The sequence below is a fragment of the Stegodyphus dumicola genome, chromosome 10 (genome assembly GCF_044657685.1).
Source record: "Stegodyphus dumicola isolate Sdum_Otavi_A_Nest chromosome 10, ASM4465768v1".
Classification (NCBI taxonomy): Eukaryota; Metazoa; Arthropoda; class Arachnida; order Araneae; family Eresidae; genus Stegodyphus; species Stegodyphus dumicola.
This window is the reverse complement of record NC_140777.1, coordinates 103,254,890-103,326,978: the sequence shown is the minus strand read 5'-3', so window position 1 is coordinate 103,326,978 and position 72,089 is coordinate 103,254,890. Positions and strand designations below refer to the sequence as shown.

Here is a 72,089-nt window from a genome sequence, read left to right as displayed (position 1 = left end):
GTTTTGACATGAAAAATAGGATCTTCGTGGCAGTGACGCGTATGCACCGTAAAGGGAAGGTACTTAAAAACATATTGCATGTAGTCAAAAGGCCACGTTTCTTCGATTTGTAGATGGTGTTTCTTGGATTGGACCACGTAATAATTGAAAGGATAGGATAATTGACTCGGGTCTAAATTCTCAAATTCGATGAACGCGACCGGCGAATAATCAAACATGTAGAAATAGGCAAACAGTTTCACATGATGGATCGGGGAATCGGGTTCGCTTTTAAAAATATTCGCGCAAGCATTATAGCCCTTATCGTTATTTTTCAAATAATAGGGATGATCGAGTCGCACCCCGATATTCCCATACCTCGGATCGCACACACAACTTCCAAATTCTGCATGATAAAAAGTATGTTTTAAAGGCTGACCTGTAAAAGCATCGAAGGAACAGGGCTGCTGGAAGTAACCGGGTTTTTGGAAAGACGCGAGATACTTTTCGGAAAATACGGTCGGATCCCATACGTTGTTTTTTTCTTCTTCCTTCGAAAACGCTAATCGTTCGTGAGCGGTCATTTCTTCACACCCGAAACCTTGCAAAAGCGGCTTGTATCCAAAATCGCAAACACATTTACCTTCTTTCAAAGGATCTTTGTCTAAACTTTCTAATCGGCCGTGAGGTCCGCAAGCAATGTCTACGTCACAATTCCCCCCGCGTTCTTTTTGCGTGACGAGATGAGGGTATTTACAAAAACAGGTCGCGAATTTCAATCCTTTTTGATTCACCAGAACCCACTCTCCCGTAGCTGAAGAACAAGTAGCATGGGGAAGGAGTTTGGGAAGACATTCACCCCGAAAACATATTTGATCGTCGTCACAATCGGTTGCGTGAATACAAGTCGAATAAAGCGTCGTCCGCTGAGGAGGGTGGTAGGAAATCGATTGCCAAGGAGGGGTTGTAGTCGTTTGGGACTCGTTTCGAAACAGGTAGATCATGATCAGGTAAAGATAAAAGACGAGAAGAAATATCCAAAGCGTCATCTTCTTTTTTTCAATAGAGGTTCACAACTTTTATTTTATCGCCTCGATCTTCATGCACCAGACCGGCATTATCTCGTTGGGCCCCTATTTGTTCAAAATATTGCAAAAGTTTATATTTGGTTTGTAGATTCTGGATCGATAATAAATATTTTCGAACACTGTAGACCATATCGTTTCGTTGAACCTTCACCATTTTGACAGGGTCGTCCATTATTTTTTAAATTACTTGTTTACGCCAAACATTTGATTCAGTGCATCCTCCGTAGAGGTTCCTGGACCCCCCTTAATAACACTTACTTTTCTAGCATTTGGATCCTCTATTGGGTCTTTAGGAAGTCCTCTTGTGTCCATCGGTAATTCTTTCTGTTCCGTTTTCACCTTTTCCGCGATCGAGGTGGCTATTAACTGAAGGAGGAGAGGTTGATTAAAATTGCGGCAAGGAACGATTATTGACTGTACTGAGGATCAATATTATCTTTTCGGTGTATAATGCTGGAAAGCATATGATCGGTAATCACAAAACTGTTACTCAACAGCGATTCCGATAAACCTCGATGAATAAACATATTATGAGGTGTGAGATAGGGAAGTTGATCCATTTCTTTTTGAGCCATCTTGGCAAAAAATCGGTAACGTCGTTTGGATAATAAATGTCGACGATGGATTTTCCATAAATCCATTTCTAAATGCTTTCTTCTTATTTAAAAATGAGTAACGGGTTTGAAGTAATTGGGAATGCCGATAATTTCGGGACACTTCTCTTCCCCTTCTTCCATCTCTTCGACTACAGGGAGGGAAAGAGGAGTTTCGATATCCAGATCGGTCGAGAACAGAACAGATTCTTTAAATAAGATAAATTCGCGAACTAAACCTCCTACCTTGTACGAATTTTCTCCGAAAGTGTACCGGTTAGAAATTTGAAGGTTTAGAATACCTAGAAAAGAAGTCGTCGTACCAAACATATTTTCAATCGAACACTGAAAAGTATTTTTTAAACCCTCTCCATTAAAGATCCGACTCTTTCGTATACACCACATATTTCTATGAATTTGAAATTTATCTTGGGCTCCTTTACAAGCAGAGCAAAACGCGGGATCACACCGGTCCATGAAAAAACGACAATTCTCCGCAAATTTGTGTTGCGGATTCTCTTTCATGCTTTCGCCAATTTTAGTTAAAGGAGCACACAGTCGAGTCATGAACGAAGTTCCTGTTTTATTATTCTCCCCCGGTTTCAAATACCAATAACCAGCCACGAGAACATTATAGCAATTTTGTAAACCAATAATGTTTCGGATGTGAACAGTATCTTTTCGAGTTCCTTTGGAAAATTGAACTTTTTGTTGACAATGTGTCTCGTACAGCGGATCGTGATTTAAAACATCTTCCCAGTTGGGACATATTAAGTTGAGAGCACCTTGACGTTCTTTTAATTGGTCGATAGCTTTCTCAAGGATGGGAGAAGAAAGAATATTCTTGATAATCAACGAATAATCCATTCTTACTCAATAGATTTCTTCTTTTCGAACAAAGTAGAATGTAGTATCTTGGTTATTAGACTACTGGCCTTAGGAGATGTTACCTCTTCAGCAGCACAAACTGATTTGAAGCGAAAATGGGATGACTTAAATAGATCAGCGAGAATTCATTCTAGAAAGAATTTTGCAATGTCTTGTTTGGTTGATGAAGTCGAGTGGAAAAAAAAATTTTGTGAGAGCTGGAAGAAAAATATCTGGAGAGTAAAAAAAAAAAAAAAAAAAAAAACTGAAAGAATTCAGATTTTGGATTACGCCCAAATGGGCATTGTCCCCGAATGACTTTGATTGTCGTTAATGATATGATAATTGTTTTTCAATACAAATGATTTTTACAATAGTTTTTTTTTACTAAGGTCTATTACAATAGTTTCCTCTTACTGCGGTTGCTTGACTACCGTTTTATTGAGAATGGTTACTATTCGATTGTTTCATACAACGGGAAATGGTAACTATATGGAAATGGAGGACAAGAGAGAGGAAAATGAGAGAGTGTGGATGAGTAGAGAGAGGAGGAGGATTAGAGATTGGAGGAAGATGGGAAAGCGAGGAGGATGGGAGAGCGAGGAGGATGAGAGAGTGGAGGAGGATGGGAGAGCGAGGAGGATAAGAGAGAGGAGGAGGATAAGAGAGCGAGGAGGAGGAGAGAGTGTATAAAGATAAGAGAGCGAGGAGGAGGAGAGAGTGTATAAAGATAAGAGAGCGAAGAGGAGGTGAGAGTGGATCAGGGTAAGTGCGTTATTTTGAAAAGTGATACAGCCTTCTTACAGTTTCCGACGCAAAACGCCCAAACAAAACTAATAGTCCTTCGGGGACAATGCCCCTTTGGACTAAAAAAAAAAAAACACTTTTTGTTAATTTTTATCATGTCTTTAGACATGATAAAAATTAACACTACCACCCTTTTGTCTCTGAATGATGTCTTACCATTTCTAAAAATAAACTATGACTCATTCTTTTCTTGGAATTTTATTTTTAGAAATGGTGAGTCATGGTGTATTTTAGAAACATGGTGCTGAGACATCATTGAAAACAAAAAAGGGGGTCATTAATTTTTATCATGTCTAGAAGACATGATAAAAATTAACAAAAAGTTTTTTTTTTTTTTTTTTTTTTTTAGTCGTAAATTTTTCCTGACAGATTTTTTTCCAGCCAGATTTTCAACCGACCTTTTCCCAATCATCATTTTTTAAAACTGGCTTACTATTGGTTTGTTTAAAAATGACGTCATTGCTTCAAGAACTATATACACATAACTTTCTCGTACTCACTTCTCTATACGGAATGGGGTTCCCAGCTGACATAGCAAAAACCCTATCTCGCTTCATCTACAACTCTCGTTGATGATCTATACAAAATTGGGTAATTTTTTCCACGACTTTATACAGTTCTTGATCACGGGGATCTATCTGCTTGTACGGCTTCACGTGAATTCTTAAATCATAGCGCTCGTCCATATTTTCATTAACGTTATCATCGACCCCAATTAAAAGAATGTCGTAATCGTACAAGACTCTGATATGTTCCGAACATTTTGAAATATTATACTTTCGGCACGACTTTTCACATTGCGTGCGGCCAAATATCCGATACGCATATCGTGCAATATCGTGCAATGAACTGTTGATCACTCGCTCGACATAATCGTCCGAACCTTTACTCCACAAAATGATATCGATATTGCAAAGACGTAAAAACTGGATCAGGAAATTGGTTTTGGGTCGAATTTGAAATGTTTCTCCTTCAAAGTATCCAAGCGTCTCATCCATATCTAAGACACAGACCACCACCATCTTTCTTTTTTAAAGAAAGAAGAAGATGAGTCGATCCACCACTCATACTATTATTGAACACGTGAAAGAAATTGTTTATTATGCTCCTTCCAAATGTCCTTGGCATTTTGATTATGCCTGTTTTCTCATTTTAAATAATTTCAATCAAAGACGATTCCACTGCCTGTTTACTTCCCACTCGATGCAATGGAGATCTTACAGTGCCAGCAGCTCTTGTGACTTGCCCGAACATTTTTTCGATTTGATCCTTCTTCATCGACAATTGAGTTCGGAGTATGTGTTGCCTTTTGCAACGCATTTCCGAGAACGTTCGGGATATACAATAGGTCTCTTTGAAATGAATCCTGGACTTTATAGTGCTCGCATTCTTCAACCGGAATATTTAGCAGAAACGTTTTACACGTTCATTGTTTTCTTGTGTAGTATTTGTTATCGACTCGGAGGAACGGCTCCCGTTTTAAAATTATGTTCTTTTGTGTACACGGACCATCATCCTGTGCTCGTGGATATTGGAGCTCTGAATGTGGAAAAGAGAGAACGCATCGGTCATCGAGAATTTTTAAACGAGAAGAAATGGCATCGGTTCTTGAAACGACGAACGACTCGAGACATTATTCGGTACGTGAAACTCATGCATCCGGATTATTTTAAGAAGAAATGTCGTGGTCAATGCATTCTCTCCGAGAAAGTTGTCTTCAACGATGTAACGCATCAACTGATTTGTAAAAGTCGACAACGCAGTCTGGCCGAGGTTTTAGATACTTTTCAAGAACTCATGCCCCATGAGCCTATTCGTCAACTCATTCGAACGTGGCTTTCTGTGAGATAAACAAGAAGATGGATTATAAACAACTCGTCCTCGATTTATTGAAACAGAAAAAATATCCCATTTTAGTGGATTATTAAGTATGGATATTTATTATAAAATGGTTTATAAATCAGACGGGAAAGTAAAACGATTCGACTCTCCATGTTTCGAGCTGAATCAAAGATATTTAGAAGAACCCAATCCGTATAAACTGGAATTTATCACTTCGGATGATAGTAGTAAATTGGTTATTCGACGACAAATCGATCCTAAACATTTTATTATAAATCAATATCCGGAAAAATGTTTTCGTGTTAAACTGTCCAGTCACCATCTTGCTGAATTTGATATGTTTAAATACAAGATGTTCGAAGAACAAATTTATAATTTCATAATGTACCTGAATAGTAATATTCCTGCCATTCGAGAATTTTTGAACTTAACTCACGACGAAAGTACTCGATATTTACCTCAGTCCATACGACTGTGGGTGTATAACTATGAAACGGCCAAGATCACTCATCAAGCTATGGATCCCGAATATTTTGGACCGCGTTCATCTCTTTTACTGGAAACACGCATGATTCAAGGTTTATTATCACCATGCACTTCTAAATCAGTATTATTGCCTCTTCGAGATGATTATGCTTGGAAGAATCATACCAATAAAGCCATTTTACCGTCTTATATATACGACTACGATCCTTATAACTTACATTATTCGGATCACTGGAAAGCTCTTGTCCCGCTGGCCTTTAACCCGTTAGAAAATCCCATCATTCATTAATATTACAGTTGCAGCACATACTCATCGTCTTCACTCCCGTCACGAACAAAATTGATGTAACGTTTCGTTTGAGGATCCTTGTAGCGACAGACTTGGCGAATACCCCGACAAATAGATCCCGGCAAATTTAAATCTCGATCCATTCCTCGAGTCGGTTTTAGAATCAGACCTGATTCGTTTGTCTCAAGGGCTTTTATAAATTTTTGATCGTAGCCAACACGAGCTTTGAGTTTAGACTTTCTCTTTCTCCCTCTTTTTTTGGGTAGAGGAGCCAAGTAATGCCGAATGGGTATATCTATACTCGAAGAGCGACTTCGGGATCGATTTCGGACACTTGTTGGACTTGGAGATCGACTTCGGACTCTTGTTGGACTTTGAGATCGTGTTCGGACTCTCGTTGGACTTTGAGATCGACTTCTCGATCGACTTCTAGAACGTTGACGTTGAGATCGACGCCGCATATTTGGATTTATTTCTACTTTATTACGGTTTAAGAAACGTTTTACATAGTCTTGGACACGAGGTTCTTCACTCATAGCGTCATACCAGTAATTTCCCGGAATGATTATAAATTTATCGTCTCGAAACTTTATAAACTCTTCTGGACTATAGCGGGGAAAACATTTTTGTAAATGAGACAAGTCGAATAAAACGTGCCCCAACGAACATGTCCCTGTTAATTCCGAACGACGCACGTTTCGATTTAATTCCTCTTCTAACACTTTTTGAACATACTCAATAGGAACTTTGGAAGGATAAGACATTTTTTTTTTGCTTTATATATCCCAAATGACTTGTCCATAGAAATATAATCGGAAGAAAACTGAATCTCGAACGTGCTGGTGTGTATCATAGTAAGCGTGATCGTATAAATCAAACACATCTAAATGAGCCAAGGCATGCAAAGTAAAAATGAATAATAATTGCCATGTCGTTTCATTACGATAAAATCGAGTTTGATCTACATTGACCTGATTAGCATAATAGGTGTTCATATTGATCGTACCCCTGTTTTGATCTACCAGCATCTTGTTCGAAGTGGAATAGTTTAAGCAGTAATTGCGATGAATTTTAATAAACCCGAAAAGATTAAAAATAACGTAGACGGGAATTTTTCCTTCCTCGGTTTCGGTTTCATTAATATATAACTGAATAATCTCTTTGGGTCCTCCTGGCTCTTCACAATAATACATGGACATTTCGTAACGGTCCAATCGACGAATTGGATTTTCCAAGATACGATTGAGAATCGAGACCCATCGTTCAAATATGAAATGGAATTTTTTAAATTCGATCGTGGCCCAATCATCCATGATTTTAAAGCATGCCGTAAAAGCATCTCGCCAAGTATTAATTTTAGACTGAAGAGCCGTTCGACGACAAGATCGACGTTCTTCGTGTTGATCAACTCGTCTTTCCATATCCTTATCCTTTGTTTTTTGTCCAAAGAAAAAAGTTGGCTGAAATATATATATTCTTGATGATGTTTGGTCTCTTTCTATTTTTCTTTCCTACTTCTGTTATGGAATCGGATTCCATCCCCACGAACGAATCGATACCGCTTAAAGATTGCCGACGAGAAAAAGTCTGGTGTGTGGATACATGTGATTTTCTTTGCACAAACGGGGAAGAAATGCAATGTGTTCGAGGACTCTGTATGCCCAAACTGAACCCTTACCCGTGTCAAACTGAAAAGGGGGGAATGATTATTCTTACGGAAAAAAATGGATTTTATCAGTGGTCGTGTTACTGCACGGATCCAGCTTTTTACAATGGACCAGATTGTGGAGAATTGGCGAAAGATGTTTGTCAAAATGGTACATTTATCTATAGGGGGTTCAATCAGCACGAACGCATGTGTCAATTTCCACAAGTAAACGCTATAATTCAAGGAAAACCTCAATGTGTACATAGGAATATAGCTCGGTTTTATAGGGAACCATAATGAACTGTTAGGATCAAGTCAATTAAATTAAAAAAAAAAAACTTTTGGTTAATTTTTATCATGTCTTTAGACATGATAAAAATTAACTCTACCTCCCCTTTTTTGTTTGGATCAGGTCTCAACATGTTTCAAGAACAGATTTCCAAGAAAGGTATAATCAATCTTTTCTCACAAATCTATTTTTAGAAAAGGTGAGACATTATTCCCAGACAATTTTTTTAGTTTATTCATTCAACAAAACATTTCAAAATTCTTTCTAGAATAAACTCTCTCTTATCTATTTAAGTAATCTGACTTTCGCTTCAAAATCGCCTGTGCTGTTGAAGGAGGTAACATCTTCCAAATTGGGTTACATATGCATTATGACAAAGACTTCAGTAAAGGTAGGAAATCTTTTGCTTTTTACCTATTTTTCATTTTGTTTGAAAGAAATTTTCTCTGACCAACTCCTTTCATGGAATATTCTTTCATAACTCTGATTCTCTGACATATTTCTTCACTCCCATTTTTTTTAACTCTATCTAAGCATTTCGACTCAATCTATAAACGTTAACAGTTACTATATTTTTAAAAAATAAGCTGTTACGTTTTTGATTCCATCTCTTTTTTTGCTTCTTCTAGCATATGTTTACGATAACCTACAATTTTCATGGAACGTTTAATGATAGTATAGGAAGGATTAAAAGGTCGATACGGAAAATATTTTCGAAAGAATCGTTTTAACTTTCTTGAACAACTATCTAATCTTCGAGGGAAAAGTGGGCCGGCAATAACCCAAGCCAGAAATTCATACAAAAACCGATTACGTTGATCCCATATATTGGACGATACCAATTTTTTTTGTGCATAATGCCGTCGAAGATCTGTTTCGTTCAGAATTTTTAAAATTTCTTTTGCTTTTAAATCAGTTTCAAGAATGATGAGAATAAATAATGCCATTTCTTCATATTCATAGTACTTTATAACTATTTCTTTCAGTTTCTTTAGGTCATCTAATGTAAGAAGAGGGCCTCGACACCTTTTAATATTAGTTTGCTTCGGACGCTCCCATTTAACACTTAATAAACGATATAAAAACCATAGTTTATTCTTCACTTGATTACGCGATTTCTTTTTTTCCTCAGTCAGATACTCTTCATATTTCTGTAGTGCTCTCTTATAATGATATTTTATACCATCACCATGTTTTCGATACCAGTCATAGAATTCATTAAAATAAAATTCATAATTAGTTCGTGTTGCTTCCGAAATATTCATCCGTTTAATAATATTTTGACATTCCTCCATTGACGGACATGGTATGAATACTGTATTGTCATGCTTGTGTCTATGTTTAGGAAGAGAGTTTTCCCAACATTTCCATCGTCTCATTCGTTGGTATTCCCTCTCTTTGAATCGAACGTTTGGATCTCTTCTCCTCTCTCGTAATCTCCATCGATTTGCTTCTTTTACTCTTTCCAATGACCAATAATGTTTCATATAGGCCTTTTTCTTCCTTTTCCTTTCAGATAAAATTGTAGATTCCTCATTATTCATCTTGATTCAATCCCTTCATATTAATTATTATATACGTTATTTTTGATTCCGTCTTATATTTTTTTAATCTAATCCTTTTTTGGTATCTAAAAATTAAATTGATTAAAAAAATATAGGGGTTCTATAAACCTTTTAAATATCCTTTAACCGTAAAATACAAAGCATACTAAAGTTCTAACCCCTCTATTATTACCCCATTTCTCGAACAAGGCACCTTGATCAAGTAATGGGGTTATGATAGAAGGGTTAGAACTTTAGTTATTTTTGTTATTTTACAAAAATTTAAGAAAAAGGTTTATACTAGAAGGTTTCAAAATTTTATTAATGATATTAAATTATTATTAATGATTTTTTGAATGGGTGCCAGGATCTGACGCTATTGATAAAGAAATAACTTAATCCATAATATATATGTCTGAAAAACAAATACTATGAAGGGGGAACATAGTTTTCCTAATGTTTATCTTGCTGTGTTTTATAAATCATGTAGATGGTCAGACAAATCACTAATGTAATGACAAATAAACAGTAAAGCTGAATAGTATGAATAAAAGGCATAAATGTCTTATAATTAGATCCAAAAACGGATCGGAGAAATGATTCATAACTCATTTTATCTTGTTCATTCCTTTCTCTCTATTTACATACAAGTTCTATCAATATCCTTAATGGATCCAAAATTCTACTTCAACTATAAAATTGACTCATCGTAAGATTTTTTTACTTGCAGATACTCGAGGCAGTTTGGTCTGTTTATTAGAATTCCAAATACATTTCCCGCATCTGTTCTAACCAATGGATTCTGGATTTACAACGAGCGGTTTTTATCAGAAGCATAAAAGACTTTCCCATCTATTCTCTAGCCATGGATTTTAGATTTTATTAGACCCCTTAGCGAATGTCAGTTCGGATACTACGCCAACTATAAAATCGGCTCATCGTAAGCTTTTCCACTTGCGGATACTTTCTCAGATGTCTATTTTCTTCTTTTTTAATCCGACCCTCTCAAAAACAAAGGATAATGAATATTCATAAATACGCTACACTTTACAGCCAATTTCATGGCTTGCATTTAGGAGGATTCAATGTGATTCAAGATACGATTTTTTTTCCCTTAGCCCATATGCGGCTTCAACCTTCTGTGATTCGAAAACTCGTTCATTTCGATAAAGTCGTCCCGAGTCAGAAACCACTCGTTCTCGCCCTAGCCGCCTATTGTAAAATGTCGGACTTATCGTGTACCATTTTTCTTCAACGCAATGCGTCATGGATCCTTCTTTTAGAAAACGAACGGGTCATTTTCCCCACGATCCCGAATTCATCGGAATCCTCAAACAATCTTTTCAAACTTTTCGCCACACCATTTTTTGTGAAAGATCCTAAAACGATCGAACGGTATTTACAAAATCCCGTGTTCTAAAACGTGTACCGCTCCCAAAATAATCATACAATTCTCTATTTAGACGAATGGGATATCCAGGAGGACATTACTTTGATGACGATAACGGGCCCAGATTACATTTACCAGAAGATGACGGAGGGAAAAGGTATCGTCTTTGTTTTTTGTCCAACCAGGTCTATCACGAGAATGACCTCGTCCATAATTTCATCAACGAATCGAAAGATCGACCGGACGTTTATTACGATCCTCTGAAAACGCGAACGGCTTTTCCGTCTTCCTTTATTGAATTTTTACCGTCCGTGAATCCTGAGAAACCCATCCCGTTTCCCATTGAGTACAATAAGAGTACGGCGCTCATTCAAAAACAATGGACGTATCAGCACCATCCTCAATATATTGTCCAAGATATTTTGAATACGTACGATCAGAGAAATTCGCTTGAGAAGGTCGGACTCTTGATTGAATACCCGTTTCAAATTGGGTTCGAAAATGCTACTCGATCGAATCCTAACGGGAAATGCATTGGACTCGTCAACGGTTCTGAACCGGAAACGATTTTATATGTTCGATCACCGTATCAGCGGTACATGGAATATCAAGCCATTCCCACGACCGTGCACTGGATTCATATTCTTTACGAACCAGAAACCACGTATCCACTCCAACCGGTCGTACTCTGTTCGACGGTCATCGGGTTTGAATACAAAAAGGCTTTCTTATGTTTAAGTTATGTCATGCTCGAATCTCATCCGAAACAACCTGCTAATAGAAACACGGCGTGTCTGTTCCATCCCGTCACAGATGTGAGCGAATTGACGTTTCTCGAGAGTTACGAATACGATTGTCAGCATGCGCTTCACCGATTTCGATATGCTTCCATTCCTCATGATTTATGGTGTCTGACCAAAATCGAAGAAGAAAAACCAGTTCCACTTGCTAAACCCTATGCTCATCTACCTTACCTGGTTCAATCATGGCTGGAATTTTATCATCAGAATCGTTCCACGGATCCAGAAATCAGGTACGGCAATCTGAAACTCTTTCAATTGGCTCTAACTTTGGCTCGACATAAAATATGCTTTTCGGCCGAAACGGTCGAAACCGAAGAAGAAGAAGTTATCATTATACCAAGAAATTCATCGTCCCCGATCGTCATTCGCCTAAGTCGGGAAGCTCGAAAATTTCTCGATATTGTCCGGTTAAGAATTGAATTTATGGAACGACCAGTTTCCTCTCCTTGTGTTCTGTTGTAAAGAGAAAAAAAAACGAAACAAATATCTGTAGATTGAGAAATGGTGATTCCCTTAGCTCAGCTAGGAACTCAACTCACAAGAAGTGAGAAAGTTATACACTGATATACACAATTCTTGAAACGATGACGTCATCTTGAAATGTCTTGTGAATCGAGTCGGCTGGAAAAAATTTCTAAGAGCTTAAAAAAAAAAAAAAAAAACTTTTTGTTAATTTTTATCATGTCTTTAAGACATGATAAAAATTAACTCTCTCTTCTTTTTGGCTGGGAAGGATGTCTCACCGTTTCGAAAAACAAACCGTGACTCATTCTTGCAATGATTGCCATGAGAAAGGATGAGTTATGATTTGTTTTTTTCAAACGGTGAGACTTCCTTCCCAGACAAAAAGAAGAGAGAGTCTATCATGTCTTAAGACATGATAAAAATTAACAAAAAGTTTTTTTTTTTTTTTTTATCTACATAAATTTTTCTGGGCTCTCAGAAATTTTTCCCAGCCGACTCGATTGGCAAGACATCTCAAAATTCTTTCTAGAATGGACTCTCGCTTATCTATTTAAACATTTCAAGTTTTACTTCAGATCGCTCAGGAGGGTTGAAGAAGAAGCATTTCGTAACTTGGAGATCATATTGTATTCTTTTCCATTTCGGAATTGGTCAAGATTCGATTAGGAGCAGCAATCAAGTAATCATACATCTGATTACATCGTAGCAAATAATCGACCGTGATCCAATTGAGTTGAATATTCACAATCAACACTAAAAAATAGAGTATTTCAACGCGAGTTATTTCGTACGTCATATCTCCCCGTTGAGCGAACTGGTCGGCTATCTGATCTATTTCCGTAATGATAGTAAAAAAGTTCAATGGATCCACGACCAATTCTGTATTCCATTGAATTGTAAATGGAAGTACGAGGTTTTGTTCACTCAAAAAATACAAATAGCCGTATTTCTCTTTTTCTCGAAACAGCGTTTGAATATAGTCTCGCACCGCTTCCCGTACTTCTGGATCGCGCACCAGTTCGAGCGTGACGAGGCTCGTGAAGGGCGGAAATTTATGAAATTTGATATATTGAGGTACCACGGTATTCAGTAGAGGACGATATTTATGATGAAGAAGGTGATCGATAGGAGTCTTCAAGGATTGTTCAAGTCTCAAAAAAAAAAACTTTTTGTTAATTTTTATCATGTCTAAAGACATGATAAAACATAACAACCCCCTTCCCTTTTTGTCTGGGAATGTTGTCTCACACTTTCTAAAAATAGACCATAACTCATCCTTTCTAATGGCAATCATTCCAAGAATGAGTCACGGTTTATTTTTCGAAAGAGTGAGACAACATTCCCAGACAAAAAGGGGAGGGTAGTTAATTTTTATCATGTCTAAAGACATGATAAAAATTAACAAAAAGTTTTTTTTTTAGTCCATAGGGGCATTGTCCCCGAAGGACTATTAGTTTCGTTTGGGCGTTTTGCGTCGGAAACTGTAAGAAGGCTGTATCACTTTTCAAAATAACGCACTTACCCTGATCCACTCTCACCTCCTCTTCGCTCTCTTATCTTTATACACTCTCTCCTCCTCTTCGCTCTCTTATCTTTATACACTCTCTCCTCCTCCTCGCTGTCTTATCCTCCTCCTCTCTCTTATCCTCCTCCTCTCTCTTATCCTCCTCGCTCTCCCATCCTCCTCCACTCTCTCATCCTCCTCGCTCTCCCATCCTCCTCGCTTTCCCATCTTCCTCCAATCTCTAATCCTCCTCCTCTCTCTACTCATCCACACTCTCTCATTTTCCTCTCTCTTGTCCTCCATTTCCATATAGTTACCATTTCCCGTTGTATGAAACAATAGAATAGTAACCATTCTCAATAAAACGGTAGTCAAGCAACCGCAGTAAGAGGAAACTATTGTAATAGACCTTAGTAAAAAAAACTATTGTAAAAATCATTTGTATTGAAAAACAATTATCATATCATTAACGACAATCAAAGTCCTTCGGGGACAATGCCCATTTGGGCGTAATCCAAAATCTGAATTCTTTCAGATTTTTTTTTTTTTTTTTTTTTTTGAGTTGGAAAATTTTTCTCAGCTCTGAAAATTTTTTTCCAGCCGACTCGAGACTTTACCATTTATATTTACGAATAGTCTTTGGATTATTTATTTATTTTCTTTTAAAAAGAAAAATTCTGAGCTAGACCTATCTATTGGCTTAACATTCTGGTCATAGAAACAGTCGACAATCTCATTTTTTTCGAGGCTAATGCACGGGTTCTCCAATCAAAAGGGTTACTATAAAGGGATTGGTTTGAATGCATTTATCTGCAAATGTTGTAGGATTCTGTTGTTGAGAAGGGGGTATATTATTATTATTATTATTATGATGATGATTGTGGCAGATTCGTTTTCTACATGGAAGTCTAATCTCCTCCGAAGACCTTTTCTGGGGATCGTCGATAGATGGTTTTTCAATAGGAATCGTTTCCCTCGGATCCTCAAGAGAGAGAGGGGGGTCCTGTCTCTCCTCCTCCTCCTCGAGAAGCCTTGAGAAAGGGAGAGGATTTTCGGTTCCCTTATTCTCGAGGGGTCTTGACAAATTGAGAGGTCCCTCCTCTTCGAAAGAGAGAGAAGTTTTGGTTCCCTTATCCTCGAGGGGTCTTGACAAATTGAGAGGTCCCTCCTCTTCGAAAGAGAGAGAAGTTTTGGTTCCCTTATCCTCGAGGGGTTTTGACAAATCGAGAGGTCCCTCATTTTCGAGGGGTCTTGATAAATGGAGAGGTTTTTCATCTTCGAGGGGGTTTGATAAAGGAAGAGGTCCCTCATTTTCGAGGGGTCTTGAGAAAGGGAGAGGTTTTTCATCTTCGAGGAGGTTTGACAATGGGAGAGATCTCTCCTTCTCGAGGGGTCTCTCTTCCTCAAGGGGTCTTGAGAAAGGGAGAGGTTTTTCATCCTCGACGGGTTTTGACAAACTGAAAGGAATCTGAACAGGCTTCTCTTCATCCCCATCATTATCGAGGAGGATGAGGATAGGCTTTTGGAAAGGTTTTTTCTTTTTCTTCTGAACAGGCTCCTCTTGATGCTCGGGGAGAGGGATGGGGTAGTTGTTCCACCATTCTATTTTTTCTTGCTCGAGGATTTTTTCAAAAGTCGTGGCCTCTTTAAGATGAGACGAAGGAGGAGAGTCCTCGAGAAGAATATAATAGGTATTCTTCCCAGTCTTCTCGATCGAGAGAGGTTCGTGCAGACATTTGTGCAACCATTCACTAAAATGAACGAGAATCCCTTTTGTCTTCTCAAGACGATCCATAATCCTATTCATTTGCGAGACGGTTAGAAAGTGGGATGTGTAAAAATATTTGGCTCGTTTCATTAACAAAATTTGTGCATCCAAAGGTGGAATGTCACGAGCCATCAACACGTTTTCGTCGGATAAAAATTCGTCCCGCATCTTTTGATAACTCCCCACGGTATGATAACCTGCACATTTTGAAAAATCGGAGGCTTTCAAGTAAACGACTCTTTGGATGATATAAAAGGAAAGATCAACATATTTATATTTGAAAGGAATACACGTAGTGAGCTGGGGATGCCTCCTCATGATCCACTTGGACAAAAATACGACTTTGGGGCTCTCCCCTTTTATTTATAGAGAGAAAGAGAGTGTGACCTTCCCTTCCCTCCTCCTCCTCTCTCCCTGCTTCCTCTATCTCTGGACGTCCTTGGATTGGAAAGGGTGACTTTGAAAAAAAAAGAAGGTCATGGTTGGATAATTTTTTGTTTATTAAATTATTACTTTCACTTCCTCATTCCCACACACATTCATCTTCTTAAGAAAAGAAAAAGAGGTCATGGAGATAAGATTTCTTGGAAAGAAGAGAGAGAGAAAAAAAATCTGAAAGAATTCAGATTTTGGATTACGTCCAAAGGGGCATTGTCCCCGAAGGACTTTGATTGTCGTTAATGATATGATAATTGTTTTTCAATACAAATGATTTTTACAATAGTTTTCTTTTACTAAGGTCTATTACAATAGATTCCTCTTACTGCGGTTGCTTGACTACCGTTTTATTGAGAATGGTTACTATTCTATTGTTTCATACAACGGGAAATGATAACTATATGGAAATGGAGGACAAGACTGAGGAGAATGAGAGAGTGTGGATGAGTAGAGAGAGGAGGAGGATTAGAGATCGGAGGAAGATGGGAAAGCGAGGAGGATGGGAGAGCGAGGAGGATGAGAGAGTGGAGGAGGATGGGAGAGCGAGGAGGATAAGAGAGAGGAGGAGGATAAGAGAGCGAGGAGGAGGAGAGAGTGTATAAAGATAAGAGAGCGAAGAGGAGGTGAGAGTGGATCAGGCTAAGTGCGTTATTTTGAAAAGTGATACAGCTTTCTTACAGTTTCCGACGCAAAACTAATAGTCCTTCGGGGACAATGCCCCTTTGGACTAATAAAACGGACGTCATAGAGCCTCTATGTGTGTCTGTGTGTGTCTATATAGATATATAAAAAGGCGAGAGTACTGGGCGAGATCATTTCTTTTCCATTGGGAGCCATGTCGCTATTAGACGTTTTTCCAACTCAACGGATTTCGAACGGGGAGGATTTGAAGACGCTAAAGCAAATCTCCAACTTGAAAATTTTTTTGGCGTGTCATTGTGCGACATTTATTCCGCATTTATCACCTCATCAAGCGATCGTTTCTTTCAACCAAGATGTCGAATCCTCCAACCTGCTCGTTCAGAATATATACAGAAATTTATTCGAATCGCAACAAACGAAAGAGGAATCTCCCTTCTCTTGGAATCGGATGGATCGAGCTTTGAGACGGGTCATTCAAACAGACCGGCGATATACGGATCCGCGCACGAGTTTTCGGTGGAAGAATATTTTTCTCACGAAACGATATTTTACGTTTGGAGTGAGAACGACGGCTGAGGACGAAGTTCATATTGTTCAGACCACAGCCGCTCCTCTCGCCTATTACGAATCATCGTCCCCCAATCTGAAGGAAAGAAATTTTAAAGTCAGCGACAGGATGAAATATAAGAAATATATTCTAAGACCTTTTCAAAACTATGTCGTTCCCCCGAAAACGCAATATCTCATCGTCACAACCCAGAAGAGTCTCTTTCTCGTCGATCGGTGCTCGTACTCGCTTTGGAAACAATTGAAAGAGGAGATTTCTTTCCAATCGCCGATGATGTTTCAAGAAAAAGAAGAAGAAAACCCTCCGCCACCTTTACCCATCCCTTCCTTAGATGATAAGAGGAGCTGGACCAAACCATCATGGCCCGAAACAAAATCGACCCGGCAACGGAATGAAATTGAAGTCATCACAATTGAAGATGAGGAGGAAGAAAAAAAATTACCTCTTAAAAAACGGTCGACTTACCGGAACCTACCTGGCGTGCAAGATCCGCTTCAGAACCCAGAAGCGTCTTCTTCTTCTTCTTCTTCCCCGACTTGTTCAAACAGGCAACCTCTTTCGGACTCCTCACAGACAGAACCTCTTCCAGTATCCTCTTCTTCTTCTTCTTCTTCTCCTCCAACCTGTCCCGACATCGTAGAGGTAGAATGTCAGACGGGTCCACAAGCTTCAAAAAGTTTCGACATCGTAGAGGTAGAATGTCAGCCGGGTCCACAAGTTCCAACGGGTCCAGAAATCATGGAGGCAGAATCACAGCCGGGTTCACAAGTTCCAACGGGTCCAGAAATCGTAGAGGTAGAATTTCAGCCGGGTAAACAAGTTCCAACGGGTCCAGAAATCATGGAGGTAGAATCGCAGCCGGGTCCAGACATCCTAGATCCCTCCACTCATCCCAAAGAGACTCCAAGTGTTTCAAGACAGCCTTGTGAGGATCCAGCCCTTCCCGTATGGAATGATTATATGGACTTACAAAATTTGGTGCAACAGGAAGGAGAAGAAAATAATCATACGGATGGGTGGGTCAAAGACTGCTTAGATCATTTAACCTCGAATGTAATTGAACTGTTATGGAATTGCATTTCTGAAATCACATCGGAAATGGGATAAAAACCAAAACAAAAAAAAAACTTTTTTAATAACAAATTGGAGGAGGGTCATGATGTCAATTAAAAAAAATATTCCAATCTTGGTGGTTCACTTCAGTTTTCCAGCATGAGGTGATCCACGTTTCCCGAAATATGGATCCCATTCCAAGAGAGATTGTGTAGAGCCTTCACTTCAGTTCTTTTTTTTTTATATACCAAGAGGAGAGGGTCCCCAAAGGGCTACCCATGTCCAAAGAGAGAAAGTGTAGAGCGTTCATTTCAGTTTTTTTCCAAGTTTAGGGGAGGGAGGTCTCAAAATGACACCCCCCATTTTCAAAGAGAGATGGTGTAGAGCGTTCATTTCTGTTTTTTCCAAAGTTAGGGAGTTTTCAAATGACTACCCATTTCAGAGAAAGAGAGAGAGAGAGAGAGAAGGTGTAGAGCGTTCATTTCAGTTTTCCAAGGTTAGGATGGTGGTGGAGAATCCTCCAAAATGGCTACTCATCTCAAAGAGAAAGAGAGAGAGAGAGAAAGCGTAGAGCGTCCATTTCAGTTTTCCAACATTAGAAGGTCCCAAAATACCTTCTGAATTCAAAGAGAGATCGTGTAGAGCGTTCATTTTCAGTTCTTCAAGATCAGAAGAAGAGGGTCCGCTTTTCAGAGACAGCGAAGTGCAGACTTCAGTTTTTCTCCCTCCCCAAGAATAGAGGGTCCCAAAATGGCTTTCCATTTCAAAGAAAGAGGGAGAGGCGTTCATTTCCATTCTCCAAGATAGGGTCGTCTGCATTTTTCCCAAAATGGCTTCCCAATTCAAAGAGAGAGAGAGAGAGAGAAAGGGTGTGTAGAGCGGTCATGTTCATTCTCCAAGATAGGGTCGTCAGCTTTTTCTCAAAATGGCATCTCCCCATTCAAAAAGAGATCGTGACCAATTTTTTCCAGTTTTTTCCAAGATGGGGGGGAAGAAAACCTAGGATGGAATAACACGACACACAGAGAGAAAGAGAAAAAAAAAGCCATCTTGTCATTTTCTGGTAGGGTACCGGTGTTCGAATACTTTTGTGACCGACTGTACTGCAAATATTAAAAGAATTAATTTAAACTGAAATCTCATATATTTCGCAGTGATTTAAAATAAGCACAAGAGTATATTGAAAAGCTATACATGCTAAAATGTTAATACGTATTTGGTATGTATTTAATTAGCATCTGTAGTACTATTTTCAGAAAAATTTTCTCTACTGAAATTCATATTGCACAAGCATGTTTCAATTTATGCGCAGAAATTTACTGAGCGTAAGGGGCGTATCTTTGACGTGACATCACCCTACACATAGTTCGGATGTCACGTGACCTCTCTGCGCGTTTGGGGATTTAGCGCTGATCGTCGCGGCGTAGAAGTTAGATAAAAAGTTCAAGTGCATCTAATGCGAATGATAGCTTATCATTTGAAACTTGCAGTTTTTTGTATTTTTCACAAAGGTTTTTAAGTTTAAATATCATGTTTCTGAAGCCGTCGAAGCTTTCAGGAGTATTTATAATTTTCGTTTCTGTTTTTCGGAGTCACTGCGTTCGCGTAGGATTTTTTGTTGCTGGGAATTTGGAGGGAATTAGGGATTTTCTTCTTTTTTGGTATATTCATTACTAAACGCAAGTCTGGTGTTTTCTTTTGGTTTTTTTCATTTCCAATGTCCAATTTTTCTTCATTCCTTCACTTTTGGGGCATTGAATACTGCTTGCAGAGTGGGATCTATGAGTTTCGAGACATTAAACACATCTAGCGGTATTATGGTGTGGTGATGGCGATAAGGAGCGCGCCTTGCGCCCTCCGATAAGTTACCCTAGAGGAGAAGTTTCTTACGAGTAGCGAGCAGAGTGAAAACAGGCCGGCTGTCGGGAGTGTGCGCGAAGTTCCGAAATAAAGCTTAATTTTTATTGTGCACTATGTCTTGTTAATATTTATATTAATGCAGTAAAAACATAATCTGTGATATGGAATTCGAGGATTGGTGGTAAAGCATATAGGAAATCACCATAATGGTGACCCGGACTGTGTTAAATCAAGCCGTATGAACAGTTCTCAAGCACTTTCGGTTTTGACTACAAGCCATCACTCAAGATCTCCAAACCAGAAGTAATGGATTACACCGGTTTTCATCCTCCGGATCACAGATGAGTAGTAATTATAGATCATTTTATAATTCTGTTTTCTACTTATCATTTAATTTCATTTTCTTTAGTTAAATTTTTGCTTTTATTTTGGCTTAAAAACCTTGCACAATGTCTGATGTTCATGCCGTCCAAATTCCGGTTTATAACCGATCAGACCCATACAAAGACCATATAAAGAATATATAAACAAACGCATTCAAAGCAGTCTGTTGGCGTATGAAAAATGTCGCCAAAGCGGAATACTAGACTAATTAAAATTATATTGTATTACTAAAATTTTAACATTTTTTTCGGAACACAGTTATTAGAAACATACATATATATTAAGATACTTTTATTTAAATGTTATTTCAAGTATGCATATATTATATAAAATTAGAAAATCTATTTTTTGTTAGAAAACGGCAAGTAGAGTGGATAAAAAAACCTCTACATTTTATATAATTACGTTTTAAAACTTTAGAAAAAGCTCAGCTGTGAAATGTTACTCCTCCACCTTTCACGTATCTGGAATTTCATCTATATGCGGAGCACGAAAGTACCATTTTTGAAGTCCGAAACAATGCGCGTACACGCAAAACATTTGCTTCTCACAAATTCTCCATAGAACTGTAATGGGAAGGAAGATCCGCGGGAAATGCGATCTGGGAAATGTTCCAAATGTCACGTGGTTCGCATTCCTGTTCCCCTTCAGGGTTGCCGTTTCTCTCTCTAGTACATTACAGCTCTATGGTTCTAACTGCCCAATTAGTAGTTGACATTTTAGCTGGCAAGTCGCATAGGGAGAAAAATCATACTTACAAATGGGGGCAAAGAGAAACAACGACCTGTCTCTAAGAATTTTTTAACTCAGAATGTGTTTAATGAAAAAATGAAAATGAGAAATTTACTGAGCGTATTGTTGACGTAACCTCCTCATCTTACACGTTTCTTAGATGTCACGTGACCTCCATGTATGGTCGGGGATTTAGCGCCGACACCTCGTGAAGATCTTCTGCGAATAATGACTTTTATTTGCGACAACGACAATCGAAGCGAAATTTTCTGAGTGTTCATAGAAATATATCGCAATGCCGAAAGGCAAAGCGCAAGGAAAGGGAAAAAATAATGCTGGAGCTGAAGCAAAAGAAAGTAATGCACCAAAACAAAGTAAAGGAGGAACTTCTGTTAAGGCAAGTTTATTTTGTATTACCTCTGATTTCTAAATTTTATTACTAGATTTTCCAGGCACTCTTACACTTACACAGATTACGAATTCTTTAACTTTCATAACTTTTAATAACTTCTGGTGCACGTTTATCTAAATCAGGGATTTGGACTTTCTAGCGATCGAAGAAATTTTAAAGGTGGTCGATATTTGAATATGTACCGACAATTCGGTATAATCAAGATGTAATTGATTACAAAAATATTTATTGATAAGTAATTGTTTGTTGGTCTTGATATAAACTTATGTCACACAAGGTTTTTCGAATTTAAAACTCATCCGAGAGAAATCTTCCAAAATAAAAACTATTATTGAACCACCATTACTGTCTTTTGTTTCTTGTTGTTTAGTGGAAGACTTTAGCCATTAAAAATTGAAATATTTTTGGAAAAATTGTGTAGGACGTAGACTATCATTTCTATAAGTGGTGTTCCACCCTTTCAGGCCCTTACCATTCTCTTAAAAGTATCCCAATGCATGGGGAGTTCTTAAATAAAAAATTAAAATTCCTGACTAGAGGAAAGTCATAATCGCCATTTGCGCATCTTTTTAAGTATCTAAATTTTCGGACCATTCTTAAACACATAGCAATTGTAGATGAAAATTGTAAACACTTACTAAGCAACTGAACAGTTATATAAAGGCAAATCTTTCTTGATTGGCATATCTTTTCTTAAATAAACCATAATAATAATAATAATAATAAATTTCTTCATTAAATATAAGTAATAAATGCATGAAAAATCAAAATAAATTTTTAAAAAAGGTTGATCTGTACATTATGGTAACTTGGCGATTTTTTGGCGACTAACTCTCCTACAGCAACCCTCTATTTTTTTTCCCCGCCGCCATTTTGTCTTCACGAAGTAAAGACATGTTTCTTTTCTTTTTATCTCCTGAACACTTCTTCCAACAATCTACTAGCCGAATTACACTTATGCTAGAAATTTTATCAAACAAAACTGCTTAATCATGACAAATATTCACTGCAAAATTAGGAAAAACTGCACAATACCATCCTCCTTATGGATTTTTCAAAATAACACATACACATAAACCATGTACACGCCGACTTATTTTTACTTAAAAAAACATCCCAGAATTGCACAAAAATGGCATTGCGCACACTCTTCACTATATCCATGTACACTGCTTTTTTCTCATAAATTACAAAAATTTCACGAAAATGCATGACAATTTTCTCAATCTTTAAACCCGGTAAAAAGAACATATATGAAATTACCTGATCGCGAAAAAGTATTTACCCTTTAGAAATATGAACATTTCCACATATAAAATAAATAAAATATCCAAAAACTTTTACCTCTAAATCATCTATTACATTATACACGTCACCAACGAATTCATACCGCAAGCATTACAAATACTTAGTATCAAATATTTAAATTATTTCCATGCACGTTTATTTCAACTTAAACGTATACCAAATTCCTACAAGCATAAAATTCACAAAATAACTATCATTTCATTAAAATATCAGTAAACCATGTAAACGTCGACTTATTTTTAATTAAAAAAACATCCCAGAATTGCACAAAAATGGCATTGCGCACACTCTTCATTATATCCATGTACACTGCTTTTTTCTCATAAATTAAAAAAATTTCACGAAAATACATGACAATTTTCTCAATCTTTAAACCCGGTAAAAAGAACATATATGAAATTACATGATCGCGAAAAAAGTATTTACCCTTTACAAATATCAACATTTCCACATATAAAATAAATAGAATATCCAAAAACTTTTACCTCTAAATCATCTATTACATTATACACGTCACCAACGAATTCATACCACAAGCATTACAAATACTTAATATCAAATATTTAAATTATTTCCATGCACGTTTATTTCAACTTAAATGTATACCAAATTCCTACAAACATAAAATTCACAAAATAACTATCATTTCATTAAAATATAATTAAATTCAAAAACACTACTTAAAATATAAATGAGCACATACATTAAATTAATAAAAATTACCTTATAATCCTAATTACTTTAAACTAAATCATTGCTAATAACAATTTTCCCAATAATACCAAATTCCTTTCCACCTTACATTTACAACAATGCATAAAAATAATATCCTCAAATAATTAAAAATACTAACTTACCTAATCTTCTTCAGAATCTTGATTACGTGGCGGATACACTTTTCTTCCTTCTGTTTCAGAATCTTTAAAATCATACTTATCTTTCAAAGCAAGATACCAGGTAAAATAAAAAACATAATAAAACATCTTTATTTCTCTCTCGCACAACCTTAAAAAACATTTATTACTATCCTTTTCAATAGCACTAAATACCCATTTCGAATTCACTTTAGTTACGGCCATGGGATCCAAAAATTCACAAACACTATTTTACACAACACAGAATAAAGCCAAATACAAAATTGCCAGATTTTTTCCCGATTAAAGAACAGTAATTCGTCCATTAATATCACATGACATATCCCATGATCTCTCATTTCCCTCACACAAAATAATGCGTAATCAGAACTGAATACTTACTACTCACATTCTTAACAAAGTCTAACTAACCTAATCTTCTTCCGAATCTTCCTTACATGGTGGATACACTTTTATTATGGATTCAATAAAATTACTGAACGATTTTTTTTCCGAATTTGATAGAATTTGATAAAAAAAAAATTCTCTTTATCACATCTACAATTCACTTTAGACAGCGCCATACAATCCCAAAATTATTCAACCCTACTTCACACAACACACAATGAAGCTTAATACAAAATAATATACATCCACAGATACTTGTCCAAATTCCCCCCTTTTCCGATTAAAGAACCGTAATTCGTCCATTAATATCACATGACATATCCCATGATCTCTCATTTCCCCCACACAAAATAATGCGTAATCGGAACTGAGTACTGCTCACATTATTACCAAAGTCCCAGGTAGTAACCTTTATCGCCTCCAAAATGTCGCCAAACTACCAGTTACCATATTGTAAAGATCAAGCTTAAAAAATATTTACAAGGTCTTTTGCATCTTAAACGTTCGGTAAAGTGCAAAATCGTCCTCTTATTTGTCCCTTATTTGTTTTGGTGCTTTTTAAGAGAGTAAGAAGAATTGGTTAATCTTTGGATTATGGTAACTTAAAGATTTTTTTGCGAAAATTTGGCAACCAACTCTGCTACAGCAACCTTCTACTTTTTTTTTCGGCGAGACATGTTTGTTTTCTTTTTATTTACTCAACACTTTTTCCAACAATCTGCTAGCTGAATTACACTTATGCTAGAAATTTTATGGAACAAAACTGCTTAATCATGACAAATATTAACTGCAAAATTGGGAAAAAGTGCAGAATCGCAAAACTCCTTGCCGTGTTTTTCAGAATCGCACATACACAGTAACCATGTACATATCGACTTATTTTTACTTAAAAAAAATCCCAGAATTGCACAAAAATGGCATTGCCCCACACTCTTCACTTTATCCATGTACACTGCTTTTTTCTCATAAATTAGAAAAATTTGCATGAAAATGCAGGAAAATTTTGTGAATCTTTAAATTCGGTAAAAAGCACATATATGAAATTACCTGATCGCGAAAAAGTATATACCCTTTCCAAGGATGAACATTTCCATGTATAAAATAAATAAAATATCCAAAAACATTTCCCTCTAAATTATCTATTATAAACGTCACCAACGAATTTATAACGCAAACATTTGCAAATACTTAGTGTCAAACATTTAAATTATTTCCTTGCACGTTTACTTCTACTGGAATGTATTCGAAATTGCTACAAACATATAATTCACAAAATAAGTATCATTTAATTAAAATATAGTTAAACCATGTACACGTCAACTTACTTTTTACTTAAAAAAAATCCCAGAATTGCAAAAAAATGGCATTGCGCACACTCTTCACTATATCCATGTACACTGCTTTTTTCTCATAAATTAGAAAAATTTCACGAAAATGCAGGAAAATTTTGTGAATCTTTAAATTTGGTAAAAAGGACATATATGAAATTACCTGATCTCGAAAAAGTATGTACCCTTTCCAAGGATGAACATTTGCACGTATAAAATAAATAAAATATCCAAAAACTTTTCCCTCTAAATTATCTATTATAAATGTCACCTGCAAATTTATAACGCAAACATTAAAAATGGTTCCAAATACTTAGTGTCAAATATTTAAATTCTTTCCATGCACATTTACTTCTACTCAAACGTATTCCAAAATACTACAAACATATAACTCACAAAATCATGATCATTAAATTAAAATATAATTAAATTAAAAATCACTACTTAAAATATAAATAAGCATTACATTAAATTAATAAAAATAAGCTTACAATCCTAATTACTTTAAACTAATACATTTCTAATAACAATTTTCCAATAATACCATATTAATTTATTTATCCCTTACATTTATTCCTTACATGCATAAAAATAATATCCTCAAATGATTAAAAATACTAACTTACCTAATCTTCTTCAGAATCTTGATTGCATGGCGGATAAACTTTTCTTATAGATTCAATAATCCAGTAGTCAACTGGCAGTCTATTCACCCAGTAATAAGAAATTAATAAGATTTCACCCATACTCAAACGACTTTCAGCAAACCACGTACCCTTCCTTACACTCTGTTTCACAAAATGTCCATTCTCACCAAATTTCTTGCACCGCCATTCAAACTTATCTGTAATATAATTCCTTTCACACAATCTCATTTCATTCCCACATGTTGGACATTCATACCTATCCGCAACTAATCCTACACTCATACACCATTCAAGCAATTCTTTTGGATTATCAGATAAACACAATAAAAGTTTAGAATTCACTTTAGATAGCGCCATGGGATCCAAAAATTAATCAACACTCTTTCACACAACACACAATGAAGCTAAATACAGAATGCTATAAACTACTGCAGATATTTTTCCAAACTTCTCCCCCTTTTCCGATTAAAGAATTCATCCATGTCACATGACATATCTCATGATCTCTCATTTCTCTCACACAAAATATTGCATAATCAGAACTGAGTACTTCTCACATTATTCCCAAAGTCCTAGGTAGTAAACTTTATCTCCTACCAAAATGTCGCCAAACTACCTGTTACCATATTCCAAAGATTAGCCGAAGAATTAAATTTTTGTCAATTTTCTGTGACATTTTAAGTGAAAATAAGTCAATGTGTACATAGATAAAGGGAGTGCGCAATGCCATTTTTGTGCAATTCTGGGATGTTTTATTAACTGAAAATAAGTCGATGTGTACATGGATACCGAATATGTGCAATTCTTAAAAATGTGCCAAGCAGTGGGGGATTCTGCACTCTCCCCAAAAGTTCGGCTGAGGCTCGAACCTGTAGCATACAGTCTTAAGTCAGGTCATTGACTTATACCACTCAGCTACTGAGCTCCTTGCTGAAGTGTAAATTTTACTGACCACTATTATAGTGAATAATTCTTAATAATGTGGCTGTAGAATTGCATAGTCATAATTTCCTATTTCTTTGAGCACTTTGCACAGCTTTAGTATTAGTCCTTTTTGGCGAGAAATTTTTGGGTTTTCATCCGCAGAGAACCCGTTAGCGGCGTTGCATTTTTACTCGCCAAGCTCGCGGTTAATCGACGATGAGCCGAGCCAAAGAAAGTCAATACATATTCTTTGGCAGAGCCGTAAACGTGATTTTTAGTGCATGTATATTCAAATTAGCAGACAAAACAATATATTAAGCATATGGTAGTAAAAATTCACAGATAATAAGCATGTAGATGTAAAACTAACCGGTTAAACGTGATATACGAAAATAAATTTGTATTAAATTCAAGTTAGCACAGAAAAGAAAATATTAAACATTTATAACGGAAATAAAAATTCATTTAAAAAATATAAATTAGTATTAATATACTGAAATTAACTGGGACATACGAAAAAAATTTTCTTAAATTCCAGTTAACACAGAAAACAATATATTCCTTACACCAGCAATGGTTTGCTAATTTTGATGAATGGTGATGCATCAAACTATTCTGTTATCTTAGATCAGTGGTGCGCAAACTTTTTTCGACTGCCACCCCTTTTGCAGAGAGAAAAGTTTTGGCGACCCCTAGAGTTAAATGTTCAAAAATACGATGTATATTTCACGCATTTCTTTCATTTCATCGAATAAAAACATCATCATATCTGACTCATATTAATTTTATTTATAAATTTAAGAAAATACTTTTTGTATAACACAAAAATCAATAAATTGCCCTTTAATGAGATATATGTGGCTGCAAGTTTCTAATTATCTCATCGATGTTTGGATGTATGTTGCTAATTGCAATTCGCATATCATCTTCAGGGTTTAAACGCGAGCAGTATTTAGTTTTTATTGAAACTAGTTTGCTAAATCCAGTTTCACATAAATACGTTGATGCAAATTGTATTAACGTTTTATGCAACAATGATGGCATTCTTGCATAAAACGGGATATTGTTTTTCCACGGATAGCTAACATTTTTGGCAAGGCTGAGTCTTTAATTCATTTAGAAGAGTATAATCACTAATTAGATCTATCAATTGTTCTTTCTCACTAATTTGAAGAGTTGAACTGCATATGTCAAAGGAAAATGGATCATGAATCCAACCAAGATCGTTTTCAGGAAAATCCTCGAATCTTCTTGAAAAATTTTCCTTTAACTTTTCAATGTGATTGGAAATGATGCTTTTAAATGTAAATATATCTATATTATTTTCCTTGATAAAATTGTTAAAACAAGGGAACATGTCGGTGTTGTTTTTATTCGGTTCAGTTTGCCAGAGACTAAGCTTATTTTTAAAAGCTTGAATTTTACTGGCTGAAGTTATGATAGTTGAATTCTCACCCTGCAAGCTCAAATTTTAAGTCATTAAGTTTTTCGAAAATATCAACTAAATAGCTCAGCTTCCCTAGTCAAACTTCATTGATACAATAACTTGCCAATCTATGTTTCTTTTCGATTAAAAACATGTACACTTCATTTCTTAAATCAAATATCTGTCGTAGTATTTTCCCACGTGAAAGCCATCTGACTTCGGTGTATAACAGTAATCTTTCATATGCTGAGCCCATCTCATTGCAAAGTATCGAAAAGAGACGGCTGTTGTGGCTGTTGCATTTATTGTAGTTAATTGAATTAACAGCATCTTGTAATATGATGTGCAACTCTTCATCCATATCTTTTGCAACAAGAGCTTGCTGATGAATCATACAGTGATTAAATACCATATGAGGTGCCACCTTCTGAATTAAGCCTCTGAGCCCTTTATTCGAACTTGTTAATGCTGCAGCACCATCAGTACAAACCGCAACACAGTTTGCCCGGGTAAGGGACTTTGTTTCAAAATATTCATTTATTACTTCGAATATTTTTTCTCCAGTGTTTTTCCCTTCCAAACTTTTGCAACATAAAAACGTTTCTGTTATATCTTCATTAAAAATAAAGCTAACGTAAATAATTACTTGTGACATGACATTTTAATAATATAGGTAGTCTCGTCCAGTTGTAAATCAAATACAGATGAATTTTGCATGCGTTTTATGACTTCTGAGTCGTTATTTCGTGACATTTCGGAAATCCGCCGAGACACGGTATCTCTTGATCATGGTATCGTTTTTAGTTCATTTCCATATTTATTGCCATGCATAATTGATGTCATCTTAGTTGCTGCAGAAAGGATAAGGGATTCTCCAATTGTATGGGGTTTCATTGTTTTTCCTATTAGATAAGAAACTTCTAAAGAAGCTCGTAATGCTTTCTGAGGTATTGTTGTAAATTTCTTTAAATGTGCACTTTGAGTTTTCAGATTTTCAGCTCGTCTTTGAAAAAAATCGGCATGTTTATTTTGAAGTTCTTTATGTTTAGTTTCCAGGTGCCTTTTTAATTTAGCTGGTTTCATGCTCTCATTTTCTAATTTTTCGTTGCAAATGACACTAATCGGGCATTCTTCATCATCAAAAACACAAAATGTAAAACCATACTTAATAAATTCCTCATTGTACTTTCTTATTTTTTTAGATCGGGCATTTAGTTCAGTATTTTGCGACTCCTCATCAGTATTTGTTCGTTTGTTAGCTGAAGATGTACCTGGTGTACGTATTACCCATTTATCCATTATGAAGATAGGGGTTAAATTATTTAAACTAAAGCAAATAATATATAAAATTTTATAATTTTTTTTTCCAGAAATTCAATAAAATTAACAGAGATCTTTTTCTAATGATAGTACATACCTGATAACAAAGAGTAACAAAGCCCGATAAAAATATAAAAAATCATAATTGCATAACGTCACATGATAAAACTCGAGGATAAACTAAAACAATTGCAGGCCAACTGCTACCTGCTACAACTTCATGCGAACACTTCACGCCTTCACTCTGACTATCAGATACACCGCGTACCTTGCCATCTGAGGCGCTTTTCAGTAAAACTGGCGAATTACCGTGAAGAGGGCGCTATCGACCGGAGTGAAAAACTTCACACTTTACATACATTACGCATTACGGTCAAAGAAAGAGCGAACAGCATGAAATTGCAATTAAACAGTGAGTGACGGCGCTTCACTCTTTACATGTACACTGTATGGTATGCAGCATGCAGGCATAATGCATTTCATAAAAATTTGGCGACCCCTACTTTGCGCACCACTGTCTTAGATAATCAATAATATTTTTTATTACAATTTAATCATCTATTTATGTCACACCTGCCATCCTCTGAAAGGTTTTGGGTTTTATTGTTAGAAAAGCATTAACAATATATTATCTTGTTAAAATTTTATGCCATAAAAATTGATTTATTCTTATAATTTTATATGACAATAACCAATAATAAAAATAGAAGCATTACTTAATTATTTAAAATGCACATGCACATTTTTGCGGCCTATGGCAACAAATTATTTTAGAGGTTGGAAACCTCGTGGTTCTTAGAGCTGGTAATAATTAAGAGCACAACGTGAACAGCCGTGTTACAAATGAGCATTCACTCCTCCCGCCGTATTTTCAGGGCCCACCAGCGGCCGAGCGGTAAAGACGCTGAACACTGGTAGTTCGGTCCGAGGTTCGAATCCCGCGAACGGGCTGGCTGCATGGGCGTTTTTGTGGTTTTCCCCATGTGTCACGTGTATACGAGCCAGTTTCCCTTAGAAAGTCCTCCACGAAAGGCATCCCTCCCTTTAGGCAGATAGCCCTCGTGTGCTTTGCCATAATTAAATACACCACACCACACCCGCCGTATTTTCTCCCTTTCATCCCGAACCGGCATCTATCTACGAAAATATTTCTTATCTATTCATTGTTTAAAAAAATTCAGATAAAATAATAATAAATAAGAGAAGAATAATATAAATCTGCAAATGCGAACAACGACAGTGACAATTCCACAAAATGAACGCAAGAGGAGTGGTTGCAAACTTCGAGCTTTGAACAAGCAAAAGAGATTCTTTTATTAGATTAGAGATTCTTTGGAACAGGCGAATAGAATAAATCCGATGGGGTCTGAACTACTATCGCCGAAGTTGGCGATGTTTATATTTACCGGGTTCTCTGAGGAAGTGCTTCCAAATTCTTTGGCGACATTTTGACACGATAAATGAAAAATTATGATAACCTTGTTATTTTTAATAACCCTAAATACTCAACTGAAAAACATGCCGCCATTTCTGTCCACGTAACTTTAACGAATTTGGTAGGTATCCGAGCTTTCATAGCAGAAGGGATAAATTGCATGTTTTTCTTAAAGTTACTTTCATGTTAATAAAGCACAAAATTTAAAATGTTTTAAAAAAAAAGGCAAAATTTTATAGTTAAAACTGGTGCTTTTAATATTATGGTCAAAAGTCGTTAATCCGGACTCGTCGGGACTTCGCCAATTCCGGATTATAGATCATCAGTTTAAATCTGGTAAGATGGCATGCAGAAATTACAAAATTAAAAATATGAAACTGTAATTTATGAAATAAAGAACAATTATGATCTAAAGGGTATCAAAATTTACAAAAAGAAAAAGCTTTATTTATTTGTTTACTTTATTAAACATTTCTTTCAATGTAAGTTGTTTAAGTTGCTTCGTTTCATGTGATAATACTTTAATTTTTTTAAACAGACATAATTTCTTGTTTAATTACAAAGTTCCGCTGTTCAAGTCCTATAATTGCTGTGTCGAGAATACCGACTAGTTTGTCAATCGAAATTTTTTTGTTTTCAATAACCTCTGTTACTTTCTTCACTATCGGAAGCGAATTATAATGACGAGGAACTTGTTTTAAATCATATCAAAGACGGAGTACATCGAGATGAAATACTACATTTAGTAAGGAATTATAAGCCAAGTAAAATAAAAACATCTGCCCTGAAGATAAGGATAGTGCTGACTTATCAACTTCCAATTCATTGTGCGCCGCGGCGTTCCCCCCGCCGAGCAGCGTGAAATTGATAAACAGATTTCGGATTTCGAAATATACTTTCGCTTTAGATCCTTTACATATTAGCAAATATATATCCGAAATTCTATTTGATATAATCAAAAGTTCAAGCTTATTTTTATAAAATTGCTCTAACAGTCTGCAAAAAATAATGAGCCAGATCCAATTCGAAGATTAAGGAACAACGCAATCTGCAACATTAACTGAATTAGATAATTTTAGCTTAGCTTATACCGTCCGTTATACATTAAATGCGCATGCGTAAACGTTTTATGCGCACACGCATATTCGCAACCGTAAAGGTCTTATGCACACGCTTAAACGCCTATGCCCATGCATCATTGCGATGCATGCGCAGAAAGTTTGTAGCTTTGAGGTCCGTATTATAGATCATTTCGGATTATGGGTGTCCGAATTAACGACTTTTGACTGTACATTACATGAGTCTTGACATTTTTTCATATGTCAACTATATATATATATATTTTTTCATATGTCAACTATATATATTATAAACTCCATCTCCCCCCCAAAAGAAAAGAAAACACATTTTAAGTAGCATGAGGTAACTCTTGGTGTTTCCTTTGCTAAGGAACCACATGCAAATTTAGACTTCTTAGATGTTTCGTAAAATGAGCAGTGATCAAAATTACCATGGTCTAAAAATACTTTTTTTGCCACATTTCTTAAATTAGAACTATAGGAATGTGTAATTTCATGAATTCGTAGACCAAAATTAGGTTTCATTATTGCTTTTATAACATTTTTATAATTTGTCTGACTATAAAAAATATGTTGCTTAGATTATGGTATATTGCTTATAATTAACAGTTCTCAAATTTTATAAATCTCACAATCTAATAGCACCTTCACTGAGCATTATTACTTTTATTAATAGTATGTTGACATAACAGTCGACTTTTTATTTTAAATTTTATGCAAATTTTCTACATTACTTAAACATTTAATCTAACAGAAATCTGAATTTTTTGTAATAAAAATTCTAGAATAAAAGTAAGAGTACAATTTATATATAAAAATTTGATTACATGGCAAGCACTTAGATACTGATTTCAGTGTCTTTAAATGTAATTTTATAAAGTTTAGATATATTTTTATTAAGATATACTCTTATTCTATTAAAAAATTTAAATGTACTGAACAGAAGGCACACTTTGTGCTTACAGTCAACCACTTGTGGCAAGATAACTTATGATAACAATTAAGTTCCAATGTAAAATTTAAATTGAAATAAATTTGTAGCCAACGGCTACACAAATCAATTTAATGCAAAGTTGGTTCAAAACTTAACTGGCATGGGATTCAACTATCAGCAATTATAATGCAGGTTTGAAGACTACAAATCTTATCTTATCTAGCAACCTAGTAACATGGCCTCTAAAGGCAAAACACAGTTTATTTTACAAATTAAAAACTTCATTTGGATTTTGGTGGGAAAACGGATGGGCAATTGACAGTAAAGATCCCAAACATAAAAAAACTCTGGTTACAAAATAAAAGAACATTACATTATACTTTGTTCCTTGATTAATTATTCACTACATGAAATAGTGTAATGCATTTTTATTTGCATCATATACAAATTATTTATTTTATTTAAATGCTGTCGAAAACTGAACAGGATTTTGCAAACATATTGACCATATTTTTCGACCTATAGATACAACACTTCTTCACTTTAGAAGTAAGATTTAGAATTCAGAAATAAGAAGAGAGAACAGTATTTATGAATAGAAAACAAATATATATGCTGGCTAGCAGAAGGATGCCTTCATAAAGGACATTTTAAGAGAAACTGGCTCAGATTCACATTTCATGTAAGGAAAACCACAAAAACTCCCATATAGCCAGCCTGAACTACCACTGATTGGTGGCTTATCACTCCACCACTAATGGATTCCAATGACTGTTCGAATCTTTCACAGAAATCATCAGTTATGATGATTGTTGTTGTTTATGATTACCATTGGTACAAAATTTACTCATTATGATAATTTAATTTTAGCTTTTAAATCATAATCATAAACTACTTGTAATAAATTGAGTGATTAAAAAATACACACTTAATATTTTTACCATTTACAAAATTTAATCATACAGTATTTCTAACACTGGTAAAAAATTTACTCGTCATAATTTAATTTGATTTCTCTCATTTTGAAATATTTTTTAATTTTCTTTTAATAACAGAATCTAAAAAACTAAAGTAACATATACTAGTTTGAAATGCATTTATTAACCTTTTGTAAATTTCATTATTCGTAACATAAAAATTAACCTTTTGTAAATTTAAAATATTAGCTAAATACTAATATAATATAAATATTAACTAAGTACTTAAAAATTAATATTTAATACATTAATATTATATTTTGTAATTTAAAATATTAACCTTTTGTAAATTTCATTACTCATAACATAATCACTGCCATAAATTCATTTACAGTAGTGTTTCAAGAATTTATCATAGCAGTACTAGAAATGTTGAAAATTAGAAAAAGACTGTTTATTCTAATCAAGAGCTTATTTTTTAAGATTGTTATTTAGTCTAGATCGGGTTTTGTTGACAATCCGCCATTTTTTTCCGATTTTCAAAACCGCGTCTACCTTGGCGACCGAAGTTTCTCGCCAAATCAAAAAATTGCCAAAAGGACCAATACTAAAGCTGTTCCAGTACTTCTTGAGTATTATGGTCGATATTAATATAAATTTGTGCATGTGAATTAAAATTTCTGAATCTATTATTTTTATGTTGAGATCATTATGAATTACTATGTATCGAATAAACCAGGATGCATATGCTATTTTGGAATCTCTAAAATTATTCAGTTGCTTCTAGCTGAAGCTGCCCAAGCAGGCACTGCATAGAGTAGAATGGGCCTAATACATTTAAGTGCAGTATTCTTTTGGTGTTCAGACTGAGGTGGAGTTTCTTTCGATTAAAGGATAAATAGACTTTAGCCCTGACTTCTATGATATGGTGTTTAAAGGTAAGCTTTTTATCTGACTAAACCCTTAGGTATTTAATTTTATTGTCATGTGGTATAATAGAACCATCGAATTTAATTTTGTCATAATCTTGTCTGTTTGAAGTAAATTACAGAAGATTTTGTTTCATTTATTTTTATTTTCCAGCATTTGTAATGAGTGGAGATTTGATCTATGGTTTCTTGACGTTTTTGTTGATTGATTTACACAGAATAGCTGTGTCATCAGCATAACAGGCTATTAGTGTGTCATTATTGATTGGGATTTCATTGATATATGTGTTAAAAAGTAGTGGCGAAAGAATACTACCTTGCAGGACTCCACTTTTCATATTTTTAGGACTTGAGATTTTATCTTTTATTGTTACTTGGAAGGATCTTTGCATAAGTTAGTTACTGATGAGTACAGTGAGACTTGGAGGAAGTTAATAGTTGATGTTTAATAAGGAGGCCGTAATGCCACACCTTATCTAACGCTTTCTCAATATCTAAAAAGAGACCTGTCATAGTCTCTTTCTTGTTAGAACATTACCCAATATACTCTACAATTTTTGAAATTTGTTGAGTAGTGGAGAAGCCACTTCTAAAGTCAAACTGATGATCTTTTATAATTTGGTGTACTCTGATGAAGTTATTTAATCTATTAGTAGTTGATGAAGTTATTTAATCTATTAATAATTGGCCTATAATCGGTGTGTTTTCCAGATTTTTCAGGTTTTTTTAATAACTGTAATAAATCCATGCTTCCATTGTTTTGGGTAAATATTGAGTCTAAGGCAGGCATTTATTAATTTAGTAATTAGTACTATTGTTTTTATGGGTAATTCTTTTAGTGCTTTATTACAGATGGATTCATAACCAGCTGGATTTTTTTAAATTAAAATTTTTTATGATTGATTTGATAGTATTAGAGTAGTAAGTAATCGGTTGATTGCTCAGGCTTCTGTTAGTCGATAGGAAGGTGCAGGAAAAGCTGGAATGGGAAAAAATTCCCTTCCACACTTTTCTTCTAAACTCAGATAAAACTACAAGAGTAATTATTAAGGGATTACAAAATGATATGATTTCTGATCAAAATGATATGATTTCTGTCAAGGAAGATCTTGAATTGCAGATGACTGAGCTTCTATTATTAATTCTATCAGTCGATAGGAAATTATTCATGTGATCTATTATATGTTAATAATAATTAGCATTTAGAATGTTATTTTACAATTTTGTAATGTTATTTGGAATGTTACAATTTCAAAGCGAGCAATGGAAAAATCATATGGGCATCTGGTAGCCCAAATTTGGAATTTGTTTTATTATCTATTTAATATTTTGTAAAACTTTAACGAATTTTTGATTAACAGACTCAACAATTTAAAAGCGAGCAATGTACGAAAAAGTATTATCTCCATTGGACTGTATATTGTAAATTTTAAAGATATGCTCATTTTAGAATTATTTTGCGATATTGCTGTTGAATTGAATTGTATGGTTTAAGTGCAGAGAACATGATACTTGATAAATAAAGGTAACACACAAAACATAACGCCCCTTTGGGCGTAAAGTAAAATCTGAAAGCTTTCAGTTTTTATAATTTTTTATTTTTTTAAGAGGTAGGCTGATAAGAATTTTCTTGGTGTCCTTTGAAATTTTGGTTGTTAATTTTGAACATCTCGCATATAATTTTGTGTTTATAAAATAACTCGAACTTCTCTGATGTACATTTTACGATTAACAGAAAAGTTATTAAACATTTGATGTTTGAATATAGTTTTAGTGTATTGATCTATAACATTTTATCAGCATGTGGCTTTTCATTGTTTTACAGATCATACAAATGTACAAAACAAATAAATCACATAGGAAGGAAGAAGCTGGCAACTTCATTTTAAATTGCTCAAAATTTTTGTGTCTTCTCTTGCAGTCAACATGAATTTGATTAGGTAGATATTTAGATGTTGATGGGCAGTGCCATGCTGACATTTGTTACACTATTCTATAACCTTTCACTACTCTCCATATGACGACGGGATCAGTAAATTTGTATTCATGAGTATCTTGCTGGTGTCTGTACCAACAGCTATTAATTCATCTCTTTTATAACATTTCCAACAATCAGAGTTAAGTTATGCTCCCTTGTCACATTTCCATTTATCACTACTATCAAAGTTTTCACTAAATGATCAGGAACAACCACTAGGAAACATTCATTTGATTCATAACAATTCCACTAAATATCCACTGTAGTAGAAGAATACAGTCAGTGCTATATTTTCTGCTCATGAAGAGATTTTTGTCCACTTCAAATATTTTGTTAGAACTGGCAATCTTTAATGAAAACTGACAAATTTATGAATAAGCACTTACTTCTTTCATGTAGATATTAAGTCAACAATTTTACAGTGACTCTTGAGTTGCAGCTGACAGAATTTTACCAGTATTATCTCTTGATACTAAAGCCCACCAGCGGCCGAGCGGTAAAGACGCTGAACACTGGTAGTTCGGTCCGAGGTTCGAATCCCGCGAACGGGCTGGCTGCATGGGCGTTTTCGTGGTTTTCCCCATGTGTAACGTGTATACGAGCCAGTTTCCCTTGGAAAGTCCTCCACGAAAGGCATCCCTCCCTTTAGGCAGATAGCCCTCGTGTGCTTTGCCAAAACTGAATAATCCAATCCAATCCTCTTGATACTAAAAGTAAGTAATTCAGAAGAGCTGTCGGGGGGGGGGGATGCACAAAAGCTTAAAACATGTTTCCACTTCATAAGCCATTCTTTTTGGAGTGTAATCTTTCTTTGCAATACCGTTTCAGTTTTTTAAAACAGTAAATGCAATTTAATTTTGGAATTTTTTTTTTTTAAATAAGCTTTCAACACTAAAAACAATTCAAAATCTAGGATTGAAAATAACTGGATTAATATTCATTCTTGTCACTTATTCACAGCCCTGTTATTGTGTATAAATTGATAGCACAAAGTAATAAGGCTGCTACATTTAGATCTTGTGCACCATTAACAGAAAAGTACCCCTTGTTGCCAGTAATGGCTGAATGTGTAAGATCATTGAATAATCAATACTCCACATTCATTTCTCAGCAAATAGGGTAGCTGCATGTAATTTTTTTGATTTTTCATATGTTTAACACCTATAAAATAAGTTACAATTTTTGCCTTATGAAAGCTTCCTTCTAGTTGAATCAGTTATTTTCTTTTATGACCTTATCTTAGCTTCCTGGCAACAGTTTCAATCTTTAAATTGTGCACAAACAATATGGAACTTGGAAGCTGAATAATGATAAAAAAAGGATACCGAGTGCTTTGATATAATCATTGATCACAGGCTTCTGCATTACACTTCAAATACCAAGCCACTTCAGGAACAATTAATCTGTATTATCCATCCAGGAAAGTGTATAAAAAGGGTATATACTGCATTATTCAGTTGCTTTTACATGCTGTCAAAAATTTAAAAAGCTCCCAACTCTTATTCAGGGCAATTTATTTTTGATGATGTAGGTTAGTAAAAACATTAATTGTAATTTTCTCCTTTTTTATTAATAGGTGAGGCATATCTTGTGTGAAAAGCAATCAAAAGTTCTTGAAGCTTTAGAAAAGTTAAAATCTGGTATGAAGTTTAACGAAGTTGCTGCTCAGTACAGTGAAGATAAGGCACGACAAGGGGTATAAAAGTTTTTAGTTTTATATATATGGATTTGATATATTTTGCTGAAATTTTTTAAGGCTATGTATTATATAAAAAAACATTGTATGTGTGTAAAAATGTTTTGAGTGTTTGCATAAAAGAGGAAAAAATACTCAGTCTTTGTGAGGTTCCTTAATCTTTCACAGGAATAGACACAAATTTATGTCTTGCTCCAATTTTTTTTTCTTTTTTTTTTTTTAAACTTGACTATAGGAAAGCACTCAAGGACTATCTGCCTAAGGGGAGCGATGCTTTTGTGAATAACTTTCAAATGGAAACTGGCATCTTATACATGCTGCGCATGGGGTAAACCATGAAAATGCCCATGCAACAAGCCTGTGTGCTGGGGTTCAAACTTCATCTAAACTGCCAGTGTTCAGTGACTTTTGAACCAATTGCTCACCGGCTGGTGAGCCTATTGGATCTGACTCCAAATTAATCTTTTTAATTAGAACTTCATTTCATCAAATAACGTTAATCCATGTTTTAAATCAAAAATAATCTATTTTGTCTTTAGCAAATGTAAACAACTCTTTAGAACATCATCATCAGTAATCTTTTGTTGGCATTCCAAGAACAACAGAAATTGAATAATCTTTTTGTTACCATTCTCAAAACAACAAAAAAACAAATAAAACGATATTAATCAGTATTTAAAGTTTCTGTGCCACAACAGGCCCACAATTACCTTTGAAAACTGCATTTTTGAAAGGGAGGAATTTGTGAGATTAAAATGATATTTACTAATTTATTTATAAGTACAAATTTAAATCTTTTGATCTTCAGAAGATGAAAGAGTTTGATAAGAGCATGATTCAGAAAGGCAGAACTTGGCATTTATGCTAGTAGAAAAGTCCGGATGTCAACCTTTTATTATTAAAAGGTCTTAGAATGCTGTCCGCATGTGTAGAAGCAAAATAGCATGGTAGAATCATGTAATAAAATTTATGGCATAATGATTTAACACTTTAAAGCTTGCAGAACTGATTATTTATAATTAAAATTTTTGTTCTTTTGAAAAATTTTGTTATCTGCAGTAATTTGTGCACTGAAGTCAATGAATTTGACCAATATCTTTTTAATGTTCCCTTCATGATAAAAATGTTACTTTTTGAAATTTTTCTTTAATCTAATAGAATGCATGTTGAAAAACTTCTAGATTACTTATATTTATAGGTTCACCGGAAGCCAAGCAGTAAAACTACTGAATGCTGATAGTTTGACCTCGGTTCAAACCCTGGCAAATAAGCTGGTTGCATGAGCATTTTTGTTATTTCTATTATGTGTAATATGAATATGGGTCTGTTTCATGTAAAAATTTCTCCATGAAGTCATCACAGCCCATAGGCAGATAGCCATCATTTGTTTAGTAATAATCTAAATAATACAATCCATTCGTATTAAATTTTAGATAAATAGTGAAGGAATCTGGGATGAAAATATCTGTTTACATGCAAAATGTTTATTGACTATTAAATAAGGCTTGAATCGATTAAACCACTGTGTATATTACCGCACAAAATCTGTAAAAAATTTAAAATATATATATTATATATAATACAAACATTGTAAAACTTTTTATCTTCTAGTATATATCAAAGCAATATTTGAACTGCTTTTAAGAAAAGAAAATATAATTTAGTACTTTAAAACATTGCTTGATGTCTCCTGCATCATCTTTGTTTTGATTTATAATCACTTTAAAATCACAAGGTACTTAGTTTCATACATATTCTTTTCTGACATTAGGCAAAGTGTATTGGAAGAAGGAGTAATGAAATGCTTAATTTCAGTATTTATGTACCAAATAATTCATTATTTCAGTATGAATAGCGTCTGCATATTGACAGCTTTCTATATACAGTACAAAGTCCGAAATCCAGACTCGTCGGAACTTCGGTGATTCCCGATTTGGAATTTTTCTGGATATTAGATCATCAGTTTAAATCTGGTAAGATGGCATGCAGAAATTATACAATTAAAAATATGAAAACGTAATTTATGAAATAAAGAACAATTATTATCTAAAGGATATCAAAATTTACAAAAAAAAAAGCTTAATACTTATTTGTTTACTTTATTAAATATTTCTTTCAATGTTAGTTGTTTAAATTGCTTCCACCAAAAAAAAAATTCAAAAAGTTCCTTTTTTTTTTCTTTTTCTATTCTTATCCATACACATACATAAGAAACTTTCCAATGCCATACTCCTTAGATATGCCTTTATCCATTTCTTGCAGCAATTCCACTTTTTGTTTAATGGACATCGAAACGTGGTTTTGCTTTGTAGATGGTTTGGCAGCTCCAGAATTGGAAACTCTTTTTGACATAATCGAAAGTTCAAGCTTAGTTTTTATAAAATTGCCGTAATAATAACAGTCTGCAAAAAATAATAAGCTGGATCAAACTAGAAGATTAGAGAGCAGTGCAGTCCACTGCAGTAACTGAAATGCCTTAGAATCAGTAAAGATAATTTTAGCCTACCCTAATGGCGTCCGTTATAAACTGGTGTGTAAAACTTAAGCAACAATGTAAAAATTTAGCAGATAGCCATGAAATTGCAGAAAAGGAGGTCTGGAGATCAGTGCAATGAACTTTGTAAGTCAGTAGAAACGCCATGCGTATGCAAATATTAGGAGCGAAATGTCAGAGGCGACGTGAACGTATACAAAACGCGTGATGTTGGCGCACACAGCTCAACAGTAGAATAAAAGGAAGGACGGAGACGCAATTCAACATATTCGCTGCAAGTGCCAGTGAGTCAGTTCGTGAAATATGGCTAGAAGAAATCACCTGGACGACTTCACACGTGGAAGAATGATCGGAAAGCTGGATGAGGGGCGTACTGTCACCAGTGTAGCTGCAGAGTTCGGAATTATCAAAAGTGTCGTTTCTTGTGCTTGGAAAGCGTTCCAAACCACAGGTACAGCTGTTAGAAAGATTGGTGGTGGCCTGGAAGGGATGACCGATATATCGTCCTGTAAGCGAAAAGAAGGCGACAGCAGTCAGCAAGCGCCATTGCTCAGCAACGGGGCGACAAGCGTCGCGGTTTAACTGTGGCCAGACGGCTTCACAAAGAGGGCCTATTCGCCCGCCATTCTGAACGCTGCCTCCCGTTGAAAGTTGGCCACCGACACCACCGTTTACAGTGGTGCAGAGAGCACAAAAACTGGACAACTGATCGATGGAGTCGTGTCCTCTTTACGGATCAGAGTCTGTTCAGTACCAGAAGCGATTCTCAATGCGTTTTGATTTGGAGAGAGGTCGGGACCCAGTTTTATCCCAGTAACTTCAAGGAACGACACTGTAACGGTGGTCCTGGAGTTCTTGTCTGGGGAAGCATTATGCTGAACGGGCGAACTAAGCTCCATGTTTTCGACAGAGGGTCTGTAACTGGGGATTGCTATTGTGAGGAGGTACTCCTTCCCCATATGTGTCTGTTCCGAAGTGCCATTGGCCCAGACTTAATTTTTATAGATGACAATGCACGGTCACATCGGACTCTTGCTGTTGAGGAGCTACTGGAAAATGAAGATATCACTCGAAGGGATTGGCCAGAGTACTCTCCAGATTTAAATCTCATCGAACATGTGTGGGATGCATTGCAGCACACTTACATCCTCCGGATGTAACAACAACTCAAACAGATGCTGATTGAGGAATGGGCACTCCTACTGCAAGAAATGTTACACCAGCTGGTTCTGAGTATGTGGAGAAGGTGCGAAGCAACCATTGCAGCGAGGGGAGGGCATACCCCATATTAAGGAACATCTGCTTGTTGTTCTTCCTCTTGGATAGACAATCATGAGTCACGATACTATGCGTTCAATAAAGCTTGTTTTTGTTTGATTCCATACCGTATGCATTGTATTCCTTTTTTAGCTCTGATGCTTTCGTCATCTTTTACATACATAATACTCTCCTTCATTTCTGCATTTCATGTCTCTCATTTGATTTCTCATGGAGTTATGGCAAAAAACCCTGCTGTTGCTTAAGTTTTGCACACCAGTGTACATTATTGGCTGTGTATCACAAGATTGGCGACGAAAGCCAAGTTGTTTCGTTGAATTTTGTCTTGCTCCTATTGCATACTGAATTGTATTAGTTTAGTTATTTACTATACCTACATTTATTTCTTGCACATGCTTAAAACTAATCTGAGTCCTGAATAAACTTCCACATATACTTAAGGGTTTATCTAGGGCCGCCACTAAATACCGCCTGGTGCAGTCTCTAGAGGAAAATTTAGAACTTAGGACCTGCAGTCTCTACAGGTCCTAAGTTCTAAATTTTCATTGTACCTAAACTTTGCATTCCAGTGCTTTCCCTAAATCGTTTACTTCTCATCCCTTAATTTTGCCACTCGGTGCTTCCCCAAATTCCAAAAATTTTGTCTTCCCTAAATTCTGCCGTAATAATAACAGTCTGCCGCCACTACTGGGTTTATGGTGAATAACATATCAGTTATTCTTAATTAAAATAGCACTAAATGTAATCTTTTGGCCTATGAGTTTTATTAACAAAATCTATTTTTAGCATATGAAAAGAAATTTTTGTTTAATTTTTCCTCGTCAACATTTCTTAGAGCATTTAAAAATCTATAATCATCGCCAAGCGTAATGCAGGGTTCGTAGCAGTCCTTATATTTGAAAATAAAATATAAAGGCCCTTATAGGTGCTTACTTTTTCTATAAAGCCCTTATTTTTTGTTTCTAGTGCTTATTTTTTTGCTTTTAGTGCTTGCTTTTTTTTTTTTTTTTTTTTATGAGCGAGCTATTTTTTTCGGTACCAAAGCCGAAACTAAATAAACAACTTTTCTTCCTAATATGGAATGTCAGATGGTGAATCATACTCCCGGAAATAGCTTTTTCCCCTTTCTCTGCATTAAGATAACCTTTGGTGTGCACGAAGAGTACAGACAGGTGCCTGTCGTTCTTTTGGTCAAAGAATTGCGAAAGCAGTAGAAAATTCTGGTACATTCGGCATTCTTTTCCTCCCACCCAAATACTACACACGTTTGAATTTTATCAAGATCTTAATAATTTGCATTCTCGTTCCACGTGGTCAGTTCATATTCGTGTTTATTATGATCATTATGCTTATATTATGAGCATATGTACGAATGTTTATAATAACATAGTTGCAGTAACTGCTGAAGTATAGTAAACTTCCAAAAATGGTTGTGTTTTAACACAGATTAGCTTTCTAAGAAATAATATTTGGAATGGCTTAAATAAAGGGAAAGTAATCGAATAGTCAAAATAATTTCATTTTGTTGGCCAATACATTATACAGTACGAAGATTGGGAGGTTCTCCCCTTTCTCCGCAAAATCTCGAATATTGAAACTGTTACAGTTCGCTGCAAAACAAGCAGTGGACCTTTTTTTTTTTTTTTTTTTTTTCTTTTTCTTTTTTAAATCATTTTCCAATCTGGATTGAATAGGACTAAAAGTTCTGCGGTCTACCAACCCAAGCGAAGAATGATTCTATTCCGGAAATTTAACGCCGTCTGTTGAAAATCAGAATGAAAAACACCCCAGTTATTTAGTTCTTTATTCTCGCAATATCGGCAGCTGTTGACTCCGATTGCGTAATATCATGTAGGGAAGAATTATGGCACACATATTGTGCAATATCGTTTGCGATATCTTGCAGAGATAATTAATTTTGATGTTCTGTCCGAGATTTGTTTATGAGAGTTTTACTATGCTTGCTAAGCAGAATATTTTTCAGTTCCATTGGTTTATTTTTATATGATTCACATATCGAAATGTCAAAAGCATATATTTAGCGGAAAAATCTTAAGAGTGGCTACAGTCTACCCCCCCCAGCTCCTCTTTTTCAAATTACGCTCGAGTGTCCGAATATTCGCCAATTTCCAAGTATGCGGGTTAGTTAAGCTTTTACTGTTAAAGGATGACTGCATGAAGCAAATTTCTGCCTTCTGATTTCAGAACTGTTCCTCTTTTTTACTTAAATACTTTGCTTGCAATATCTGGGGAAAACTGATATACAATGAAAATTTAGAAAATGTTCAGAATTTAGATTTAAATTATTTAAATATCAATATGAGTGGAAAAATAAATTGTATTTATTATTAGGTTCCAAGCGAATACAATCAATATGCCTTATTATTATTTATTTTCTCTATTTTGAACTGAAATTTCATCATTAAATCTTGTAATATAGTTTAGTTCTGCATAGTTTTTTTTTTTTTTTTTTTTTTTTTTTTTTTTTTTTTTTTTCCATTGTAAACTAGTTCTGTAAATTGAACTGTTATTTAAAAAAAAAAAAAAAAAGTAATTATTTTCCATGGTTGAGGTAATGCTTATTCTCTCTTAATAAATACTGCATTTCTCATATTTTAAATTACAAGTCTAATTTTTAAGGTTATGCAATTGTGTATAATGTAAATAGACAGGTGCTTATTTTTTTAACTAAAATGTGGCTATGAACCCTGGTAATGTTAGCATAAAAGGTTGCCATACTCTTGTTATTCAATTACTAATATAAAAAAAAAGTTTGGACATCACTGCATGACTTATTACTGAAGCTGTCATGTATTGATAAACATGCTGTGATGAAAGCAAAATATGATAAGACTCGCCAGGTCGGCGTCAAGGATATAAAATAGGTGAATGTTTCGGCTTGATATGTATGCCAAGCATATACTCAGCTACGGAGCCAAATTATTAATCTCACAAATTTATGCTTACATGATTGTTTTTCCATAACGAAGTATTTTATTTAGTGAAATTAAGAATCGAAATTTTTAAGTGAAAATCTCCACATGTTTTATTATGGAAGGGGAAATCACATGCGCATGCGTAAAGCATTAAAAAAAAAAAGTTTGTGGCTTTGAGGTCCAGATTTTAGATCATTCCGGATAATGGACATTCGGACTTTGTACTGTAGTGTAAATAGTAGCAACATCTTAAAAGATGTGCTATCATCATACTTTTCTATCTCCTAATGAGTCTAAATTTGTTACTGTATTGAAGCCTAATAAAAATGTATCAAATTGTCTTGGTGTTACCAATAATAACATATTATTGTTTACTTCAAAATAATGCAATAGAAAGTTGTTTATATATTAAGACTGTAATGAATGTGTTGAATTTTGTAGAAATGGGAGTCATCTATTCATTTAAAATCAAACGGAACTTAGTGGAATCAGAGTTGCAAAAACTTAAGTTAGCATATTTTTTTAGTTTGTGTATCTTGATGCATCAGTTTCAAATGGAAATAAAGTCAGGGCTAATATTGGCCAAAATACTATAGCAATTTCTGCATTCAGTTGGCTAATCAGAAGTTGTATTTTTTAAAATAATCTTCTGTGGAATAAAGATTATAAAATGTGACAAATTTATAACTGTATTGCATTATAAATAAACCTAAAAATATAAGAACATTAATAATTTTATAATAATTGTTACTAATATTCAAGAGTTCATCTAAAACATTAGAGTTCATGTCAATCTACATAGTTCTATCAGGAATCGTCGCTAATGTCAGTAGAACTTTTGCTTTCTTGCGCAAAGGATTTCCCTTCATGTGGTGTTAGGTGCTCAACCTTTGGAACTATTGGTTGTAAACACTTGTAGGGAAGATGTGGCTCTGTCAAAAATTCTGCAGAAGTCCACCACTTGGAATTGTTCACTAGAAAAGAAGCGCTAACCCCACGCGTTAGAAGATTGTTGGATTTCTTGGTTGAACAATAAAACCATGAATCTGGATTAGTCGACTTCTGAATCTCATCAACGCGATTTTGAACAAAAGTCATCAATCTTCTGCTGGATCCCTTAATCCAATACAATTTGACTTTAGAATCACTCCAAAATATTATATTAGGTGAACCTTTACAATCCAGAACTTTTTTTACTTCAGTTCCCAATCTTGCAGCAGTCAATGCTCTCAACAATTCCAGTCGATAAAAGGAAACCTTTTTTGACAGGTGAAACTCTGCTCTTGGAAGCCAGCAAATTTCCATAAGTTTGTTCTCGATTCTGTACCTTTATGGAAACGGCTGCGACATATGACTTTTGGCTTGCATCAGAAAAAAAACATGCATCTTCATTCTTTCATCACTTGAATCCAAAACAAATCTTGGAATACTAATGTTACGTAGTTCTGAAAGCTTACTGCACCATTGAGACCACTCATCATTTAAATCAGAAGGAAGCTCACCATCTCATGGCAGTTTACGTAACCATAGCTTTTGTAGTAAAATTTTTATTCTAACAGTGAATGATGTAATAAGTCCAAGGGGATTTTATATTTTTCCAGCTGTCTGGAGGATGAAGCATTTGGTACTTTTTTTCTCGAAATTTCAGTCAAACAAAAAGTCTGTATACTGAAACTATCTTCCTGAATGTCCCATTGAATACCTGGTACTTTGAGGATCTTTTGATTTGAGGTTAGTGAATGAATGTCAAAATGGTCTTCTTCCCATTTTTTAACTAAACGATCATCATTCGTCGTCCATTTCCGGGGATTCATCCCAGCTCCATGCATAATTTCCTTTGCTTCCCTTCAAATTTTTAAGGCTTCTGATACATCATCTGCTCCTGTAACAAGATCATCAACATATATACATGTATCAAGAATCTGAAAGGTATCAGGATACACATTTCTGTACTTTTGGATATGCAGCTTTATAGTTGCCGGCAACAAAAAGAAACTGGAATTAACACGAAAGACTACACGCTTAAATCCATATACTTCTAACTGATCCTCGATATTCTGCAAAGGTGTACCAATATTCTTAACAAATAAAAATCTAACTGCATCTCGATCTTTCTCAGCTAAAACAATCCGTAAAAATGGCTTTTTGATATTTCTTAAGATTACAACTTTGTTAAGTCTAAAATATATCGGTGAATGAAATATATTTTTATTCAAATTAATACCAGGCCACAAACAATCATTTAGGGACAGACTACCTATTTCATGAGCTCGCATCAAATACAATACGCATTTTTGCCGTAATCCTTTCTTCTCTATAAACTGACTGATGCGACATATAAAAAACTGGCTTGTTTACTGGTTTTGTAGAATCTAATACTCTTTCTATCCCTTGATTTAGGTATTCTTTTAAAGTTTCTCTGTATTTTAAGTACGTAGTGTATTCGGAAACTAAGTACAGTTTCATTCTAGCACGTCGCAGCGCTGTGGTAGGCATTCCGCGCATGCGCACTAGTCTTTTTTCTTGTTCACTGACTTTCAATTGTCGCCATTTTGGTTGCTCTATGTTGTGTTTTCAGTTTGCTGTGCACATTCAAAATGTTTAAGATAATTAGTTCTCCCGCTGACTGTGAGATTCGTGCCGTGATTAAATTTTTGAATGCGAGGAATGTTAAACCGGCCGAAATTTATCGTCAAGTGACAGAAATTTACGGTGAATACACGATAAGTGATGGAATGGTGAGAAAGTGGGTAAGAATGTTTAATGCAGATCAAACAAATGTCCACGCCGAGGCTCAGAGTGGTCGGCCTTCTGTTGTTACCGATAATTTGGTAAGGAAAGTTGATGAAGCAATTCATGAGAACAGACGCTTCACAATGACAACTCTTTCAGAGGCATTTCCACAAATTTCACGTACTGTTTTGTTCGAAATTGTGTCTGACCGCTTGAATTATCGCAAACTGTGTTCCCGATGGGTTCCAAAAATGCTTACTGATGTTCACAAAACAAAGCGACTTGTTAGTGCCCTGACATTTCTCACGCGGTACAGTGATGAGGGAGATAATTTTTTAAACCAAATTGTGACAGGTGATGAAACTTGGGTGTGTCATTTCACACCAGAATTGAAACAACAATCAATGGAGTGGAGACACACTCATTCTGCGAAGAAACAAAAGTTCAAAGTGACAATATCATCACAAAAAATCATGTGCACTGTCTTCTGGGATAGGAAAGGCGTTTTGCTTACTGAATTTCTTCCCAGAGGTGAAACCATTAATGCGGCAAGATATTGTGAGACTTTAACAAAACTAAGGCATGCCATTCAAAACAAACAAAGAGGAATGCTCAGTAAAGGAATTGTGTTGCTCCATGACAATGCTTGGCCCCATACGGCTGGTGTCACTCAATTGTTAATTCAACAGTTTCATTGGGAGCAGTTCGATCACCCGCCATACAGCCCGGACTTGGCGCCGTCCAACTATCACTTGTTCCTGCACATGAAGCGCGAGCTTGGTGGCAAGCGCTTTGGATCTGACGATGACACGAAAAATGCTGTATATGTATACAAAAACTGGTCACCTGCTATGACAAGTGTTTGATCACTGGCGGAAGCTATGTTGAAAAATAGTTTAAGACATGTATTTTCATGAAAAAATAAAATTGGATTAAAAAAAATTGTTTTACTTCTTTTTTTTTTATTTTTTTTTTTCCCAAAACGGTACTTAGTTTCCGAATACGCCTCGTATAATGCATTATCATGCTGCATTTTTCTCATCAGAATTTTTTTTTTTTTTTTTTTTTGTGACACCAAAATTGTTGCCTAAATACTCCCGACTTTCTTCCAAGGCAGGCTAACATCATACCGACCATCTTTGAAGCTAATAGTTTTATTGAATATCTCTAATGCTGTATCTTCATTGTACGAATTAGGATCATCTCTAATAACAATTGATTCCAAATAAAAAAACTTCCTCAACTGTGTCTCAGCATTATCATAAATTAAGCCACAATGCATTAATTGTTTCTCATGTGGTAAATCTTCAATGCTCCCGCTCACCAAATACCCAAATGCTGAGTTTTGTATCACTAAATTTGTATCTGGTATATAAATTTGCCCAGTTCTTATTAAATCGAAAAAATATTTCAGATCCAAGAAGTAACTGAATTTTACCCGGTTTGTCAAAGTCTGGATCAGTTAATGTATCTCCTTACGGAATCACAATATTAAAGACATCAGTTTGTCTAGAAGGCATTGAATGAGTAATTTTCGGAATTACGAAAGAAGCTAGTTTACGACTGTACATGTTTTCTCTATTTAAAATAACCACACTCATTTTTAATTTCACTGTTGTTGAAATCCCAGGTAAGCATCCTACTGATATGTTTACATTTTCCTTTTGCAAATGAAGCTTTTCAACTAATTCCGATGAACAAAGATGGATCATACTTCCACTGTCAAGGAAAGTTCTGCCTGGAAATATTTCCCCTTCATTTCCCTTAATATAAACAATCGCTGTCGATAGTAGGACTCTATTAACTGCATTACAATTTTTATTTACATTAGTAGCTGTCATAAAACACTCCTTACATCCTTATTTATGAATGGCTTGTTGTGAACGTTGAGGTTCCTGGTTTCCGTAGATTGACTGCCGTCTGACTTTTGATCCCACGGAGATGCAATTTCGTAACTGTTTTTATTCTTTTTCTCACATATAACATCAATGAATTGTGCTTTTTTCTGCGTAGCTGATAAGAGTAATTTGAAGGGCAATTTCTCACTCCATGATTTCCAAAACAGCAGAAACATAAATTGTGCTTTTTGACATACTCTATCTTTGAGGCTGAATTTTTTAAATTTAGGACATTTAAATAATTTATGTTCTGCATTACACAGTTTACAAATACATACATGTTTCTCAGTCATGCAAGAAACCTTTGGTTGACTTCATTTAGACATTACCGGAATTCTAGAAGCGTTTAATGTCCTCACGTGTGATGCTTTAGAAATTCTAATAACTCTGTGATATTCGGTATTTTTTCTTTCTTTAAAATCTTTTCCCACCATAACTTAGTATTCTGATCAAGTTTCTTGCTAAGAATAAAGGCAAATATAGTGGACGAAACCCCATCTAAATTTTGTTCTAGACATTCTAACGTTCATACAACTTCACTTGTAACATCAGTTAAATTTAGAATCGCAGAAGCTGACTTGTTTTGAAGAACGGGTCACTCATAAATATTTTGAAATAACCATACACTTGTTCTCTAGGGTTTGAATATCTTTCTTCAAGTAGAGACCATAATAAGTGATAATTATTATCCATTATAAGTATCATTTGGATTATTCTAAAGCCATCTCCTTTCAGTGCTGATTTCAAACATTGCACTCTACAGCATCTGCTAAATTTGGGTTTTGATCAAACTCACTTTAAAAGTATCCCTAATGAAAAGCCAAGAATGCATTTCTCCTGAAAATGTCGGTAATGAAATCTTAGGTAAACGCACAACAGAATTTTCAGAAATTGCTGTATTTTCCACCTTATTCCTTTTGACAATCTATTATTTATTTCAAATTCTATATTAATAATACTACGTTGATTTCATCTTGCTCAATAATTTTTCAATATTTTTTTCACCACGTAAATTAATAATGGAATAAAAAAATTTATCTAATTCATTTTGCAACTTATTAAATTTAATTTTTAACAATTCTAAATCAGTAACACTTAAAAATCTGGTTCAGAAAGTTTCTTATGCAACTTCAATAAGATAGTTTTCTGAGTTCTATTTTTAGTGAGAACATCTTTCAATTTCGTAGCTGTTTTCGCTACACTTATAAATAATAACAAATTATCACACAAAATTAACTCAGAATTTACTAAATGCAGCAGTTAATAATGAATATAATTTCACCTTTTCTTTCAGCATCCACACAGAAATCTCCAGAAACAAAATGGCAAAATCACTCTTCCTATAACTAGTTTATTTACTTAACCGATATCGCTCCCGTTGTACAGAACCACTCAAAATGGTCCGTCCAATTCAAAATGGACTGTAACTCTTAATTAAATTAACAAATTAAACTATATCTCATTATCTCTATTTTGCTCATTTTTGTGGAAGACACTCAGGCAACCAACTCACTCTGCTTCACCATTAAAGCAATTTCAAAAAAGTAATAACATACTTTTGAAAACAGTATTGATATCAGCGCCATCTGGCTTTAATTGGATTTAACGCACGATATTCTGAGCGAACCCCGACCTTACAAACCACTTTCCAAATGAGAAATCCTCTATGCAACTTTTCTTCTATGCAGTGCATCAGATGTCATTTCTGCTTTCTGCGTTGTCTAAATACCAGGGCTGTGGAGTCGGAATCAGAGTAGGAGAAACATCGTTAAATTGCATTCGATAACGGTCAAAATGGATATTTTCGTTGAAATATGCTGCCTGAAACTTTTTGCGATTACAATATTTCCTTTTTACTTCGTAGAAGGAAGTAAAAATGTTAATAATTTCTTATAATTATATCTTAAAAATTCAATCTTTTGTAGCTCAAGCACAGGAATTAATTAATTTTAATTTATTCTTAACCTTATACATATATATGTAAGATAAAAAAATACGTAAATCAAAATTATAATTAAAAATAATAGTAAAATATTAATTCTCCCTCTCTGTTTTAAAAATCGCAATAACTTCTTCGGATTGCATCATTTCTAGATCATTCTATGGTCTGCGCAGCTCTGATGATGTAATAAGTGGGAACCAAAACTTTTCCCTTTGTGTGTTTCCATCTTGCATAACTACGCACTTCAGCTTCGCTCTCTGCCCTGCTAGGATGTAATTTGGCTGTCTTGCTTGCTATCATTATAATATCAAAACTGTAAATGTGCTTGAATTAAGACACACACTAGAGTGCCAAGTGATTGTAGCCACAAACGTCAACTTGAAAATAAAAATGGAATTAAAACTGCCTCGACTGCCAATTTTTGTAGATATTACACAGTTAACATATTAGCATACTACGCAGAGTTCTTCAATATGGATCTAAGTATGCATCAACAGTGCCCCGTCTTTCCTTGCTGTTACTTTATTATATTTTCATTTTGTTTCAGGGAGATCTTGGTTGGATGGTTAGAGGAAGTATGGTTGGACCATTTCAAGAAGCAGCATTTGCACTACCTGTTAGCAGTTTACAAAATCCTGTATATACTGATCCACCTGTTAAAACTAAATTTGGGTATCATATAATTATGGTAGAAGGAAAAAAATAACTTTAATTATACTAATTGTAAATAAAGAGCTTATTTTGTATAAATTTCTTCTTAAATTATTTAATTGCAATTCAGTTTTAATTCATACTACAGGTTGTTAAAATTCTTAAAAGTGAGACAAAGAAAATGTGATCTCAACTGTATTTAGGATGCAAATTGTGATCATGTATTAAAAATAATCTGTTAATAATATTTAGTCATATATTCTGTATAGTCATAGTAAACACTGGATTAATTTATGAAAAGTGAGGCAGGTAAAATATTTGCAAAAGGTCTGGCAATATATTGGTTATATATCAGAAGTAAGCATAATTCAATTACATTGCAGTTACAAATATAAGTAATTCAATTACAATGTATTATCAATATATCAATATTCAATTAATCACATTGTAATTGTAGTATATTCAATTAATCACATTGTAATTTCAATTACAATTAAAGCAATTACATTGTAATTGTATTGAAATATTTCAATCACATTGTAATTATAAACTAGGCAATTATGATGTAATTATGTTATAAATTGTGTGATTTATAATTACAATTATAACTAAGATAAAATTATAGCCACAGTTGTAATTATATGGCACATGAATATTAACTGGAATTACAATGTAATTGCAATTAAATTTGCTAACTCATGGTTTATTATACTTTGAGGGCAGCACATTATTTTTACTTTGATGTAAAATATTGTCATCAAAATACAAAATTTGCAAACACAATCATGGCTCTGAAACTGATGGAAGAATTGAACATAAATAATCTAGAAGCAGCTATCAGGAAGTGCTGTCAGTGCAGGAAATATAGATCCTAATTAAACTTTAATGTGCCTTTGTGTATAGCAGATTCTCAGAATTTTGTCATTTGGCAAAGCATGAAATTTTAATATAAATTAAATTATCTTAAAACTATAAGTTATCTTTTATTGACTGAACGAAATTGGTGATTTATTATAATTACTCTATAGTTAAAAGTCTAATTAATGTAACTATTATTGCAGTTATAAAATTTTTTTTGGCATTTAGAATTACATTCATGTGCAAAATTAAGAGAATTTCAAAATTATTTCTATTTTTCAGAAAAGAATTGAACCAAAGGTACTAATTATACCACCAAGCATTATGGAGATATTCAGAGTCAAATGCATTTCGTACACACATCTGCAGAACTGTGATTGTGAAGGAGATGCAAGCACATGAGGGGTTTTCGGCAATTTGTGTGCTCATACTCCTTCACAGAATTCACCATGTTCTCACAAGACTTGGGTAATTTTTATAAGGTGTTAGGTAAAATGAGTAGCTATGAATGTATGGATGACAGAATGAGATGGATAATTGATGTCAGATTGGAGGCATGCTGGTCACAAGCGCTGGTGGCTACAGAGCTCAATGTAATGCCCAGTGTCGTTCGCAGTGTGTGAAAACAGTTTCAGGACACTGGATCCATATTGAGAATATCTGGAGAAGGTTGACCAAGATCCACAATGATGAATGGGGATTGTTATTTGGCATTTTCAGCGCATTGACACAGAACTGGCACATCTTCACAGTTCTCATGTGAACATGTTCTCATGCTGCCACTGGAGCCCGAGTTTCGTTATCTCCAGCTATCTGAAGGCTTCATGAGATAGGGCAGTATGCCAGGAGACCTGCATTTGCGTTCTACTCACAGCAGCACACAAGAAAATGATGAATTACAGATGAGTCAAGATTCAGCCTGGACACTGATTCTTGGCATACCTGTATTTCAGTGGTTCTTAACCGGGGGGTGCGGGAATGTATTTTTGGAGGTGCGGGAGAAACCCCTTCCTAACTATAAAAATTATTAAATTTCTTATAATAAAATATTTGAAATCTGCAATAGTGTATCCAATATTGAAGCTCATAAAAATTGGTAGCACCCAGCTCACTTAATGCATTGCAACATGCAATGCGCTTTTGCATATAAAAACTAAAGCGAGAAATCGCTTAAATGCAAATGATGGCTTACACGTATGTCTTTCAAAAAAGGAACCTCGCTTCTCCAGTATAATAATGAACAAACAACAACAGACTAGTCATTAATAAAAATAATATTGTTTTGTATTTATATAAAATGTACAATGTTTTTCAATAAACTATAAGTTTCGCAAAAAATGTAGGTACTTTTCTGTTTCGCCGGCGCAAATCTCACCAAGCAGACTTTGTTGGCGACAACAAACAGTATACACAAAAAATATTAACAAATGTTAGTTCTAAGAACTTTTTATTCTGAAGGCATAAACATTTTAATAAGGTTTAAAATTTTGTAAAAAGCCAATAAATAAAGACAAATTTGTAAAAAGACATAAATTTAAGAATTTACTATGCTTTCATGGTTCAACATCCTGGTTCGCCGGCTTGTATCACGTGTCTCTAAGTGATCGTATCTCAGGTAAACTACTCTACAAAAATCTAATTCTCTCAGTAATTATCTACACTAATTTCAAATTAAATCTTAATTTAGAATACAAATTTAAATGTAAGAATTATTTCCATTCGTTCGAATAGCTTATTCAGAAATTATGTAAAACTGGTTTGGTTTGGTTTTGTGTAATTATGACAAATCCTCGAGGGCTATCTGCCTAAGGGAAGGGATGCCTTCGTGGAGGACTTTCTAAGGGAAACTGGCTCGTATACACGTTACACATGGGGAAAACCACGAAAACGCCCATGCAGCCAGCCCGTTTGTATGTAAAACTGCAGTGCTTTACTTTGCTAATGCATTCTCATTAGAATTTATGAATTTAGCCCTTGACTTTGCCTTATCTATATCTTCGCCATCGGGTGAGCGGTTTGATTCCATCCTAATTGACTTAATTATTGCGAATGGTATTCAACTATCTTGTAAAAATTCTATGTAATTGTATGGCAGTATTGAAAGATAATCTGCTAAGAAATGGGAAATGGCTGTGACTTGTTTTGAAAACGAGGCGTAAAAGGTTACCAGCGAAGATATACCGTTTGGCATCAGTTGTACCATTATTGGCGACTTTATCGCTTGCACCGGCAAAACGGAAAAGTACCAAAATGTATTTTTCTAGACTAGAAAAATTAAAACACATTTTTCAATGAGGTGCAGAGATATATTTTCAGATTCAGTGGATGCGACTCGCTAGAAAGGTTAAGAAACACTGCTGTATTTGGAGAGAGCCTGGAACACGATATCATTCCTTCCTGATCAGGGAAAAGAATCTTTACAGTGGTGGAAATGTAATGGTTTGGGCAGGCATTATGTTAGATGACCATACATATATTACATGATCATGTTTTTGATAAAGGCTTCCTGACTACTATGAAGTGTAGAGAGGAGATCTTACAGTTCTGTTTGACTTTTCAGAGGCACAGTTTGTCAGTCCTAGGTTCCAATTAATGAATGACAATGCTCATCCACATTAGGGCTCAACTGATCGATGGTTTTACGTAGAAAAAGAAGATATTCACTGCAAGGATTAGCCAGCCAGATCTCCTGAGCTTAACTCTTTGAAGCATATGTGCGATGCTCTTGAGAGAGTAATTTTATCTCACCATCCTCCTCCAAGATCCCAGAGTTGAAAACTGCTTTGCTGCATGAGTAGGATTGACTGCCACAAGGACTTCTCAGCTGCCTCCTGTCTAGTATGCCATGATGTTGTGCAACCTATCTGGATCTGAGAGGGAACCATATTCCACATTAGACTCAGTTTGGTAATACAGTTTGGATTTTGGACACCTCGCACTATGAGCTTTGCTGACAATGATCCTTACTAATATTATAAATGTGAATGTGAGTTTGTTACGCTTTCACGCCTTAATTACTTAACTGATCATGAAATTTTCAAGAAATATTTTTGATATATTAGAAAAGGTTATGGGCTATAAAATGTCTTCGTACAACTTTTATTAACTGAGATATTAATTAAAAACTATGTTTCCCCTACATTTTTCACTCACTTTGTTGGGTTTTTCCGTATTAAAGATATTTGGTTACACGCCAATTTATACTTTCACAAATATCTATGGAACAACGATTAGTTGAATTTCAAGACACATATCCGCTGTTTCCAGAATTTCATCGGAATCCATTGATACCATTCGCATCTTCGTACGAGTTTAATCAGCTGAGATATCAATTAAAAACTCTGAAAATGCTAATTTGAATGCGACTCAATAGCAACATTAGGGATTTTTTCTTGAGTCTTCCCGCGTGGGTTCAATAAATTGATGATAAAAATGAGAACTTTTGATCTAATTATCCAAATTTCTTGAAATTTAGAAACTTGTGTCGCTGTCTGAATGATGGGAACAATGGTGGTGTAACTGTTTTTGTCGCTTAATTAGAGATGAAACAATACTCCGCTTGCTGTTGTTAACAGGCTGCGATTCGAAAGCGACGGAGGGGGGGAGCTGGTATCCAGTCGACCGTTGGGTTTGCGAAAAGTCAAAGTTCATGAATTTACACGTAGAAAATCATTTTCAAAATAATAACTTCTAATTAACTTAACGACTTGAAACTATTATCAACATTTTGACTTTTGTGATATATTTAATGTTTTATTTCGTATTTTTTTAAAGATCTATTCATTCGTGTTATATATTTCTGTTATTGTTGCTTGAAAAATTGCATTTACATTTTATATTCTTTACATTTTACTGTGTGCGATAAAAATTTTTGTTTTATCATTTTAAGGCGCTTAAATGTTTTTTATTTCGAAATTTTACACGGAGTGTATTTTTCAAATCCACGCAAAGTTGAAACTCATGTAAGGACATCAACGTGAGCGAAGCCGCAGTTGAAGCTAGTATGTAAATAAAATGACTTTTGAATAGTACATCTCTTTCCTTTAGATACTTATTCATACAGAATTTCATTAAAATCCTCACATTAGTTTTTCTGAAATTCGAAATAATGTTGAAGTTTTGTTAATTTTGATCACAAGTATAGAATATAAAAGTAAAATAATTAAATTTATGGCTTAGCAGTAACACATTAGTTAAGATTTTTTTTAATAATGGTACATCAATTTGGTTGCAAATTCCGGCGAACTATCTAGATAATTGGGTATACCTTTTTCGCTTTCTTTTCATGAACACAAACCAGTTTTTCTTAGAGTCCTCCATGAAGACATCCTTACCTCTATATGCTTTGTTGCATTCTTTTAGAAAAGCAATCAGCTCATATTTTTTGCTAATAAATGCATATGTATTTATTTGTATCTAAAACATTTTCTGCATATGCAATTTGATTGCAGCGAAATTTAATTCAACTGTTTATTGCAAATATGCTTTTTATTTAAGAAAGGCCTAATTCATAGTTACTAGAAGTTACAGTTCGTGCATTAATTAACTAATTCACAATCAATACCGTTACTGAAAATTTTAATACATTAAAGAGGATGATTATGGATCAGAGTGTTTATACAAGCTAAGGTAGAAAAATGTAAGAAGTAACAGGAATAAAATGTAAATGGGAATAAATAAAGTTTTAGTGATTTAATTTCCTGTGTAGTATTTAAAAAAAAAAAAAAAAATCTGAAATGTTTCAGATTTTAAATTACGTCCAAAGGGGCGTTTTTTAACATTTTGTGTGTTACCTTTCTTTATTAAATATCATGTTCCTTGCACTTAAACCATAAGATCCAGTGCAACAGCAATATCGCAAAATAGTTTTAAAACGAGCATATCTTTAGAATTTCCGATACAGAGACTCACGCGCTGGAGATAAAAATGTTTTTTCTGCACAACGTTGCCATTGCTCGCTTTGAAATCCTTGAGTTTGTTAATCAAAAATTCGTAAAAGTTTTAAAAAATAGGAAATTGATCATAAAACAAATTTCAAATTTCAAATTTGGTCTTCCACATGCTCATATTCGTTGGAGGATTACGTTATTCAAAATTCGATGACTCTATGTACCGTTGTTTTATCACAATACGAGAAATATACATACATTTATGCAGATTTTTCATTATTTAATTTCTTCAAATATAATGCAGGACTCTAACATTTTGTGGCAACAGTTTGAAAAGTGAACCGACATTTATGAGTCCGACGCAAAATGCCAAAACGAAACTAATAGTCCTTCGGGATTCAAATCCCTTTGGACTAAAAAAAAAAAAAAAAAAAAGGCTCCCATAACAAATCCTCACAAAGGCCTCCATAGGCATAGTCTTTGTTTACTTTTCCTTAAATAATTCGTATCCACGATGAGCATCATAAACACATATTTGTTTAACAATGTTATGCATATAGCTCTATACTGAAATAACCAAAATTAATTCCTATGAATACATTCTGCTTTAATTATATTTCTTTTACAATTTTATCTGAAAAATATGTATAGCATTTAACAAAGGATTAGGTATTTAATTTATGTTACTCTTACAAAATGCAGTGCATGCAAAAATTTACTAGGATGATTCTATATGGAATATACTAACAAATTTCTTTTTATGCAATTATCCTTTTGTATTATTTAACAACTTGGTACCCAAAATGGTGAACCATTTCAGATATACTACCATTTTCTGTAATTTTCAATTATGATCACGATTTCCCTAGCCTATGTAACTTAAGTTATCGGGGGCAGTTTTCTAATTATGTAATTATAATTACCTTCTGCAATTACTGTTATATTACATGATCTAATTACAATTATATTGTACACATACAAAGACTTTTTAATTAAAATGTAATTGCAATTACATTATAATTATAATTAGATTTAAAAAGTACCATGTAATTGTGATGTATTTGTAATTTGACTTCTAAGTTAATAATGTAATTGTAATTAGAATTAAACTGCAGTTACATTGAAATTGTAATTGAAAAAAACGTTGCAGAGTAATTGCATAATCTAATTACAGTGTGATTCTAATTCCACCTATAATGCATATATATGTTTCTGCCCTTTTCTAAAAGATGTTAATAATACAGTACAAAGTCCGAAATCCGGAATGATCTAAAATCCAGACCTCAAAACCACCACCAACGTTTTTTCTCGTAGGCTTTACTCCTGCGCTTTTGATTCCCCCCCCCTGCGCATAATAAAACATCTGAAGAGTTCCGATTCTTAATTTCACTTCGACACTAAATAAAATACCTTATTATTGAAAAAACAATCATTTTAGCCTAAATTTGTACCATCAGTAATTTGGCTTCATTGCTGCATATCTGCTTGGCACACATCTCAAACCGAAACATTCCACATAGATACTACATTGTTGATCTGATGCCAACCTGGCGAATCATTATTTATTATACTCTCCTTTCATCACTACATGTTTATCAACACATGAGGACTTAAGTAATGACTCATGTAGAGATGCCTAAACAATTTTTTATGTTAGTAATTGAATAATAAAGTAGTATGGTAACTGTTGTAAAACATTTTTATAGCCTCGAAATTTTACAACAAATTAATAAAAGTAGAGAGTAAACTGATTCCTCTTACCTTGTACCCAGCGCAGCATCAAGCGAGATGATAGCTAATTGTTGGAAAATATAGCTTATTTTAAACCTTTTACCTCATCATCTCTCCTCCTTGAAATGTTTATTTAGTTTAGTTCTTATTTTAATGTAATATAGTAGTTACTTCTACTTCTTTTTCTTGCTGCCACTGTTTGCATTGAGAACGGACTGTTTCAACCTAATTGAGATGCAAAAACGAAACGTGATGTTACGTCATCTGAAAAGCCGATTCGTGCCGATAGCTGATTGGTTGCCGTGAGATGATGTCATTCCTACTTCTGCTATAAGTATCTCGCGTCGCTCTGGCTCACTCTTTCTAGTTCCTGCTTTCCTGGCACTTGAGTGAGCGGTTTCCAGCCCCTTCAGAAGGATGCATGCAGTCCAGTGAATAAAGTGCTTTGGTTCCGGTTTGCGGGATGGCTGTTCCTGAATAAAGTTCCTTGGTGCCTGTCCGCGGGATGATTGTTCCGGAAAAAGTTCCTTGGTTCACATCCATAAGATGATTGTTCCAGAATAAAGTTCCTTGGTTCCAGAGGCTACCATGTGAGTGACTGCCATGGGCGGCATCCATGTTCTTCAATAAAGGCGGCATTTAAAACACGTGAGCGGCGATTCCTCGTGCAAACGGAGTTAGGCCGGTTTTGAGTGCTTTCAAGAACTTCATTTAAATTTTTCAGGTATTTTCTCAACCATTGATTATGGACTTATTGAATGTGTAGCCAGCTTCATTTTTAGGCCGCATAATTAGTGTTTAGGACTTTTTGTTTGTATTGAATGCCAGTGTTTTGGAGACCAGGCAAAAATATTATTTGATGAATGATGGTTATATTATATTTTTCCTAAGACTCTGATATTGTTGAAATTTATTTTCTGTGTTTTTTTTTCTTTATTATATTGTGAATAAATTGGTTAAGTTCGAAACTTTTTTATTGTCTTCAATTTCTGCACAACATGGTAGCTCAGAGAGCTTTTATTGCTACTACTGCTAAATGTTTAATTTTATAAACTTTAAACTTTGCTTTAGCATCATTTTGGTTATGGGCCACCAGCCCCTGAGTTATTTTTAGTGCAGACTTTTGAAGTTTAATTTAGGACTTAAGAGATTGGGGGGCGGTTTTTGTTAAAATTCAAATATGGCTACTGTTAGTGTCATGCATAATATTACTAAACTTGATGCGTGTAATTACTTTACATGATCCAAAGATATGAAGTTTGTCTTGAACGAAAAAAATGCATGGCTTTTGGTTAAAGGTATTGAAAAATGTCCTGATTTAAATGATGTTAAGGATATTACAAAAGAAATTATTGCCGACTATCAAAATAGAAGTCGATTGGCATTATCTTTAATTTATATGAATGTAAGCCCTGAATATAGAAACTTGATATGTGAAATTGATGACCCGGTAGTGGCATGGAATACGCTTGCCAAATACTTTCAGCCAGATTATCGGTCAAGACGTATGTCCCTGTTTTCAGAGTTCTTAAATTGTAAAATTAAGCCAAATGAAAGTATTAGTTTCTTTTCTTCTAGATTAAAACGCGTAACTGAACAATTAGCTGATATTAATCAGGCTCTAAGAGACGTATATATATACGTTTCCAGTTTCTTAGGTTCCTTCCAGATAAATTTGATCAAGTAGTTCAGAATGTTTTGAGGTGGCCAGATGAAAAGTTCATATTTAAAAATGTTGAACTTGAAATACTAGCAGAGGAAACGCGTCTTAACTTAAGAGAGATAGATAGGGAAAACTCCAATAAGACTATAGAAGTTCAAAGTACTCACTGTAAACCCAAATTTAAGCAGATTAAAGGGCTCAAGTGTTATAAATGTGGCCGTCCAGGTCATATTCAAAAGTGTTGTAGAATGAAAGGTAATCTTTCCAGATCACCCTCACCTGCTTCTTCTGTTTCCTCAGATGTATCTAGTAGTAAAGCATCTCCTAAGTGTAAGAACAAACCCAAGTTGAGTAAAGGTAAAAATAATTCCCATGCTCAGTCCCATTTTATAGCTCAAGCTAATGTTAACAATTTGGAGGAAAATGATGATAGTTGGATATTTGATACGGCTGCATCTCATCATTTTTGTAAAAATCGTGAATTGTTCGATACTTTTTCTCCTGTGAAAAATGAGAATATGCTAGTAGCTATTGATGGGGTAACTTTTCCAATTCATGGGAAGGGTACTGTTAAAATGAAATTTGGGGATACGGTTATTTTGCTTAAAGATGTGTTATACTCACCTGAACTGAGACGAAATGTAATATCTGGACCTAGAGTAGATATCAATGGTGCAAGATTTTATGGTAAAAATGGGCAAATTAAAGTTACTGATGATGAAAATTCAACTTTGTACAAGGCTAAGTTGATAGGAAGTAACTATCATGTGTTCCCGAAAATAGTCAAAAAGGGGGGCAAATCTGTAAAATTTGAGGCATCCACAGTTCAGCATAATAATAGTGAATTATGGCATGGTCGGTTTGGTCATATAAATTATGGTGCTATTGTCAGGACTAGTAAGAGACATTCAGTTCGAGGTCTTCCTGTGTTAAAGCACTCACCTAATTTGTTTTGTGAACATTGCCAAATCAATAAGCAAAGACTAATCTCCTATAGACCCTTAGAAGGTATTCAAGTAAAGAGACCGCTTGAAAGGGTTTTTTCTGATGTATGGGGACCTATTAACATTCCAGGTAGGAATGGTGAACGTTATTTTGTTTCCTTTATTGATGAATATTCTCGTTATGTGGTAGTATACCCCATTGTGGAGAAAAGTCAGGTGTTTGAAGTATTTGAAAGGCATATAGCACGTGCGGAAAGATCTTTGAACCTTAGGTTGAAATACTTTAGGACTGACAATGGGCGAGAATATGATAATGATCAGGTCATATTATAATAAAAATAGTGTAAAGCACGAATTTACAGATGTATATACTCCAGAACAGAATGGCGTTTGTGAGAGATTTAATCAGACAGCTCTCAACAATGTACGTGCAATCTTACATGATAGTGGAATGAGTTCCGAATTTTGGTCAGATGCAGTAATGTATTTTGCATATTCATTTAATAGAATTTGTCATAAGGGCCAAGATAGAACCCCATTCGAATTATACACTAAGCGGAAACCATCAGTACGTCACCTTAAGGCATTTGGAACGATTGCCTATGTGGGAATTCCAAAGGCTAAAAGAAATTCTAAGCTTGATCCAAAGGCAACGAAGGGCCGATTGATTGGGTATAGTGTACGAACAAAAGGGTACAAGATTTGGTTGGAAAATGAGCAAAAGGTAGTAGAAACCCTAAATGCTACTTTTAAAGAGTCAATTGGAATGCAGAAAAGTGGCAGTGGAGCTGCACTGGGCACCCTTCCTGATTTGGAATCTGAAGAAAGGGTAGAGTTCCAATTTACTGATACTCCAGTTGGCTATTTTCCTGAAATAGAGGAAAGAACCGATACCAATGTACCTTCTTCTACAATTGGCACTGACACTCAATCTACATTGAGACAAGTAACTTGGCTTCGTAAACCTGTTCCAAGGCCAGACGGCACTCGTACGGATGTGTATTATTTTCAGAGGGGGTGTAATCAAAGACTACGATCGCCAAATGATGTAGAGAGGTATTGCATTGAACATAATATTCAGTATGATCCTACCTTGTTTGATTTCAAGGGAAGCAACACTTATAGTGGTGAAATCGACTCAACTGGTACTCCTTCAACGTCATATACCCGAGATAGCTGACTAGAGGTTTCAATTCCAAACACTTATAACCAGAGAATGCAATCCACAGAATAGCTTAAATGGATAGAGGCAATGGAAGAGGAAATGGCCAACATGCGAAAGCATAAGCTATGGCATCTTGTTCCACTTCCTAAAGACAAGACTCCACTAGGTTGCAGGTGGATTTTCAACATTAAACGTGACGAATTTGGAAACATTGTTCGTTTTAAAGCTCGTTTAGTGGCTCAGGGTTATCGGCAAATTAAATACGATACCTATGATGAAACCTACTCTCATGTAGTCAACTTTTCAGTAATAAGGCTCTTTTTCTCCCTTTTAGTTGCACATCTTGGATGGGCAAATATACAATGCGACGTAAAAAGTGCCTATCTCTACGCTCCTTTATCAGAGGAAATTTACATGTCCCAACCTCAGGGTTTTGTAGAGCGAGATAAAGAAACTTTTGTGTGTCGTTTAGATAGAGCCTTGTATGGTTTGCATCAGAGTGGGCGATTATGGTACTACGAGTTGGATAGAACACTATGTAACCTAGGGTTTATCAAGTTTGAGTGGTGCAATTGTGTCTATCGTTTTAAAGATTTTGTCATTTTGTTGGTTTATGTTGATGATATAGTTGTGTTTGGAAAAAGTGAAGTTCAGGCCAAAAGGATATTAAAAGTCCTGAGTTCACATTTCGATTTGAAAATTTTGGGTAAAACAAGAAAGCTTCTGGGTGTGGAATTTGAATATGAGAAAAATAGAGTTTTAATTCATCAGCAATTATATATAGAAGACATATTTGATCGATTCAAGTCTTTTAAAATGCAAATTACTTCCTTTCCAATAGTTAAAGGTGTGAAATACTCAAAGTCCCAGTACACAAGAAGAAACGACTGAAATGATGAATTATCCTTATAGAAATGTTTTGGGATGTCTCTCGTTTTTTTGCAATCGTACTCGTCCGGATATAGCTTATGATGTTAATATATTTTCTCAGTTCCAAAGCAATCCTGGTAAGTTTCACTGGGAAGGATTACTTAAACTTTTAGGGTACGTTTCCAATACCAGACAACACCAACTTAAACTGGTATGCAAGGAACTGAAGCTCAATATATATTCAGATTCGGATTTTGCTTCAAGCAGGGATGATATGGTGTCTATTGGTGGACAAATAGCTTTGTTGGGAGAATCACCTGTATCTTGGCGTACATTTAAAGAAAGGGGAGTGAATTTATCTACTATGGAGGCTGAATTTATCTCCATGACTGAATCAGTAAAAGAATTAGTTTGGTTTAAAAACATGCATTCAGTTTAAGATTGCAAGTAACTATGTTTCGAGGCCAATATTGTTTGCTGATAATATGGCTGCTATATGTTTTACAAAATCACCCATTGAAAACTCAAGGACAAAACATATAGATGTGAAGCTATTTTTCATTCGTGATCTATTGAACAGGGAAATTTTTTATTTAAAATGTGTTCCAAGTAAAGATAATCTGGCTGATACCATGACAAAACCGCTGACTAAGCATAACCTGATAAGATTTTGTGGAACAATTTTCATATGAAATTTGTTTTTGTGTATATTTAAATTAAGAGTTTTGTTTATTTGAAACTAATATGTTATAAGTCATATTGTGATGGATATTAGGTAAATGTAAAACTGTATAGTGTAGAATGTTGTATGAGTGACCAGGGCCCTGGGTAAATGTATTGAGTGTATGATCATACATATGTCTTTGTATTGTTTTGTAACATGTTGGACTTTCTTGCTACGGTAAAATTTTTGAATAATGGGATAAGATGTTCCCAAAGGAAAATTTTCTTAAAAATTTCTGAATGAAATTGTGATATTTATTTATTCTTGTTTTGAATTTTGTAAAGATACTGGCATTCAGTTTTTATTTCAGGTCGGAGATGAAGATGTGGGGGGCATTTGTTGGAAAATATAGCTTATTTTAAACCTTTTACTGCATCATCTCTCCTCCTTGAAATGTTTATTTAGTTTAGCTCTTATTTTAATGTAATATAGTAGTTACTTCTACTTCTTTTTCTTGCTGCCACTGTTTGCATTGAGAACGGACTGTTTCAACCTAATTGAGATGCAAAAAAGAAACGTGATGTTACGTCATATGAAAAGCCGATTCGTGCCGATAGCTGATTGGTTGCCGTGAGATGATGTCATTCCTACTTCTGCTATAAGTATCTCGCGTCGCTCTGGCTCACTCTTTCTAGTTCCTGCTTTCCTGGCACTTGAGTGAGCGGTTTCCAGCCCCTTCAGAAGGATGCATGCAGTCCAGTGAATAAAGTGCTTTGGTTCCGGTTTGCGGGATGGCTGTTCCTGAATAAAGTTCCTTGGTGCCTGTCCGCGGGATGATTGTTCCGGAAAAAGTTCCTTGGTTCACATCCATAAGATGATTGTTCTAGAATAAAGTTCCTTCGTTCCAGAGGCTACCATGTTCTTAAATAAAGGCGGCATTTAAAACACGTGAGCGGCGATTCCTCGTGCAAACGGAGTTAGGCCGGTTTTGAGTGCTTTCAAGAACTTCATTTAAATTTTTCAGGTGTTTTCTCAACCATTGATTATGGACTTATTGAATGTGTGAGCTTCATTTTTAGGCCGCATAATTACTGTTTAGGACTTTTTGTTTGTATTGAATGCCAGTGTTTTGGAGATCAGGTAAAAATATTATTTGATGAATGATGGTTATATTATATTTTTCCTAAGACTCTGATATTGTTGAAATTTATTTTCTGTGTTTTTATTCTTTATTATATTGTTAATAAATTGGTTAAGTTCGAAACTTTTTTATTGTCTTCAATGTCTGCACAACATGGTAGCTCAGGGAGCTTTTATCGCTACTACTGCTAAATGTTTAATTTTATAAACTTTAAACTTTGCTTTAGCATCACTAATTAACTTATAATCCAAAAAAGGTTGTAAATGGAAATTGGAAGTGAAACACATACTTTATTTATACATGAAAATAGATTAGGATTTGCTAGCCTTCAAATATATATACAGTCAAAAGTCTTTAATCCAGCCTCGTCGGGACTTCGGCCGATTCCGGATTATAGATCATCGGTTTAAATCTGGTAAGATGGCATGCAGAAATTATAAAATTAAAAATATGAAACCGTAATTTATGAAATAAAGAGCAATTACGATCTAAAGGGTATCAAAATTTACAAAAAAAGCTTAATATTTATTTGTTTATTTTATTAAACATTTCTTTCAACGTGCGCATGCGTAAAGCATACGTTACGCATAGTCGAAATCAGAAAAAAAATCATATCAAAGACGGAGTACATCGAGATGAAATACAACATTTAGTAAGGAATTATAAGCCGAATAAAATAAAAACATCTGCCCTGAAGATAAGGATAGTGCTGACAAATCAACTTCTAGCTCATTGCGCACTGCGATGTCCCCCCACTCCCGCAGAGCAGCGTGATATTGATAAACAGATTTCGGAATGGTTAGAGAAACAAAGAACCTTTATCTAGCGAACCTTTATCCATTTTTTGCAGCAATTCCACTTTTTGTTTGATGGACATCGAAACATGCTTTCGCTTTGTAGATCCTTTGTCAGCTCCAGAATAGGAAATTCTTTTTGACATAATTGAAAGTTCAAGCTTACTTTTATAAAATTGCTGTAACAGTCTGCAAAAAATAATAAGCCGGATCCAATTAAAAGATTAAGGAACAACGCAATCTGCAACATTAACTGAAATAGATAATTTTATCTTAGCTTATACCGTCTGTTATACATTAAACGCGCATGCGCAGAAAGTTTGTAGCTTTGAGGTCCGGATTATGGACGTCCGGATTAAAGACTTTTGACTGTATCAAAAGTAAGAGCAAAGACTAAGCAAGTTACACAATTAATTCCTTTGCAGGGTTTCCAGTTCATAGCATTTACCGTGCTATTGGCTACAGTCCATCACTATTTGCATACCAACACCCCTACTTGATGGGCAGGATTGCCATTTGCAGCGATTCTCGAACACAGGCTTGCCTAGTGGTTTGGTGAGTAGATCTGCAATCATGTCAGAGCTTTTGCAGTAGTGTAGGCACAGGATTCCGTTTTGTTGAAGTTTACGCAAGTAGTGGTATTTGACGTATATATGTTTTGTTCTGGAGCAATTTTTCTCCGTCTGTGAAAGTTTGATGCATGATTTGTTATCTTCATAGATAGTAATCGGCAGATTTTGTTTTAGTCCTAGATCTTTAAGCACATTTATCAGCCATTGCGGTTTCTTGTGCAGCAATATATTCTGCTTCAGTTGAAGATAGTGCAATGCAATTTTGTCTTTTGCTGCTCCATGAAATGCAGTTATTTCCTAGTTTGAATATGTATCCGCTGATCGATTTTCTTTTGTCATTTGCCCAATCTGCATCTGAATATGTAGTTAGACCAATTTAAAGTCTTTAGTTGTATGTAAGTATCGAATGACGTACTTGACAGCATTCCAATCTATACTCCGAGGTTTTTCGTTTCTTCTACTGAATAGATTGACAGCGTATGCTATATTTGGTCTGCTGATTGTTGCAATACATAATAATGCACCAGGGGTGTTTGTGCTCCGGGGATTTTGAACTTCGATACCCGGAAATTCCGGGGATCGTTGTTCAAAAGGAAGTAGGAATAATAATGAATTATTTATTTTGATCTGGGTAATTTTGTTTGCTTTGAAAGCAGGTCAAGGGAAAGGTCAGTGTGTGTGGTGAAAACTTTTCCTTTCTTTCTCCAAAGGCAGTGATAATGCATGAAAAGGGGGGAAAAACTTCTTTTTTGTTCTTTCCTTATTGCGAGTTATGACTCATTCCCCCGGTTCTCGGACATTCTCTTCTGGATTCTTTTCGGCAAGTAGGCGCGGCAGAAAAAAAAGTGAGAGACTTCGTTCGACCAGATGTGCGATCACGTGATTCTGGGTTCAAAGGTCTTATCTCTCTTGACGTGGCGCCAATAAGTAGAGAAGGGGGATTTTTCACCGTATTAGCTATTTGTAATTGATCGCTTCTCAACTTTTTTTTCTCCTCTGTGTAAAATTTTCGTTTCATTTACTGATGCACATGTAAATTTTTCGTTTCGTTTATTGAAATATTTTTTTATTTATGTACGCAAGAGAATTTCACTATGAAATTTCTCGATATAAATAGTGATATTATACAATTAGAAGAAGGTGTCCGGAATGCATTTAGGTGGAATTGGATTGAACGGAGCAGAGTCGTAGCTAGGGTTTTCAGCGCCGAGGGACAACTGAAGATTTCACGCCCCCTACTGCTTGCCAAGAATGGAAAACATTTAATTCTAAAATGTCGTAACATCAGTTTGGCGCCCCTTGGATTGTACGCCCGGGAACAGATGCCCCCCTCCCTTGCTCCCCTCTAGCTACGTCCCTGGAACGGAGAGATGGTAATGGGGATACCATCGGCACGTGGTGCAAGAAAATAAATGTTGCTGGACAAGCATATTGTGTTTTTTGTAACTCACTGCTGAAGTATGGTGGGGAAGGATTCAAGGCTTTCACAAATCATTCTAAAACTGTGACGCACATAAAATATTCAAAGTGCATTAGACATTCAATGACTTTAAGTAATTATGCTAATTCAAAAAATACTGATGACTTACTGGAGACTGATGCTTGGCCATTGGATATAGTGACAAGAAAAGCACGCCAAGAGGTATTAATAACTTCGTTTATCGCAGAGAATTCTCTTTCTTTCAATGTAGCTCCCAATTTAATTGAACTCTGCAAACAGTTGAGCCGCAATCAGACGGCACTAAACTCGTTGGAAATGTCCAGGACTACTGCATGTTATAAGATGAAATATGGGCTCGCAAAAACTATTAAGGAACATATCATTAAAACTTTAAAGGAGACTCCATTTTCTCTAAATTTGGATGAAAGTACTAGCAATGCTCAAGAAAGTATATTGGCAGTATTGGTGCAGTTTTATGACAACAATCAAAATGAAGTTGTAGTTCATCATTTTGCATCTCTGAAGATGGAATCTTGCAATTCAGAAGCTGTTTTTAAAGCAGTTGTTAATACTATTGAAGATAATAATATTCCATGGGCAAACTTAATTAGTGTATTAATGGACTCATGTAACACCATGCGTGGAAAAAAAGGGTGTTGAAACCAGACTATGATCAAACAAAGCACCTCACTTATTAGATATTGATGGTGACACATGTCACACAGCTAATAACTGAGCAAAAAAATTTGCTTCATGTTTTGATAGATACTTAGAAGATTTGTTTGATGACATCTATTTTGATATGAAAAGCTGCAGTAAAAGAGAAAATTTTTTCAAAATCTGTGAATCCCTTGCCATTAAAAAACTTAAGCCCTTGAAGAGACCAGACCATATGTGGGTGTACATTTTATGTGTTTTAGAAAGAATCAAAGATCTGTGGGATGCTCTTATTGCATTTTATTTTCACTACTTGGATAAAACTGATAAAGGGGATTATTTTTCTTATGTTGAAACTGTATACAATAAAAGAAATATTTCTGCAGCTCAGAAAAAAATTGGGTGTATCCTTGCTTGCATTCCCAACAACTCACAAAGGATGCTTTAGCTCGGAAAAAAAGAATACTAAATGGGTTATTTGTTATGCAAAACAAAATTTTATTGCATATGGCATTATATTCAGCAGTATTACCAGAGTTCAACACATATATTAAATTATTTGAAACAAAAAAACCAATGCTTCATTTAATACATTCCAGTATTTGTAAATTGATGGTAAAATTTTTCTCTTTTTTTATGAAGCCAGAAAATATAGAGTGCACATCTTATAATGATTTATTAAAGGTTGATGTCACAAATCCAGAATTCCATCTACCTAGCAAAGTAATATTTACTGGTGCAGAAGCTTCCACTCTCCTGAAGAAATTATCAAAAAATCATCCAATAGCAAAAGAATTCCAAATTTCTCTGATGAAAGCTTATACTAATACAGCACAGCATATGAAACAGAAATTACCCCTTAAAAATTCATATCTAATTAGTTTTACAGCATTAGATTCAGAGCTAAGAGGTAAAACCAGTACAATATTAGCTTTTGAAAAATTATCATCTTTTATGTCCCATATTTTTAGTGATAATGAAAAGTCAAAAGAAGCTGAAATAAGGTTATACCAGAGTGATATTGATATCACCAAAGAAATGCTCTACACATCTGATGAAAGTGGAAATCAAGTCAAGTGTACAATTGATAAATATTAGTCTAAAGTTTTTAATTTAAAAGATGATTTCACAAATGATTATAAGTATCTTACATTGGCTAAATTGGTCAAAGCCTGTCTTAGCTGCTTCCATGGCCCATTAGTGGAGAGTGCATTCAACTTAATGGATACACTTGTCACTGACTATAGAACCTCTCTTAATATTGATTCCCTAGATGCAGTGCAGACTGTTAAATATGATTTAATGGCTTCTAAAGAAACCTCATGTGAAAAATATGGCTAAAAAAATCCAATGACTGATCCAATTCACAAAGATCTCTTACTGAATATGAACAGAAGTTGGAAAACATATCAAGAGGACTTAAAAACATGTATTTCAGATGAGTCACCTATAAAAGTCTCTGAAAAACCTTCTACATTAGCAGAAAAGCAAACTGCTTCTACCTCAGCATGTGCAGTTCTCGAGGAAATTTCTTCAACTGTAAATGAGGAAAATAAAAGTCAACCTTCCTGCAATTATGAAGTTCACCACAAAAGAAAGACAAGCCCACAAACATCAGAAAATAAAAAAAAGCAGCAGAAATTAGATAATTTTTTTTAAAGAATTAATTCAGGTAATTTAAAATATTTACATAAAATGTAGTAGTTTATATGTTTGAAAATTTATGGTTATTAATTTTGCAAAAAAAGTAATTCATTGAACTTTTATAATTAGGTCATTCAATACTTCATAATTGTAATTTTTCATTTCTCTCCCCCTCCCTTTCTCGAAACTCCAAAATGTCGGTTTGTAAGTCCGTAAAAGTTTCAGGGGATTTTTTGGGGTCCCACAAACACCCCTGATGCCCCTACTGCTTGTCTATATTCTGTATGATCTTCTAGAAGATCACCTTCAGTTTCTAGTTTGTTTTTCGTTTTAAAGTCCAAATTTTTTAACTATTTCTTCGATTTTATTCTTTTGGTTTATGGCAAAGGTTCCATCTTTAATTCCTTCGATGTTTATGCCGAGTAGTAAGTGACTTTTTTATTATTATTATTTTTGATTTTTGACTTCCAATTGAACATTCAATTGTTGG

At 34.8% G+C, this 72,089-nt stretch overlaps 1 protein-coding gene across 1 annotated transcript; it reads left to right on the top strand.

Moving 5' to 3' along the window:
- Positions 1-21,056: 21,056 nt before the first annotated feature.
- Positions 21,057-52,665, top strand: LOC118202601 (peptidyl-prolyl cis-trans isomerase NIMA-interacting 4). Its single transcript, XM_035374772.2, has 3 exons — positions 21,057-21,436; positions 38,515-38,634; positions 52,463-52,665. The coding sequence occupies exons 1-3, from the start codon at positions 21,335-21,337 to the stop codon at positions 52,619-52,621; spliced, it is 381 nt and encodes a 126-aa protein (XP_035230663.1). The 5' UTR covers positions 21,057-21,334; the 3' UTR covers positions 52,622-52,665.
- The last annotated feature ends 19,424 nt before the right edge of the window (positions 52,666-72,089 follow it).

Excerpts from the sequence above, each read along its gene's own strand:
- LOC118202601 (XM_035374772.2), top strand. The coding sequence starts at position 21,335 with ATGCCGAAAGGCAAAGCGCAAGGAAAGGGAAAAAATAATGCTGGAGCT. Across the intron at positions 21,437-38,514 it reads AAGGAGGAACTTCTGTTAAG|GTGAGGCATATCTTGTGTGA; the intron begins GCAAGTTTATTT and ends TTTTATTAATAG. Across the intron at positions 38,635-52,462 it reads AAGATAAGGCACGACAAGGG|GGAGATCTTGGTTGGATGGT; the intron begins GTATAAAAGTTT and ends ATTTTGTTTCAG.